Below are 72,089 nucleotides of genomic sequence, written 5' to 3' on the forward strand. Positions count from 1 at the left end.
ACTAGGACCACCACACCTGTGACAGGTAAATGGAAATAGCTGTATGCGAGAGAGATTCAAATTTTGAAATTGACCACTGTACATTTATGAACAAAGTTTGACTTTGTTAACTTGACTGTATGAATGCATTTTGCAATGTAGATGGTTTTGTGAAACAAGAGCTTGGCCCATTTGCCATGTGTTGAATTTGTTGAAAATCACAATTTCAGCAGGAGAGGGTATCTTTCAGTAGCGCATTAACCTCCTGCTATACACCTTAGCCATTTTCCTTTGGGCAGGTTTACCTTGGGTCACTTTACCAGATTATCCCAATGGGAGATGTAACTGGACATCTATCACACCCAACCTCACCCACTTGTCATCTTTTTGTTGAAAATTCCTTTTCAAAAATGGCCACCTCATCCATGACAGGTAACTGTTATTAGGTAATTGAGAGAGTGAAATTTACAGTAGTCCTTTTGGCAAACCAGGCCATAACAACTTACTGAGTAAAACTAATTTATCCTCATCTTCTCTCTCGTACTTTTCGATAGTTCAATAACGATCAGTGGAATCCTTGTAAAAGGCATATCTTGCCACCAGAGGGGGAAATGGCAGATCATTCTGATTTTGTGGTTTGTAGGTGTATGGAATAATTTCAATATAGACGGATGTTCCTCTGTACATTTTCGATGGCACAATTTTGTGGGGATATCATTGGCATAGAATCAAAATTAACATTTCTGAAATTAGTGCTGCTCAGGCTGACTTAAATTCACGAGTGGCAGTGAAGGAATAGTCTGGACCTATTAAACTCATGAAAACTCAACTGCACAAAACAGGTACGGAAAATGTGCTCTTCAAAAATATGAAGGATTTAAGAATTCTGATCATGTAACCGGGTAGTTAAACTGCAGGGAGTTGTTGAATTCATTTAATTAGAATCGTACAGGCTATTTGCTTCATGGTGTCTATGGCGGATCTTTGTAAGAGATATCCAATTAGCCACCCTGCTCTGCTTCTTCACCTTTGCCCCTTTTCGAGAATTGCACCAATTCTCTTTTGAAAGTTACTACAGAATCTGCATTTAGAATGGATTCAAACCCATATTGACTCGTTGCATCAAATTAATTTCTCTTCCTCTACTTTGTAATTCTTTGAGTAATAATTTTCAATCCCTGTTCTTTCATTGTAGACTTACCTGGCAACGGTTACAATTCTCTATAGTGATCACTCCTTTTAATAGGTATAATCTCTTGCAATGTGCAAACTCTGACAATCAAACTTAGTGACACCTCATGACAACATTTCACAAAATTGAAGGCATCATTAATAATGGGCCCCGGTTCCAAGTAAAGTAATGTTCTTGAGGGGGCTATCTAGAATACCAGCAGAAGTGGAGGAGAGCTTGTAGTGTCAGACTGGAACCTAGGGGGTGATTCTCTCAAAAAAATTCAAAGTGCCGAATTTGCGTAAAAGCTGGGGTAATTCACATTGGGTTTTTTTCAGCATGAGTTTCGAAATGAATCTCACACACTCTGCACAAGGCAGAGTGCACTAGTGTGAATCACTCCCAAATTCAGTGAGCGGGACCTATTCCTGCTGGGGAGGCCAGCAGTATAGCGCTGAGTGGGTCATTGCACGTGCCAATCTGTCATACCGGAAATCGGTGCATGTGCGCTGGTCCTGCACTGCCAGCCTCCCCATCGGTGGCCACCTCAATTGTTGGCCAGCTGCTGACCCCATCTCACTGTTGGTGCGACTCCCCGCCCCCACGGCTCGATCGCTGGCCTCCCTCCCTCTGTCATTCACCCCAAATGCAGAGTAGTAATAGCATCGCCCACCCCCACTGATCATTGCCTCTAGAGACCTCCCCCCATCAAGCCCCACCCACACAAGACACAACTCCTTGGCATTGCCCGATGCCCAGCGGGCAGTGCCAAGGTGCCTCTTAGGCACTAGCACTTTGTCCCTTGAGTAGCGCCACAAGGCCCAGGCTGGCACTGTCAATGCGAAGAGGAAACATCCCTGACTCTCTGGGAGGGGCCTCAATGGCCCCCCCCACCGCACCCCCACCTTCACTCCAGCAGGGTTGGTCTGCCAGCCCCCTACAAGTGGTGAGCTATAGTGAACCCCACTGGAGTGAACTACTCCTGGCGGCAGAGGAAGAAGCTAGCGAGTCCAGAGCTTCAGTTCCGGGCCTGCTAATGCTATTTAAATTAGATTTTAAATCAATTATGCAGCTCCATGCCAATTTGCGACGCAGAGCTGATGGTGCCAAAAATCGGCTGCGGAGATGTGCAGATGCTGTAATCCATTTGTTCCATCACTGTGTGTTCATTTTACAAAGTAATGTTACGGATAGGGTGTCAGGACTGAAAGTCTGATCTGAAAATGTATCCTTTTCTTACAGCAAGCAGCACTATTATTCACAAGTCATCACCTGCACAAACCACAACAGGTACCAAAAATCTGAATATAAGAATCCTGATCTTGAATATGAGTAGTTAAACTGCAGGAAACTGTTGAATTGATTTAATTAGAGCCATATTTCTCATTAAAAATAATTCCTCCTCATCTTCTATCTCTGGCCATTCACACACCACTCCTGCTGCCTGCGAGGACGGAGAATTTGGGACTCTGCCATATATCCGTTCACTGCAGTGGGACGGGACATTCCCAGCTGCGGGTAAGGTGGGAGAATCCATCCCTTAGTACCTTTGCTAATTACCTTTAATCCAATCACTCTGAATGCCTACCATGGTGCCAGTGGATCCAGTCTCCTGTCATCGTGTGTCGCAAATATCTATAATTTCTGACAATATTCAAGCTCTTAGAATCAAGCTATGCCTCAATTAAGGATCACAGTCGATCATTTTGTAATATAGATGGTGTGGTGAAACAAAGGCCTGACCCGTTAGCCACATGTTGCACATGTCGATATTCACAATGTCAGCAGGAGAAGGGACCTTGCAGTAGCACATTAGTCACCTAATATATACTTCAGCCATTTTCCTATTGATTGACCTTGGACAGGTTTACAAAAGAGCCAGTCTGCCAGATTTACTCAATGGGAAATGTAGCTGAAAATCTACCACTTCTGACCTAACTGCTTGAAATCATTTACAGGAAATTCTTCTACAAAAGTGACCTCGCCACTGGTGACAGGGAACTGTAAGTTTGTGATTGAGAGTTAAAAGTTGAAAATGGCGGCTTTACGTTAAAACTAATATCTGAAATTAGTTCTCTTTACAACTCGGGCCATAACAATTTGATGAATTGGGCTAAATTTCCAGCCCTTTCTGGTGGTGGGATCTTCCAGTCCCTTTGATGGCGACTTCTCCGTGGCAATGTTCCTGACAGTGTGCCCGGCGAGAGGTGCAAAATCCCGTTGTCGTCGGCGGTACTGGAAAATGTTCCCATCCGCCAACTTTGAGCCACCTCTGCTGCTGAAAAACACACACTGTGGGAGTGGATAATATCACCCAATTTTTCTTCATCTACTCTCCAGTACATTTGCTAGTTATCTTCAATCCATGTAGTATGGTTCTCAATCTTTCCTCCAAGGGCTATAGTGAATAGTACTGTTGTTAGCGCATCATCTTCTTCAGAGATGATAACTGCTGCAGACCATGTGCTCTTTGAGGACATGCAGAATATAAGAAATTTGACTTCTCACACTGAAACTGAGTGTTTAAGCACCCCTTGAATCTGTTGATTATCTGTGAATCAAAATGGAAAGAATTGACTCATTGTACAGGTGTTGGGTCTTTGAAAGAGCTATCCACTTAGTTCCGCTCCCCTGCTCTTTTTCTCCGGAAAGTTCGCTTTTCAAATAGACTGTTACAATAGAATCAGCTTCTGGGCAAAGTTTCCTCTTAAAAACAAAGTTTCCTCATCCTCCTTGCTAATTTCCTGAATCAATTCACTCTGGATAACTACCATACTGCCAGTGGACCCAGTCTTGTACAGGCCTGTGCCTCTAATGCCTATAATTTCCTACCACGTTGAAGCTCATGGAATCAAACGATGCATAAATCAAGAGGTGCAATTTATATTGCAGATCATGTTGTAAAACAAGGGCCTGAGCCATTAGCCATATGTTGCACTTGTCAAAATTAATGATTTCAGCAGACGAGGGAACCTTGCAGTACTGCTTTGACTTCCTGGTATGCATCTCAGCCAATTTCCTGTTGAGTGATTTTGAGCAGGTTTATAAAAGGACCACTCTGCCAAATTAATCCAATGGGAGATATAGCTGGAAATCTATCACACCTGACTTAACAGCTTGTAATCTTTTTATAGGAAAATCCAGTTCCAATATGACCACCTCATCCCTCATAGGTAACTGCAAATAAGCGATTTAGAGAGTGAAATTTACATTAGTCCTTTTGGCAAACTAGGCCATAACAACTTGCTGAGTTAAAACAATTTATCCTCATCTTCTCTCTTGCACTTTTCAATAGTCCAAAAACAATCAATCAATTGCTTGTAAAAGGCCTGTCTTGTCAACAGAGGGGGAAATGGCAAATTGATATGAGTGTGTGATTGATAGGTGCGTGGAAGGATACACAGACATTCCTCTGAACATTATTGTTGGCACAACTTTATGCGGAGATCAATGACTTAGAATCAATATTAACATTTCTGAAATTAATGCTGCTGAGGCTGACTTAACTTGACAAGTGGCAGTGAAGGAATTGTCTGATCTATTAAACTCGTGAAAAATCTCTCACCATGCTATAGAATCTTTAAATAATTCAGTTGTTTCATCACCATGTGGACATTTTACAAAGTAATGTTATTGACAGGGCGTGAGGGTTGGTTGATCTGAAATTGTGATCTTTTCTTACAGCAAACAGCACTATTAGTAACAATGCATCAACTCCACAGCCCACAACAGGTATGAAAATGCACTGCTATTTCACACTTATTCCTTTTCAAGAATTTCTCCAGTTCTCTTTTGAAAGTTATACAGAATCTGCATTTACACTGTGAATTCTAACCCATATTGACTCATTGCCTTAAATGAATTTCTCTTCAGCTGTCCTGTAATTCTTTCAATTCATGCCCTCTTATGGACCTACACACCAATGGCTACAGTTTTCTATAGTGATCACCCCATTTAATATGGATAATCTCCTGCAATGAGCAAACTCTGACAGTCAAACTCAGTGTCACCTAATGACAACATTTTACAAAATTGAAGCCATCATTAATCATGGGCCCTGGCTCAGAGTAAAATAATGCTCTTGGGATATACACAATACCCGCAGAAGTGGAGGGGAGCTTGTAGTGTCAGACTGGAACAGTTATTATTTGGTATAGTTGATTTTCTTATCCACTGACATTCTCTTAAAGGCACTCTGCCATGTTAGTTCCTGAGGGCAGTGTCAATGGAAATCTACTACATCCAACCAAATTGTTTGTTATCTTTTTACAGAGGTCTCCTTTACTACTAGGACCACCACACCTGTGACAGGTAATTGTGAATAGTTATATGAGATGTTTCAAATTTTGAAAATGACCATTGTACATTTGTGAACACAGTTTGACTTTGTTAACTTGACTGCATGAATGTGCCTGAGCTGCTGCTTCCAATGCAGATTGACAAATTCAGCCCCTCTCTTCATTTGGAGGCAGCACCTCCACTAAAATGCACAATAATACATAAGGAAGATCTGGACAAACACTATTTTCCAAATCTAGTGTCTTTGTCACATACCCAGTGTCATTGGTAACAGACATGACAAAAAAACTCCGATATGGCTTTTGCAAACAAAACGATCAATCACTTAGTTTTATATTAAATGTATTGACACCAAAGAGAGAAGAAGTACATCAAGGTGTGTGTGTAGGTTGTGGATGTATAGGGTATGTGTAGTCAATAGTATGGAAATTGTCAGGGCCAGAATTTTAATTGGGAGATCATTGACTCTTAGAATATTACAATTTTTAAAATGTTTTCTCTTTATGTATATTTCAGTTCCAATATTGGTTTTAAAAGAATTGTTTGTTATCTTTTTACAGAGGTCTCCTTTACTACTAGGACCACCACACCTGTGACAGGTAATTGTGAATAGTTATATGAGATGTTTCAAATTTTGAAAATGACCATTGTACATTTGTGAACACAGTTTGACTTTGTTAACTTGACTGCATGAATGTGCCCGAGCTGCTTCTTCCAATGCAGATTGACAAATTCAACCCCTCTCTTCATTTGGAGGCAGCACCTCCACTAAAATGCACAATAATACATAAGGAAGATCTGGACAAACACTATTTTCCAAATCTAGTGTCTTTGTCACATACCCAGTGTCATTGGTAACAGACATGACAAAAAAACTCCGATATGGCTTTTGCAAACAAAACAATCAATCACTTAGTTTTATATTAAATGTATTAACACCTAAGAGAGAAGAAGTACATCAAGGTGTGTGTGTAGGTTGTGGATGTATAGGGTATGTGTAGTCAATAGTATGGAAATTGTCAGGGCCAGAATTTTAATTGGGAGATCATTGACTCTTAGAATATTACAATTTTTAAAATGTTTTCTCTTTATGTTTATTTCAGTTCCAATATTGGTTCTAAAAGAATTGTTTGTTATCTTTTTACAGAGGTCTCCTTTACTACTAGGACCACCACACCTGTGACAGGTAATTGTGAATAGTTATATGAGATGTTTCAAATTTTGAAAATGACCATTGTACATTTGTGAACACAGTTTGACTTTGTTAACTTGACTGCATGAATGTGCCTGAGCTGCTTCTTCCAATGCAGATTGACAAATTCAACCCCTCTCTTCATTTGGAGGCAGCACCTCCACTAAAATGCACAATAATACATAAGGAAGATCTGGACAAACACTATTTTCCAAATCTAGTGTCTTTGTCACATACCCAGTGTCATTGGTAACAGACATGACAAAAAAACTCCGATATGGCTTTTGCAAACAAAACAATCAATCACTTAGTTTTATGTTAAATGTATTAACACCAAAGAGAGAAGAAGTACATCAAGGTGTGTGTGTAGGTTGTGGATGTATAGGGTAGGTCTAGTCAATAGTATGGAAATTGTCAGTGGCAGAATTTTAATTGGGAGATCATTGACTCTTAGAATATTACAATTTTTAAAATGTTTTCTCTTTATGTTTATTTCAGTTCCAATATTGGTTCTAAAAGAATTGTTTGTTATCTTTTTACAGAGGTCTCCTTTACTACTAGGACCACCACACCTGTGACAGGTAATTGTGAATAGTTATATGAGATGTTTCAAATTTTGAAAATGACCATTGTACATTTGTGAACACAGTTTGACTTTGTTAACTTGACTGCATGAATGTGCCTGAGCTGCTTCTTCCAATGCAGATTGACAAATTCAACCCCTCTCTTCATTTGGAGGCAGCACCTCCACTAAAATGCACAATAATACATAAGGAAGATCTGGACAAACACTATTTTCCAAATCTAGTGTCTTTGTCACATGCCCAGTGTCATTGGTAACAGACATGACAAAAAAACTCTAGTGTCTTTGTCACATGCCCAGTGTTATTGGTAACAGACATGACAAAAAATGGCTTTTGCAAACAAAACGATCAATCACTTAGTTTTATATTAAATGTATTACCACCAAAGAGAGAAGAAGTACATCAAGGTGTGCGTGTAGGTTGTGGATGTATAGGGTATGTCTAGTCAATAGTATGGAAATTGTCAGTGGCAGAATTTTAATTGGGAGATCATTGACTCTTAGAATATTACAATTTTTAAAATGTTTTCTCTTTATGTTTATTTCAGTTCCAATATTGGTTTTAAAATAACACTCTAGATTTATTCAACTCTCGAAAATGTAACACCTTGTCATCAATTCCTTAATTAGTCCCTGTGTGATATTCTGTATACAATTTACAAAATGATGTTGTGGACAGGGGGTTGATTGTCCGATCTGAAATCCTATAGTGAACAGCACTGTTGTTAACGTGACACCTTCTGCATAGAGACTAAAAATGTGCTCATGGACCATATTAACAATGTCAGAAATCTGATGTGGCAATTGAGTAGCGAAGCGCCCCATAAAACTGTTGGCGTGATTATCATTGAATCAAAGGGGATGGAAGTAGACTATTTGGCTCATTGCATTTGTCTAACTTCAGAATTCACCAATTTCTCAGGCACTTAAATGTAAACCATAAGACCACTCGTTAAAAATAATTCCTCTTCATCTTACATCTCACGCATTCGCACTCCACCCCCATTGCCTGCAAGATGGAGAATTTGGGACTCCACCAAATATTCATTCACTGCAACAGGACAGGATATTCCCAGCTGTTAATGAGCTTGGAGAATCCAGCCCCGAGTACCTTTTCTGATTACCTGAAATCCAATCATGCTGGATACCTACCAGGATAAGAAGTCTCACAACACCAGGTTAAAGTCCAACAGGTTTATTTGGTAGCAAAAGCCACTAGCTTTCAGAGCGCCTCTCCTTCATCAGGTAAGTGGGAATTCTGTCCACAAACAGGACATTTAAAGACACAAACTCAATTTACAAAATAATGGTTGGAATGCAAGTCTTTACAGGTAATCAAGTCTTAAAGGTACAGACAATGTGAGTGGAGAGAGGGTTCCTACCAGGGTGCCAGTGGATCCAGTCTCCTGTTGTCCTTGTGTCGTAAATATCTATAATTTCCGACAATATTCAAACTCTTAGAATCAAGCTAAGCCTCAGTTAAGAGCTTCATTTCGTAATGTAGATGGTGTTGTGAAACAAGGGCCTGACCCATTAGCCATGTGTTGCACTTGTCAAAATTCACAATGTCAGCAGAAGAGGTGACCTTGCACTCGCGCTTTGGACACTTGATATACCTTAGACCTATATCCTATTGACTGATTTTGGACAGCTTTATAAACTCTGCTGGATTAACCCAATGGGAAATGTAGCTGAAAATCTACCACATCCGACCTAACTGCTTGAAATCTTTTACAGGAAGTTCTTATACAGAAGTGACCACCTCATCGGTGACAGTAACTGCGAATTAGTGATTGAGAGATTAAATGTTGAAAATGGCGGCTGTACATTAATACAAATGTCTGAAATTAGTTCTCTTTACGACTCAGGCCGTAACAACTTGATGAATTGGGCTAACTTTCCAGTCCTTTCTAGTGGCAAGGGGTCTTTCAGTCCCTCTGATGGCGACTCGCCCTGTGGCAGGGTTCTTGGCAGTGTGCTCGGCGAGAAGTGCAAAACATCATTGACATCGGTGGGACTGGATAATCATCTCACCAGTCAATGGCGAGCCAGCTCTGCTGCTGGAAAAAACACTCTGGGCGGGAGGGGATAATCTCTTCAATTTCTCTTCATCTACTCGCTAGTACATTTGCTAATTACCTTCAATCCATGTCCCATGGTTACCAAACTTTCCTCCAAGGGCTATAGTGAATAGTGACACCTTTTCCAGAGATGATAACTGCTGCAGACCATTTGCTCTTTGAGGATATGTAAAATTTAAGATACAGGACTTCTAATGCTGAAACTGAGTGCTAAAGTACACCTTGAATTTATTGATGTGATTACCATTAAATCAAAGTAGATAGAATGAGGCTTTTTGATTCATTGTCCCTGTACTGGGTCTTTGAAAGAACTATCCACCTACCGCCACTTCCCTGCTCTTTTCCTCTGTAAAGTTTGCTTTTCGAGTAGTCTATAGAATCAGTTTCTGGGGAAAATCTCGTATTAAAAATGATTTTTCCTCATCCCACAGTACACTTGCTAACTACCTTAAATCCATATTTTCTGGATACCTACCATATTGCCAGTGGATCCAGTCTCCTGTAAGCCTGTGCCCCTAATGTCCATAATTTCCTACAATGCTGAAGCTCTTGGAGTCAAACTATGCAGGAATTAAGAGCTGCATTTTGCAATATAGATGACGTTGTGAAACAAGGGCCTGAGCCCTTAGCCACGTGTTGCAGCTGTCAAAATAAACAATGTCAGCAGAAGAGGGGACCTTGCAGTAGTGGATTACACCCTCAGCTAATTTCCCGTTGACTGACTTTGGTTTATAAACAGGTCACCCTGCCAGTTTAACCCAGCTGGAAATCTTTGGGTGGCACAGTCGCACAGTGGTTGGCAGTGCTGCCTCAAACCAGTTTGATTCCCGGGTTGGGTCACTGTCTATGTGGAATTTGCACATTCTCCCCATGTCTGCGTGGGCTCCCTCTGGATGCTGTGATTTCCTCCCATAGTCCAAAGACGTGTAGTTTAGGTGAATTGGTCATGCTTAAGTTGTTCCTTAGTGTCAGGGGGACTAGCTAGGGTGCATGCATGTGGTTATGGGGATAGGGCCTGGGTGAGATTGTGGCCGGTGTGGACTCGATGGACCAAATGGCCTCCTTCTGCACTATAGGATTCTATGATCGACCACATCTGACGTAACAGCTTGTAATCGTTTTATAGGAAAATACAGTTCCAATATGACCACCTTATCTATGACAGGTAATTGCAAATTAGGTGTTTGAGAGAGTGAAATTTACAGTAATCCTTTTGGCAAACTAGGCCATAGTGACATGCTGAATAAAAATAATTTATCCTTATCGTCTCTCTCCTACTTTCAATAGTTCAAAACCATCAGTCAATTGTTTGTAAAAAGCCTGCTTTGCCACCAGAGGGAGAAATGGCAAATTGATATGAGTGTGTGATTGATGGATGTGTGGGAGGAAACACAGCCATTCCTCTGAACATTATTGTTGGCACAATTTTATGGGGAGATCAATGACTTAGAATCAATATTAACATTTCTGAAATTATTGCTGCTCAGGTAAGTTCACAAGTGGTAGTGAAGGAAAAGTCTGGATCTATTAAACTCATGAAAAATCTTGCATTTTCTTGTACAACCCTCAAGTAGTTCTGCTGTTCCATCACTGTGTGGACATTTTACAAAATAATGTTACGGACAGGGTGTGAGAGTTGATTGTCTGATCTGAAATTGTGACCTTTCCTGACAGCAAACAGCACTATTAGTGACGCTGCATCAATTGCACCGCCCACAACAGGTACGAAAAATGTGCTGTTCAAAAATATGAAGAATATAAGAATCCTGATGCTGGAACTAGGGAGTCAAACTGATGGAAGCTGTGAAATTGATTTAAGATAGAATCATGCAGGCTATTTGCTTCATGGTGTCTACAATGGGTCTTTGTAAGAGATATCCAATTAGCGGCACTGTTCTGCTTTTTCATGCTTGCCCCTTTTCAAGAGTTTCTCCAATTTTCTTTTGAAAGTTACAATAGAATCTGCATTTAGACTGTGGATTCTAACCCATATTGACTCGGTGTGTTAAATTAATTTCTCTTCAGCTCTTCTGAAATTGTTTTGATAATTTTCAATTCATGTCCATGGACCTACCCAGTAATGGCTACAGTTTTCTGTAGCGATCACTCCTTTTAATATGGATAATCCCCTGCAACGTGCAAACTCTGACAGTCAAACTCAGTGTCACCGAATGACAACATTTTACAGAATTGAAGCCATCATTAATCATGGGCCCTGGCTCAGAGTAAAGTAATGCTCTTGGGGGGATACACACAATACCAGCAGAAGTGGAGGGGAGCTTGTAGTGTCAGACTGGAACAATTATTATTTGGTTCAGTTGATTTTCTTATCCACTGACATTCTTTTAAAGGGCACTCTGTCATGTTAGTTCCAGAAAGCAGCATCAATGAAAATCTACGACATACAATCAAAATTTTTGTTCTCTTTTTACAGGGACCTCCTCTTCCACTAGGACCACCACACCTCTGGCAGGTAATTGTAAATAGCTATGAGATGATTCAAATTTTGAAAATGACCATTGTACATTTGTGCATGAGTGGCATGGTGGCACAGTAGTTAGCACTGCTGCCTCGCAGCGCCACAGTGCCAGGTTCAAATCTGATCTCTGGATCACTGTCTGTGTGGAGTGTGGAGTTTGCACTTTGCAGTATCTGTGTGGGTTTCCTCCAGGTGCTCCTGTTTCCTCCAACAGTCCAAACATGTGCGGGTTAAGTTGATTGGCCATGATAAATTGACCCTAGTGTCAGCAGGATTAGCAGAGTAAATGTGTGGGATTACAGGAATATGGCCTGGGTGGGATTGTAGTCAGTACAGACTTAATGGGCTGAATGGCCTCCTTCTGTACTGTAGGGATTCTACGATTTGTGAACAAAGTTTGACTTTGTCAACTTGACTTTATAAATGTACCTGAGCTGCTTCTCCCTAATGTAGATTGACAAATTCAGCCCCTCTGTTCTGCACCTCCTATAATATGCACAATAATACACAAGGGAGGTCTGGACAAACAGTATTTTCCAAATCTAGTGCCTTGTTACAAGTCCAATGTCACTGGTACTAGAAACTGCATAAAAAGTCAACATAGTTTTTAAGCACAAAGTTTTAAATGAAATGTATTACCACCAAAGGGAGAAAAAGTGCATCAAAATGTGTGTGTAGGTTTTAGATGTTTTGGGGACACTCAGAGTAAATTCCTCTGGAAATTGTTAGTGGCAGAATTTTAATGGGGAGATCTTTTTTTGATTTGATTTGATTTATTGTTGTCACATGTATTAACATACAGTGAAAAATATTGTTTTTTGTGCGCTATACAGACAAAGTTCATAGAGAAGGAAATGAGAGAGTGCAGAATGTAGTGTTGCAGTCATAGCTAGGGTGTAGACAAAGATCAACTTAATGCAAGGTAAGTTCATTCAAAAGTCTGACAGCAGCAGGGAAGAAGCTGTTCTGGAACCAGTTGGTATGTGACCTCAGACTTTTGTATCCTTTTCCCAAAGGAAGAAGATGGAAGAGAGAATGTCCAGGGTGCTTGGGGTCATTAATAACGCTGGCTGCATTGCCGAGGCAGCAGGAAGTGTAGACAGAGGCAACGGATGGGAAGTTGGTTTGGATGATGGATTGGGCTGCATTCACGACCTTTGTAGGTTCTTGCAGTCTTGGGCAGAGCAGGAGCCATACCAAGCTATGATATCTATAGCGCATCTGTAAGAGTTAGTGAGAGTCATAGCTGACATGCCAAATTTCCTCACTCTTCTGAGAAAGTAGAGGCCTTGGTGGGCTTTCTTAAATATAGTGTCGGTATGGGGGGACCAGGACAGGTTGTTGATGATCTGGATACCTAAAAACCTGAAGCTCTCGACCCTTTCTACATTGTCCCCATTGATGTAGACACTTCCTGAAGTCGATGACAATCTCTTTCATTTTGTTGACACTGGGGGAGAGTTGTTGTAGCCACATCAGTTCACCAGATTCTCTATCTCATTCCTGTACTCTGTCTCGTCATTGTTTGAGATCCAACCCACTATGGTGGTGTCGTCAGCAAACTTGAAAATCAAATTGGAGGGGAACCTGGTTGCACAGTCATAGGTGTACAAGGAATGGAGAATTTGGTACTCAGTGAAATCTCTGTTCACTACAGTGGGACAGGAGATTCTCAGCTTTGAGCAAAGTCAGAGAAACCTGTTGCTAAATACATTAAATCCTTTCACTCTGGATACTGTAAGAAGTCTCACAGGTTAAAGTCCAACAGGTTTATTTGGTAGCAAAAGCCGTGTCCCATGTAGCCATAGGCGTTCGATTCATCGATCGACAGTTCCAAGGTGCCACAGCAAAAAACTGTACCGACTTCCTCAGAAGACAAACACAGGACGTGGTGGACAGAGTACCCTTTGTCGTCCAGTACTTCCCTGGAGCGGAGAAGCTACGACATCTTCTCCGGAGCCTTCAACATGTCATTGACAAAGACAAACATCTCACCAGGCCATCCCCACGCTCCCACTTCTTGCCTTCAAACAACTGCACAACCTCAAACAGACCATTGTCCACAGCAAACTACCCAGCCTTCAGGAAAACAGTGACCACGACACCACACAATCCTACCTCTGCAAGATGTGCCATTTTATCAATCCAGATACCACCATTTCACTTGAGAACACCATCCCACCAGGTACACAGAACATATTCTTGCAACTCTGCCAACGTTGTCTACCTGATACGCTGCAGGAAAGGGTGTCCTGAGGCATGGTACACTGGGGAGACAATGCAGACGCTACGACAACGGATGAATTAACACTGCTCGATAATCAGCAGGCAAGACTGTTCTCTTCCTGTTGGGGACTTCAGCGGTCATAGGCATTCGGCCTCTGATCTTCAGGTAAGCGTTCTCCAAGGCAGCCCTCACAACACACGACAGCGCAGAGTCGCTGAGCAGAGACTGATAGCCAAGTTCCGCACACGAGGACGGTCTCAACAGGGATCTTGGGTTCATGTCGCACTATCTGTAACCCCCACGACTTGCCTGGACTTACAAAATCTCACTAACTGTTCTGTCTGGAGACAGTACACATCTCTTTCACCTGTGATTAACCCTCTCTCCACTCACATTGTCTGTAAACTTTAAGACTTGATTAGCTGTAAAGACTCACATTCCAACCATTATCTTGTAAATTGAGTTTGTGTCTTTATATGTCCTGTTTGTGAACAGAACTTCCACTTAGCTGGATACAGCGAAGATACAGCGCTCCAAAAGCTAGTGGCTTTTGCTACCAAGTGTACTTATTGGACTTTAACCTGATGTTGTGAGACTTCTTACTGTGCTAACTCCAGTCCAACACCGGCATCTCCACCCAGGGGCCCAGTCTCCTATCATCCTGTGACACACATGTCTATAATTTCATACAATATTCAATCTCTCAAAGTCAATCTATGCATCAATTAAGAGCTGCATTTTGCAACATAGATGGTGTTATTAAATAAGGTCCCGACCCATGAGCTATGTATTGCACTAGTCAAAATTCACAATGTCAGCTGGAGAGGGGACCTTGCAGTAATGCACTGACCTCCTGGTATATACCACATCCATTTTCCTATTGACCTACTTTGGGCGGCTTTATAAAAACGGCCACTCTACTAGATTACCCAATGGGAGACAAAGCTGGAAATCCATCACATTCAACCTAACCACTTGTAATCTTTTTATGGGAAATTCCTTCACCAGTGTGACCATCTCTTCCATGACAGGTAACTGTAAATAGCTGATTGAGAGGTTAAAATGCTGAAAATGGCAGCAGTATATTAATTCAAATTCTGAACATATCTCTCTTTGCAACCCAAGCAATAACAACTTGCTGTGTTGGGCTAAAATTGCCAGCTCTGCCTGGCGGTGCCACCTTACAGTCCAAATAATGGTGACCCCCATCCTCACATCTGTGGCAGGGTTCCTGGCAGCATGGCCAGCAAACAATGCAAAATGCCACTAACGTCGGCAGGAATGGAAAATCCTGCCACCAGCCTATTGTGAGACATTTCTTCTGCTGGAAATCACACTGCAGAGGGGACTAGATATTCTCACCCAATTCCTTGTCATCTACTCTCTAGTACATTTGCAAATTACCTTCAATCCATGTCCCATGGTTACCAATCTTTCCTCCAAGTGGCATAGTGAATAGTACTGTTGTTAGTGTGACATCTTCCCCAGAGATGATAACAGGTGCTCTTTGAGAATAAATGAAATATAAGAAATAGGACTTCTAATGCTGAAACTGAGTGCTTAAACATCCCTAGGAAGCTGGTAATGTGATTATCATTGAATCAAAGTGGATTTAATGAGGCTTTTTTGACTCATTGTACCTGCGCTGAGTCTTTGAAAGAGTGATCCACTTAATCCCACTCCCCTGCTCTTTTTCTCTGTAAAGTTCGCTTTTCAAGTAGACTGTTACAATAGAATTAGCTTCCGCCAATTTATCACACGCTGCAGTCGAAAGCATGAGACTCTCCAGTCTCCTCATCTTATCTCAAGTGTGCTTAGTAATTACACTAAATCCATTGACTCTGAGTGCCCATCATCACACCAGTGGGTTCTGCTTTATGTAGGCCTGTGCCCCTGATGTCTATAATTTCCGACAATATTGATGCTCCAAGAAGCAATTAAAAGCTGTATTTTGCAACACAGATGGTGTTCTGAAATACTGGCCTGACTCATTATGTGGAGATGGGGTTATGTTAGACTGCGGCAGGCACAGTAAGAAGTCTCACAACACCAGGTTAAAGTTCAATAGGTTTATTTGGCACTAGCTTTTGGAGTCACAGGGTCCTTCATCAGGTGAGTGAGGACTTGTGTTCACAAACAGGTCATATACAGACACAAACTCAATTTACAAGATAATGGTTGGAATGCGAGTCTTTACAGGTAACCAAGTCTTAAAGGTACAGACAATGTGAGTAGGGAGAGGGTTAAGCACAGGGTAAAGAGATGTGAATTGTCTCCAGCCAGGACAGTTAGTGAGATTTTGCAAGCCCAGGCAAGTTGTGGGGGTTACGGTTAGCGTGACATGAACCCAAGATCCTGGTTGAGACTGTCCTCATGAGTGCAGAACTTGGCTATCAGTTTCTGTGCAGCGACTCTGCACTGCTGTGCGTCGTGAAGGACACCTTGGCGGACACTTACCTGAAGATCTTCCCAACAGAAAGAGAACACTCCGGGCTGGTGTTTATTGGGCGGTGTTCATTCATCCATTGTCATAGCATCTGCATTGCCTCCTTAATGTACCATGCCTCAGGACATCCTTTCCTGCAGCATATCAGATAGACAACATTGGTCGAGTACAAGCATATGTACCGTGTACCTGGTGGATGGAGATCTGACGTGAGATGATGGCATCCAGGTCGATGATCCGGCATGTCTTGCAGAGGTTGATGTGGCAGGGTTGTGTGGTGTTGTGGTCACTGTTCTCCTGAAGGCTGAGTTTGCTGCGAACAATGGTCTGTTTGAGCTTGTGCAATTGTTTGAAGGCAAGAAGTGGAGGTGTGGGAATGGCCTTGGCGAGATGTTCATCTTCATCGATGACATGTTGAAGGCTCTGGAAAAGATGTCATAGCTTTTCCACTCCAGGGAAGTACTGGACGACAAAGGGTACTCTGTCCGCCATGTCCCGTGTTCGTCTCCTGAGGAGGTCGGTGTGATTTTTCACTGTGGCATGTCAGAACTGTCGATTGACGAGTCGAGCACCATACCCTGTTCTTATGAGGGCGTCTTTCAGCGTCTGTAGGTGTCTGTTGCGAACCTCCTCATCTGAGCAGATCCTCTATATATGGAGAGCTTGTCCATAGGGGATGGCTTCTTTAACCTGTTTCGGGTGGAAGCTGGAGAAGTGGAGCATTGTGACGTTATCTGTGGGCTTGCAGTACAGTGAGATGCTGAGCTGGCCATCTTTGATGGAGGTGCATGTGTCCAAGAATGCAACCGATTCTGGAGAGTAGTCCATGGTGAGTCTGATGGTGGGATGGAACTTGTTGATGTCATCATATAGTTGTTTCAAAAGATTGTTCACCATGAGTCCAAAAGAAGAAAATGTCATTGATGTAGCTAGTGTTTAGCATTGGTGAAGAAGTCTTGTTTGAACCTATGCATAAAGATGTTGGCTTTTTGAGATGTGAATTTCGTCCCCATGGCTGTTCTGTGTGTCTGGATGAAGAACTGGTTGTTGTCAGTGGTCCAGGATGAAACAGATGAGTTGTAGAATTGTATCTGGAGACTGGCAGTTGTCGGCATTGAGTACTGAGGCAGTTGCAGCAATGCCATCGTTGTGGGGAATGTTGGTGTAGAGCACCGAGACATCCATTGTGATGAGGAGTGTCCCTGGTTCAACTGCTCCATGTGTGTTGAGTTTCTGTAGGAAGTCCGTCGTATCATGACAGACACTGAGGGTTCTTTGTACAATAGGTTTCAGGATGACCGTGACATAGCTGGAGAGGTTCTCACACAGGGTCCCATTGCCTGATACGATGGGACAGCTGGGTGTGTATCTTTGGGAGGCAGTAGAGATCTCTAACGCCAGGAGTATGTGGGATGAGAGCACGGAGGGTGCTCTGAAGGTCTGGATCAAAGGTCTTGATCAGTGTAATGAGTTGACGGGTGTGTTCTTTGGTTGGGTCTGTGGGTGTAGTGCTCCTCGTTGTTCAGTTGTCAGTACACTTCTTTGCAGTAAACCGTTCTGTTCAGTATGACAGTGGCCCCTCCTTTGTCTGCTGGTTTGATGACAATGTTGTGGTTGCTCTTGAGAGTGTGGATGGAGTTGCATTGTGCTTGGGTGACATCCGGGGCTGTCTTGTGAGCGCGGCTAATGAATCTGGCATTGATGCACCTCCGATGGCTTGGGCATACATGTCGAGTTGAGGGCAGCGGCCTTCCAGAGGAGTCCAATTCGACTTTTTCCTCTTCGGTTGCTGTACTCCAGATCCCTCTTTAATCTGTTGAACTTTAACCTGGTGTTGTGAGACTTCTTGCTGACTCATTAGCCATGTGTTGCACTCGCCATATTCAAAATGTCAGCAGAAGAATTGACCTTGCAGTAATGCGTTGGCCACCTGGTATACACCTCAGCCAATTTCCTATTGACTGACTTTGGGTAGGTTTATAAAAGGGTCATGTTGCCGGATTAACCCAATGGGCAATGTAACTGGAAATCTACCACTCCGACCTAACCACATGTAATTTTTTTTTTACAGGGAATTACTTTACCAATGTGACCACCTCACCGATGACAGGTAACTGCAAATAGGTGTTTGTGGGAGTAGATTTACTTTAGTTCTCTTTGTAATTCAATTTGCTGAGTGAAAACATTTTCTTCTCATCTCCCCTCTAGCAGTTTTGCTAATTATCTTCAATCCATATCGCAAGATTAGCAACTTTCTGTCCAGTGGCTACATTTTGCTTCAGACCAATGGTCACCACAATGCTTATAATGTGTGAAAATACTTCCATCCTTATAATCAAGCTTGATGTCAAGTAAAATTGCATTTGGTGTTGTTGATGATGTTAGGAAACTACTGATCTGGGCCATTAGCTACATGTATTAGACTTGAGGATAATTGCAATTTCAGCCAAGCTGACCAGATTGCCGTGTCAGATTAGTACCTCGGACAACTCTTTTTTAATCAACTATCAGTGAGCTTGTTCTTCTAAAAGGCCACTCCACCAGCTTGTTTCAAAAGAGGTGAAAGTGAAATTCTAGCACAGGAACCTTTCTGCTTGTCATCATTTTACAGGAACTTTTTTTTGCCCACGCTACCACCTGACCAATTCAATGGCACTTAATTTCAGATCTGAAATGGAGAGCCATAGATTAATCATTTTTATTTGCATGGCTCTATGAATGCCTTTGCACTTTTCACTTTTTCACTTGTGCAGGCAGCATAGTGGCATAATGGTTAGCACTGCTGCCTCACAGTGCCAGGGACCTGGGTTCAGTTTCTGGCATGACTCACTGTCTGTGTGGAGTTCTCCTCATGTCTGTGTGAGTTTCCTCCCACAGACATGCTGGTTAGGTGCATCGATGATGCTAAATTCTCCCTCAGTTTACCAGAACAGGTGCCGGAGTGCGGCGACTAGGGAATTTTCACAGTAACTTCACTTCAGCGTTAATGTAAGTCTATTTGTGACACTAATAAATAAACTTTAAAACTTAAACTTTTGGGATGGCAGTGGACACATTCCTGCCATCTCCCACAGCCCTGATGCCAGATTACACTCAAATGAGCATTGATTGGCATAACGCGGGATCTCTGCCTCTCATAAGAACATAAGAAATAGGAGCAGGAGTAGGCCATCTGGCCCTTCGAGCCTGCCCCGCCATTCAATAAGATCATGGCTGATCTGTCATGGCTCAGTTCCACATTCCCGCCCTCTCCCCATAACCCTTAATCCCCTCGCTTATCAAAAACCCATCAACCTGCGTCTTAAAAATATTTAGCGAGGTAGCCTCCACCACTTCAACGGGCAGAGAATTCCAGAGATTCACCACCCTTTGAGTGAAGAAGTTCTTCCTCAACTCCGTTCTAAACCGCCCCCCCTTTATCTTGAGGCTGTGCCCCCTAGTCCTACTGTCCTTTCTGAGCGGGAAGAGTCTCTCCACCTCTATCCTATCCATCCCATTCATCATCTTATACGTCTCAATGAGATCTCCCCTCATTCTTCTAAACTCTAACGAGTACAAGCCTAGTTTATTCAGCCTCTCCTCATAGCTCAACCCCCTCAACTCCGGCATCAGCCTAGTAAACCTCCTCTGCACTCCCTCCAAGGCCAAAATATCCTTGCGTAAGTACGGCGCCCAAAACTGCACACAATACTCCAGCTGCGGCCTCACCAATGCCCTATACAGCTGCAGCAAGACCTCCCTACTTTTATATTCAATCTCCCACATTGGAGAGTTGCCGGCCAATCTGATTGGTGGGCAGATCTCCAGTCATTCCTGACACAGCGCTTCAATGGCCGGAAGAAGAACTGCAAGTAGCTGCCTGTCAATAACTCCTGGGAACTGGAGGGCAGGCAAGTGACAGTGGTCCCAGAGCAGAAAAGGTAGTGAATGCCTGAAGGAACGCCAGTGATGTGATAGGATTCTCAGGGAATAGAACCAGTGGGGTGAGATAGCTGGAGATAACCATGCCTGAAGAGCCTGAAAACCTGTCTGAGACCCAGAAGTGTTTATTTATGCATTACGCACCTAGACCATCCCCACCGAGTTGTCATCTAATAATTCAGGTTGGATTGGACATTGTTACTTGGACAATTTTAATGGATGAGATTAATGCTACAATCCCTGTTGATGTTATACCTGAACAAGAAGGTTCCAGAATGAACCTCTGGTCCAAAGACTGTAACTTGTATTCTTTTCCATAAAACATTGAGGAAGGGTGTCACAGGACCACTAATTAGTTTTAACAACAGGATAAAGGTTTATTATACATGGAAAAATTGAATTATATTATAATAATCCTTTACTCCCCCTTAGCTTAACAAATATACATTGATTTTAAGATTAATATGGATTAAAAAGTACATCTTAAGCTACAATGGTCTCGTTAACACAAAGTCCCTTTTAAGATGATTGTGGTCAAATACACTCTTCATTCTGAACCCCAAGTGACTGTCTGTGGATGCCTCCTCAGAATCCCCAGATGATTGTCACATGAAGGTTTCCAAACTCTGCTCCCCAAAAACACACTTAACAATCTCCTTTCACAATAATACTTTCCATCAGTGGTTTGTATTCTGAAATCCAGATCAGGTTTTCCAAATGACTCTTTTCAACAAACCTTCCACTCCACTTTTAGCAGTGAATCTTGTCCAGGTTTTACATCGAAACCTTTAGGATTTCTTTGTCTTGACTGTTGTACAAACTATTCACAACTGCTTTAAATCTCGATTCCCAGACTCTATTAAAATGGCATTAAATGTTTGATTTATCTCTGAAGTGTGCAATCTCGCACTTCATCTGGTTACTGCACTTTTCTCTTTACTGCAGAAACCTTAGTTTACTGTCCCTTGAGTTCTTCCAAAAATACCTTGGTGTCTGTTCTCTTAACTTCAGTCAACTTACAAAATTAGTTCTGTCCCAATTCACAAGTTATCTGAACTGTAACTCGTTCCTTAGGCAACCTGCTTCTTTACAGCTCCCTTGTCCCGTCCAGCTTCTCCTGGCAGTGTTGAAGATGTTCATTCCCCAACTACAAACAAATTCAGCTCAAGAAAGAACAGAAAACATTCCTGTTTTGTATTAATATTTATACTTGGTAGTTGCTCCAAACACTATATTAATAGATTCAGGTATTCACCAGATGTGATGTTACATATTGCTGCAGAGTGAAGAAGCAGCTGTGTAGTGAACCCCACCATGTAAATAAAGCTCTATTATTTTAACCAACCATGCTTCCTAGAATCAATCCTCCAATATACAATACTTTGTACCTTAAAAGGGTCTCCAGTTGCGAAACAACAGCCATATGCATTTGGCTTTTATTTATTTGTCATGCTGTAGCCCTCTCTAAGCAGAGTAGAATCGGAGCTTATAAGATTCATAAGAAATAGGAGCAGGAGTAGGCCATCTAGCCCTTCGAGCCTGCCCCGCCATTCAATAAGATCATGGCTGATCTGTCGTGGCTCAGTTCCACTTTCCCGCCCTCTCCCCATAACCCTTAATCCCCTCTCTTATCAAGAACCCATCAACCCGCTTCTTAAAAATATTTAGCGAGGCAGCCTCCACCACTTCAACGGGCAGAGAATTCCAGAGATTCACCACCCTTTGAGTGAAGAAGTTCCTCCTCAACTCCGTTCTAAACCGCCTCCCCTTTATCTTGAGGCTTTATCTTGAGCTTGAATTGGAACAAATCCTCGCACGTACAAACATCTTTATCCAGCACGAATTTAACTACAAGTTTTACCCTTCCAGGCACAGAAACACAAAATTAAAACTATACATTATTTCTAATTTTTACACGTACAAATGTAAATCCTTTAAAACGACACTTATTTCTCTAACATTAATGACTGAGAACAATTATTAATAGTACAAAATATTTTTCTGTTTGGACTGAATTAAAATAAAATATGGATTTCATACAACAAAAGGTCTAAGTTTTAATGCGAATAAGTGTTGCTTCCAATCAGCACTGACAAACTTAGTTGCAGAGACTGTTACAGAGAATCGTTTGTATCTACAAAATTCTTGAAACATTAAACATTATACAATATAACCCTCAAGTACCTCTTTTTGTGAAAATAATTGACATATGCCATGGTCTGTGGACAATTTTCTTGCTTGTCTAATTTGAAATCACATACTTGCCTTTCAGCAAATACTACTGCTCATGGGACATCCACTCCGCAGAACACGACAGGTATTGAAAATGTGCTCCTTGGAAATCTTAAGAATGTAAAGAGCCTGTTGTTGAGCTTGTGCCATTCACTTCTACAGGGACTCCTGATATGTTTTATCAGTGAACTATATAGAAATGGAGTCTGTTGATTGTGTTGTGCAGCTTCTTTGAAAAAGCTATTCAGTCATTCCCACTTTTCTGCTCTTTCTACATAGAAAAATCACTCCTTTTCAAGTACATTTCCTTTTGACGACCGGTGTTGGAACTGCTTGCACCAACTCAACGTGTTGTGCATTTCAGACCACATCACATTTTCCAAATAGAACATGTCATTTCTGAGATTCTGCTCGTTCACTTCAGTTGTTGAAAGCCAGGGTGGAATGATGGATGCATTAAGAAAGTGCCATGTTGACTTTGGATGGCCCTAAATGAAGTAGATGGCGGTCACAGCTTTGATTGTCTCTAATTCCCTACAATAATCGAGCTCTTACAGTCAAGCCTGGTGTCAGTTAGTAACTACGTTTTGCAACATTGACAGGATCATGGCCGAGTCCCTCAATTACATCAGTCAGTACCCGGAGTTAATTTAGCACTTCAGTGGAGGGAAGGAGTTTGTGGCTTGGAGGCATAGTGGTTAGCACTGCTGCCTCATAGCACCAGGGACCCGGATTCAATTCCCAGCTTGGGTCACTGTCTGTGTGGAGTTTGCAAGTTCTCCCTGTTTCTGCATGGATTTCCTCCAGGTGTTCTGGTTTTCTCGCACAGCCCAAAAGACGTGCTGGTTAGGTGAATTGGCCATGCTAAATTCCTCTTCAATGTATCCAAACAGATGCCGGAGTATGGTGACTAGAGAATTTTCACAGTAACTTCATTTCAGTAAGCCTATTCGTGACACTAATAAATAAACTTTAAACTAGACTGGCTCCTTTAAGCACCTCAGTTGGTTTTCTTATCCATTGACTTATAAAAGGCTATCCTGCCAGATTAGTCCGGTTGGTTGCCAAGGTGGAAACCTACCACATCCAAGCTAACCTTTCTCCACACTTGTCAGGCATTAACAAATATGTATTTGAGAGATTAAAAATTTCAAAGTGATAGCTGTACATGAATGAACAAATTTGATTTTTGTTTACATGACTGAACAAATGGTGCTCCATCTCACATCAACAAATTCTGCTCCTCTGTCCTCTTGCCTTTAAGGTGCAAAATGATGCAGAGAAGGGGGTGGGGAGGGGACTGATAATAGACAGATCCAATTATCTGGTTACATGATTTTTCCACTCTGCAATCTCGGAAAAAACCTCTTTCGAACACAAAACAAGTCAGTCAACTTCTTGTAAATGGTATGCACTGGTATCAGGGAGAGAAGTAGTGCATCAAAGTGAGTGCATTCTGTGTCGATGTGTGGAAGGGATAAACAACTATTCCTCTGAACATTATCAATGGCACATTATTAATGGACAGATCAACAACTTAGAATTAATAGAAAAATCCCTGAGGTTTGTTCTGTTTGGGATGAATTCAATACCAAAGTGGACAATAAAATGTTTGGTTTGACTGGGAATAGTTGTTGCTTCCATTCACTACAGACAAGGCTGTAAACTTATTGCAGAAACCGTTGGAGGGAGTAGTCTGGATCAATAAATTCATGAAAAGTTGAAGATTTTCCAATATATTCCTTAAGTCGTGCCTTTTCTGAACACATTTCACCAATGCCAGAATATTTGGACATTTTACAAAGATGTGTCACAGACAGGGTGTGAAGTTGTTAGTTTAATCTGTCATTTTGTACTTTCCTTACAGCGAATGTGACAATTATTCCTGCAACATCCACTCCACAGATCACAACAGGTAATAAAAATATGCATTTTGAATACATTAAGACTGCAAGAAGCCAGATGAAAATATTGTGTTAACAAACATCAGACACAGCTGGCGTGATTTAGCAAGTGTAATATGTCTGTGGAGACAGAGTCCCTTCACCAAGATCCTTTCATTTACAATTCGAACAGCAGTACATGGAGTGCTATCTGTTAGCTGTCTATCTCCGGGGGTGTCAGAGGAACTGACACTCCCGGCTAGGTACAAGCAAATACTCTCTGATGAGCCCATCAATTGGATTTTTAATCAGGGAGATCTTTTTGTGAGATCCTTAATCAGAGAATTCTGTGCCCGTTGGGCACCACTGGGACTGGGGTGCATTACTGACCCCTTTAATCACATTTTGATTTGATGGTTTAAGTTTCCTTTCCATTTTGTTTTTTGTTTTCAGGCAGCTCCCCTTTTAGGGAGCTGCCCTTGTTGAATTGTCCCGAAGTTAACTTGATTTTGTTTATTTGGTTGGACACAAAGAGATGTCCTTAATCGGGGAGTCCATAGTCCAATAGGCCAACGTCAATGGCCTGATTGAAGTCATTGTAGCAAAAGTCATTCGGGACAGAATGAAGCTTGTCAGCTCATCATGCCTGTGCGAGCTTTTTAAAAGCTTTTTTGGAAGAAGGAAGAACTTAATGTTTTATTCATTATTTCTTGTCAAATGATGATAGTTCTGTTCAACATGTACTGCTGTTAAGGAAAATCAATTCACTTTTACATGGGCAAGATTCTGGCGGTATTGTCTATATTCGGGGTATATGTTTTTAGTTGTGAACAAATATGCACCCCAACTTGTTAAATTTCAGATATTGTGGGTGCTGTTGTAGTTGTTTTGTTGGGAAGTTATGTACATGCACTATTTTGCACTTTAATGTATATGTTGTTCTTTTAAGTGGGGAGGAAGTGTAGTGGGTCCACTGTTTTTTGTCATTTATACTAATGATTTGGATGAGAATATAGGAGGCAGGGTTAGTAAGTTTGCACATGACACCAAGATTGGTGGCGTAGTGGACAGTGAAGAAAGTTATCTCCGATTGCAAACAGGATCTTGATCAATTGGGCCAGTGGGCTGACGAATGGCAGATGAAGTTTCAAAGCTAAACATTGTGTTATAATGGCCCTTCTGCTGCCCTCTCTGTGAGGTATAAATAAATTATGTTCAATAATAGCTGCTTACAGTGAATGCATATAGTCATATGGTGAGTTTCTCACAGTATAATACATAAACACAACTGTCAAACTTTGGCTAATAAGTGCCAAGTAGTATTTGTGCCACACAATAACCATCTCCAGCAAAAGAGCATCTAACCATAGTCACGGGTGACGTGCCTGAAGATTGAAGGGTGGAAAATGTTGTGCCTTTGTTTAAAAAGAGCTGCAGGGAAAAGCCTGGGAACTACAAGCCAGAAAGCCTCACATCTGTGGTGGGTAGGTTGTTGGAAGGTATTTTGAGAGACAGGGTCTACAGGTATTTAGAGATGCAAAGGACTGATTAGGGACAGTGAGCATGGCTTTGTGAGTGGAAAATCATGTCTCACAAATTTGGTTGAGTTTTTTGAAGAAGTAACCAAGAAGGTAGATGAGATGTTGTCTACATAGACTTTAGCAAGGCCTTTGACAAGCTACCACATGGTAGGTTTTTGCATAAGGTTAAATCTCACGGGATCCAGAGTGAGGTATCTAAATGGATACAAAATTGGCTTCTTGACTGAAGCCGGAGGATGGTTGTAGACAGTTGTTTTTCAAACTGGAGGCCTGTGACCAGCAATGTGCCTCAGGGAGCAGTGCTGGGTCCATTTTTTTTGTCATTTATACTAATGATTTTGATGGGAATATAGGAGGCATGGTTAGAAAGTTTGCTGACGACGCCAAGGTTGGTGGCATAGTGGACAGTGAAGAAAGTTAACTCCGATTACAACTGGATCTTGATCAATTGGGCCAGTGGGCTGACAAATGGCAGATGGAGTTTAATTTAGATAAATGCGAGGTGATGCATTTTGGTAGATTGAAGCAGGGCAGGACTTACTCAGTTAATGGTAGGGCACTGGGGGGAGTTACAGAACAAAGAGATCTAGGGTTACGTGTTCATAGCTCCTAGAAAGTGGAGTCACAGGTGGACAGAGTGGTGAAGAAGGCGTTCAGCATGCTTGGTTTCATTGGTCAGAACACTGAATACAGGAGTTGGGACATCCTGTTGCAGCTGTACAAGACATTGGTAAGGCCACACTTAGAAAGGATATTATTAAACTAGAAAGAATGCAGAAAAGATTTACTAGGATGTTACCGGGACTGGATGGTTTGAACTATGTGGAGAATCTGGATAGACTGGGACGTTTTTCCTCTGGAGCGTAGAAGGTTGAGGGTGATCCTATCGAGGTCTATAAAATAATGAGGGGCATAGACAAGGTAGATGGTCAATATCTTTTCCCAAAGGTAGGGGAGTCTAAAACTAGAGGGCATAGGTTTAACATGAGAGGGGAGAGATGCAAAAGTATCCAGACCGGCAATTTTTTCACACAGAGGGTGGTGTGTCTGGAACAAGCTGCCAGAGATAATAGTAGACAATTTTCTCCTTTAAAATTGTCTCCTTTAAAAAGCATTTAGACAGTTACATGGGTAAGATAGACATAGCGGAATATGGGCCAAATGCAGACAATTGGGATTAGCACGGACAAGTTGGGTTGAGGGGCCTGTTTCCATGCTATAAATCTCTATGACTCTGACTCCTTGCCATTCCACGGCATTGCCATCACTGAATCCCTCAACATTAATATCTTGGAAGTTATTGGTGACTAAAAACTCAGCTGGACAAGTCATATGAATACTGAGGCTACAAGAGAAGGTTAGAGGTTGGGAATCCTGCCGAGATGACTCACCTCCTGTCTCCCCAGAGCCTGGCCACCATCCACAAGACACAGGTCAGGAGTATAAACCCTCCACTTGCCTGAATGACTGCATTTCCAACAATTAGGAACCTTGACACCATCCAGTCCAATCATCACGTTCAACCTCTTGCCCGTTCCACCCACATACCATGACTGAATCAATTAAAAAAAGAATGCAAGTCTTACAGCTGTTGAGAATCCTGTGGAGTTTCACATTTTCAAATTCATTAAGCTTCATTTATGTCATATTTTTGAAGTGATAATGCTTATTTATGACAGAATTAGATTGTGAGGAGGGCTTTCTGTTATTCTTCCTTCTGTCAAAAAGTGTTGCCTAGGGAAGTATTTTATGATGAGCTAATGCAAATGCTATGGGTATATTGTAATCCTCCATCATCACTCTCTTCTCTTTGTAACCTCAGAATATCCAATACAGGTCAATTCTACAGAGTTGAATGAAACGGAAGTTCTTTCAATTGTGAGCCAACTGGAGGATATCTTGCAATCGGAGAGTATAAATGAGGGGCTTGCAAAATCACTCCTTGATACAGTAAACGCCCTTATCAATGTCTCCCCTACTGCTGTTGCTTCATCTTCCAGAAGGTAAGTCGCATCAACACCAATAAATTTCAATAATGCAGCTCCTTTCACATCAAGAAATATGCCAAGACACTTTCCAGGACAATGATCAAAGAACATTTTTCACCAAGCCAACTGAGGGGCTATTAGGAAGGGCAAGCAAAAGCTTGGCCATGGGCTCAGTTTTGAAGTGTATCTCAAAGGAGTTGGGGAGGTTTATAGAACGAACTACAGACTTCAGGCAGCCAAAAACATGGTTGGAATAAAGGTAATTTAATTGCACAGGAAACCAGGAATGCAGGCCTTTTAGAAGGTTGTAGGAATAGAGATATCTGTTGAACTCTGTGTGAAATAATGTATTTAATTCAGAGTGTAAGCCCCCAATACCTGTGGGGAGGGAGAGGTGGGATGGGGCTGGCAGCATATCTGTGGCCTGGAATTCTGGCAAATTTAGGGAGGAGAGATCCTGCTGAATTTAATCGCAGGACCTAATCAGAATTGAGTAACTCCATTTCCTATCCGGCAGCCAGGCAATTAAAAGTTTGGCTGGTTACCAGACGAGAAAACCTGCAGGACAATTTCAGCATTTGAGAAGGTCAAGGCTCAACGGGGTTAAGGGGTGGAAGTACGGGAACAAGGACTGAGAGAGGATGAAATGGCAGAAGACGGAGCGATCACAGCAGGTTTGTTTGAGGGGCTGGGGGAAGCAATTCAGTTTCCTGTAGCCCACAAACTGTGCTGGAAAAGCTCTTGCCTGTAGGATCTGGCAGCTCCATTCAGCTCTGGGGAAACAGAACCTGAAGCTGTTAAAGACTATCAAAATCTGAAAAATTGAAACTTCATTAACATATTTAAATTAGTGATCTGGGAGGTTGCTCAGCTGCTCCCAAAGTAGACATCGAGATGTTCACAGCAACTTGGGTTTAGATTTCATGTTTTATATCCATTGAAAACCATACCAACTCTTTTCTGCTCATCGCAGGTGTTACCCTTCATTCTTGGTATCACTTGAACTCTTAGATTTAATGTTAAATAAATGAGTTCCTATCCATGATGATACCTAACAACATAAGTGCCTTGTGTAGAAACTTTGAAAATAGAAGCAGGAATAGATCATTTGTCCCTTCGAGCCTGCTGTACTATTCATTTTGATCATGGCTCATCAAATTCAATATCCTGATCTCCTCTTCCTGCTATATTTAATTTCTTCTTGAAATCAGACAACATTTTGGCCTCAACTGCTTTCTGTGATAGTGAATTCCACACATTCTTCTGAGCGAAGAAATTTCTCCTCACCTCAGTCTTAAAAAGTTTACTCCTTAACTTCAAACTATGACACCTAGTGCTGGACTCCTCCACCATCGGGAACTATCCCATCCAATCCTGTTAGAATTTTGTAAGTTTTATAAGTTCCCAGTGACATGTTTGATTCCCTAATAAATAAGGTGTTCTGTCATCCTGTGGATAAATATTGGAATATTACATTTAAAGTACAAAGTTTACAGAATTAAAAATGTTTAGCAATCGATAATAAAGAACAACTTAATTCAATCAAAAAGGGACAGGGCAGCTGCGATTAGTGGTCTCTTCCTTTTCCTAAAATGGTTCTTCGCTTGATTTAAAGAGACATGAAATACATCACTGTTGTCCTGTCAGCAAAAACAGGAGTTGCCAACTGAGATGAGGAGCTCATGATGGTCAAGGACACACTGCCATGCTTAGTGACTCCATGGCTGTGTGTGTTTGTGCCATTGCTCGCTGTGTAACCAGGCCAATGTGGCTCAGTGAGCTTTCGTCTTTTTTTTAATGATTCTTGTTAAAGATTATTTAAGATGCATAGCATTCTTCAGTGATCATCAAGTCTCGTGTTTGGCTGACTGCAGCTTTATTTGTTATTCATGTCAGGCAATGCAGGGTGATGGGCTGACTTTTGAGATTATTAAAAACATGATATGAGCACATGGAAAATCAGCACTGATTAGGCAGAGTCAACACAGTTTTATGAAGGGGAAACCACATTTGACAACCATGTTAGAGCTTGCTGTGGATGTAATTTATAAAGGTGGATAATGGAGTACTACATTTGGATTTTCAGAAGGCATTTGGTAAGGTACCACGTAAGAGGTTCTATGTACGATCAGGGCTGATGGGTTTGGGATAGTATGTCAACAAGGATTCAGAATTATTTAACTGAGAGAAAAGAAGTAGGGATAAATGGGTCAGTTTTGGGATGGGGGTGTGTAACAGCTGGAGTGGTTACATAGATGATTTGGAGTTGGGGACCAAGTGTAGTGTGTCAAAATTTGCAGATGACACTAAGATGAGCAAAGTGTGCAGAGGATGCTGAAAGACTGCAAAGGGATAATCGAAGTGAATGGGTGAGGGTCTGGCAGACGGAGTACAATCTTGGTAAATGTGAGATCATCCATTTTGATAGGAATGACAGCAAAATGGACTATTCTTTAAATGGTGAAAAATTGCAGCATGCTGCTGTGCAAAGGGTGTCCGTGTGCAAGAATCACAAGGAGTTGGTTTGCAGGTACAGCAGGTAATTAAGAAGGCAAATGGAATTTTGTCCTTCATTGCTAGAGGGATAGAGTTCAAAAACAGTGAGGTTATGCTGCAGCTGCATAAAGTGCTGGTGAGGCCACGTCTGGAGTACTGTGTACAGTTTTAGTCTCCTTACTTGAGAAAGGATATACTGGCACTGGAGGGGATACAGAGGGGATTCAGTAGGTTGATTACGGAGTTGAGAGGGTTGACTTATGAGGAGAGACTGAGTAGACTGGGGCTATACTTATTGGAATTCAGAAGAATGAGGGGAGACCTTATAGAAACATGCAAGATTATGAAGGGAGTAGATAAAAAAGAAGCAGGGAAGTTGTTTCCACTGGTGGGTTAAACTAGAATAGGGGGGATGGCCTCAAAATAAGGGGGAGCAGATTTAGGACTGAGTTAAGGAGGAACTTCTTCACATAAAGGATTGTGAATTTGTATAATTCCCTGCCCAGTGAAGCAGTTGAGACTACCTCATTGAACGTTTTCAAGGCAAGGATAGATAAATTTTTGAACAGTAAAGGAATTAAGGGTTATAGTGAGCGAGTGGATAAGTGGAGCTGAGTCCATGAAAAGATCAGCCATGATCTTATTGCGTGGCAGAGCAGGCTTGAGGGGCCAAGTGGCCTACCTCTGCTCCCAGTTCTTATGTTCTTATAAGTGCAGCAAGAATCAGTGTTTGGGCCTTGGCTATTTACAATCTGTATCAAAAACTTTGCCAAGGGACAGTTGGCAGATGATACAAATCTGGATGGGGAAAGGAAGGCTGTAAGAAGGAAAAATAAGAACACAAGTGGGAGGTATACTTGATTAAATCAGTTGCAAGGATGTGACAGATGGAATATAATTATAGAAGGTGTGAAATATTCCACTTTAATTGGAAGAAAGGTATGAAATTAGTAAATGTTTGAATTCAGTGAGACTTGGGCATCCTTGGACATGAATCACAGGAAGTTAAAATGTGGTTGATCAAATAATTAGGAAAGCAAATTGTATTTTAATCTTTATTGCCAGGAAATTGGAGTACAATAATAAGGAAATCTTGTTGAAATTATGTTAGCCTTGGATGAGACCACAGTGGAATTCTGTTTTGGTGTCCTTACCTAAGGAAGGATATAGAGGGGTTATGGGGCTGGACAGTTAGTCCATGACATAGAGCAATGGCAACAGTGTGAATTCAAGTCTCATACCAGCTGAAGTTGTTCATGAAATCCTTGCCTTCTCAACCTCACCCAAGGTGTGACAACCTTCAGGTTAAATCACCACCAATCAGCTCACAAAGGCAAGAGCAGCCTATGGTGCTCTGGGACAATGGCAACATTTACATTTCTATATCAGAGAAAGTTCATTAGATTGATTCCAAAAAGAGAGTTATCCTCAGGAGAGTTTGAGTAGACAAGGCATCTGGAGTTGAGAAGAGTGACAGTCATCCAACTACAAAAGCTACAAAATTCTAAAGGAACTTGACTGCGTAAATGTTGAAAAAACGTTTCCCCTGGTCAGAAACATCTAGGGCTCTAGGGGTCATAGTGTCAGAATAAGGGAGCAATCATTTAGGATAGAAATGAGGAGAAATTTCTTCACTCAGGGGTTGTAAATCTTTGATATTCTCTGACCCAGAGGGGAGATCTTAAAGAAACATGAACGCTTAGACAATAAATTGATTCAAGAGTGAGGTTGATAGAGTTTCGGGTTGAAGGGAGTCGAGGGATATTTGATTGGAGTGGGAAGTGTCGAAGTTTAACCTTGATCTTACTGAATGGTGAAGCAAGCTTGAAGGGCTGTACGGTGTACATTTGCTCCTCATTTTGATGTTATTCTCAAGACCATTGAGAGACAGGATACATGGTAGTGAGACTTCTTGGATGAGTATTCAGTTCTCTTTTTTCAATATGGTCAAAAATGTACAATGAATTTTAGTAATATCCTTAGGTGGAGTAAAGCCGCATCAATTTAAGAACAAACTGACATTTTTTTGTTTCGACTTTCCTCCAGGTAGCATGATGCCAATAAGATATCCTTCAACTTTTTCTCGGTTCTGTTGTCCCACAAGCCATTCTTCCAGTTGCTGATTGAGTCTGTTTTTTTTATTAGGATAATACAAATTGTGGACCAAATTGGCGAGAAGTTGAATTTCACAACTCCTTCAATAAACATCACCACTGCTTCTTTGGCTCTGGCTGTCACAAAGCTCAATGCTACCGACTTCAGTGGGGCATATTTCAGCATCAGCAACATTATAAATTTGCAGGTAGTATGGATCCAAACTTTCCGCCTAGTTGATCAGTGTGGTTATTTGGGACTTCGTAGGCTGGATTTTGTAGGAGCAATAACTGTGCTTACTGTGTTATTTATGTGGATATTGATAGCAACTTTTGGAAATGACATGACCAATTGCATATAGAAATCTGAGATTGCTGCCCATGATATTCCACTCTTCTGTCAGCTTTCAAAAATTGACATCTCACCATCTGAACAAATTTGGCAGCTGGGAGAATTTAGATTCAATTAATAAATCTGGAAGATTGTCATATAAATCCATCAGCTTCACAAATGCCTTTCGGAAGAGGAAGTTTGCTTGCACTTGATTCCAGACTCACAGTAATATGATTGACTATTAAGGGCTACACAGTGGTTAGCACTGCTGTTTCACAGTGCCAGGGATCCAGGTTTGATTCTGACACTCTGTGTGGAATTTACACATTCTCCCGTGAATTTTAGTAATATCCTTAAGTGGGGTAAAGCTGCATCAATTTAAGAACAAACTGACATTTCTTTGTGTAGACTTTCCTCCAGGCAGCATGATGCCAATAAGATATACTTCAACTTTCTCTCGGTTCTGTTCTCCCACAACAAGCCATTCTTCCAGTTGCTGATTGAGTCTGTTTTTTTATTAGGATAATATTGTGGGTGTCCTCCGGGTGCCCTGGTTTCCTCCCACAGTCCAAAAATGTGCAGGTTAGTTGGATTGGTCAAGCTAAATTGCCCCTTCATGTTCAAAGATGTTCAGATCAGCTAGATTAACAATGGTAAATACACAGAGTTACAGGGATAACGTGGGGGAGTAGGCAAGGGTGGGATGCTCTTTCAAAGAGTCAGTGCAGGCTCTGCGGACTGAATGGCCTCATTCTGCACTGTAGGGATTCTATGAATTCTTCTATGGATTTTAATTGTTATCAGAGATTTTTTTTTAAGTGTTCTTTTACTTTTGCTTTCTATTCCTTTTAATCCTGTTAATCCAATCTTTCTCTCCCTTTATACTGATATTTAACTTCACGTTGTATTAAATATCCTAATTTCCAGGTTTAGACTCCACTCTGTTCATGAGCAATATAATTGGTTAAGGAGGTAAATGGGGGTGGGGGTAAAAGTGAGAATTCAGTCTGCCATTGGCAAAATACCAGCAGATTGTGAAATGGCCTTGAATGGGGAAGGGGGATTCTCTGGCCTCCCCAGAGTGTGTTTCTTGCAGCAGAACATGGCACGCCATTAGCTAGTGCCAAGGTCTTCTGGTCCTACCATCATCACTGGGACTTTCCACTGACTCTGCCCCACACCACTGGGAAACACACAGTGTTTCTTCACTTAAATGAGGATAAAGTCCGGTGCAATCTACCAGGTTACAAAGTGGTGAAAACAATTTGAGGAGAATTCAGATGCATTTGCAGTTAGAACAGGATGAGTTAGATTGAATATTGTACACGTTCCTCTGGGTTCACACGCGGTCCTGCCTTCCTGACCTTTTGTACTCATTGCGCCAAGACAATCCAACAGCCTGAAGTGAAATGGAAGAAGCTATCTTCTTTCCTTTTTTCACCATTCATTTAAAAAAGAAACCTCTTTAAAAATTAAAAGGGAAAAAGCATTCCGTGTAACAGTTCTCTCTTATCCTTCAGGTCACTCTGGATGAAGAATCTTCTCAGGAGAATTTTGCAGCTATTGAACTTCCACCTTCCCTCTTGAAAGATCTCCCACCAGAAGAGAGGAATAATGCTTCAAGAATTCAGTTCACTTTCTATGAAAAACTGACACTGTTCCAGGTAGAATTTCAACTGTTGGTCTCGTTTGTCTTGTTTTTAAATATAGTGGGTTACACTGCACCCTGAAGAAGTTTAAACATTAATATACATATTGAGGGTAGAGGTGAGAAAGGGATTGGTCTCAGACATTTTTAAGTACCAGAATTTTTTTTGAGACTTTCACCATTGGAATGGTATTTCTGTAGTAGTGTGTTTCTCCTACATTATAGAAGTCTCCTGGTATCAATTATCTATTACTTCTGCCAGGCTATAATTTCTTGGCACATTTTCACCACTGAACCAAACCCCTTCTGAAACTGTACAAAATTGATTATAAAACCATAAGATATAGGAGCAAAATTAGGCCATTTGGTCCATTGAGTCTGCTCCACCATTTAGCAGTTGATAAGATTTTCAACCCCATTCTTCTGCCTTTTCCCTGTAACATTTGATGCCCTTACCCATCAAGAATCTATCTATCTCTGCCTTAAATGCACACAATGACCTGGCCTCCACAATCTCCTGTAGCAATGAATTCCACAAATCTATCACCCTCGACTGAAGAAATTCTTCCTCATCTCGGTTCTAAAGGGTCACCCCTTTACCCTGAGGCTGTGCCCCCAGCAATGCAATCGTGTCAATGTCGATTGCCAATTTACTGGGCTATTTCTTGTCACTTATCAAGGAACAACGTCCTTCCTTTCTGTCTAGATTTACAATCCTGTTTTTAACTAATATGTGTCCTTTGTTATCAGGACCCCAGCCTGGGGAATACTTCTTTCCTGAACAGTTACATTATCGCATCGAGTGTTGCAAGCCTCAACATCAGTGACTTGGAGGATCCAGTTCAAATCACATTCAGAAACCTTCAGAACAGTCAGGTATTTCTGAAATCTGTAGCTACTATTCAACGCACACAGACATAAGACAGTATGTCGCCAGCCGGTGAGATGTGACAATTTATTGCATTCAGTACTGAAGAACATGATGCAAGTACTATGCTAATAAAGCCGATTTACTGCTAGCAGTGCACTGCTAAAAAATCGTAGAGCAAGGTCCTATGTCCTGGGTTGATCAGTACCAAAGGAAGTTCTTTATGGATACGTAAGACGTGCTGTGGGAGGTTAACTAGTAGGAATGTGTACCCTAAGATTTTCATGGAGTATATTGAAAGAAGCCTAAGGGAATTATCATTTCCATTGTTCACAGCCTGAACAATGGCAAAAAAGCATATTAAATGTGATTCAGGGGGATAAAATCAAACCAATTCGTCTGAATGTCTAGATATCACACTGCACCCCATAGTATTTTTGTCTGTTCCAATTATTGTGACACCAGGGAGCCATGCAATCCTTCAAGAAAGGCATTAAAGAATGATTAGGATGATTCCTGGCATCATCTATGAAGGTATAACTTGTTAAATAAGAATTCTTCAGCTTCAGAAGGAGGACTGCAAAGGGGACCTTATAGAGATAAATGACATACCTTAACAGGATAACATAGACTCAAGCAAGATCTTTGAATGAGAAAGACAATTTGGACACAAGAAAACAGTTTTAACAGAACATTTAGGACAGAGCTCAGGAAATACGCCTTTTCAAGGGGGAGCTAACTCAACTATAAAAGCTTAATCTTTTTAATTAGAAGATGCTCGATTTGACATGTAGAAGTTTGAGGTTAAACGGGTTTCTAAACCAAATTTATTTTGTGAGAGTTACTAGGTGAACATTTTCAATGAGAGGATTCAATAAATTGCCACTGAGATAAATGCAAAATACTGCGGATGCTGAACTCTGAAACAAAAACAAAAAACGCTGGAAAATCTCAGCAGGTCTGACAGCAACTGTGGAGAGAGAATAGAGCTGAAAAAGGGTCATCCTGACTCAAAATGTTCGCTCTATTCTCTCTTCACAGATGTTGTCTGACCTGCTGAGACTTTCGAGCATTTTCTCTTTTCGTTTCAATAAATTGCCATTATTTTTTCCAATATTGGGAAATACTGTTATGTCGTACATTGTTAACTGTGCGTAAATCACGTAATTTTATGTTTTGTCTCAGTACTAAAGAGATTAGTAACAATGTGTTTTGTAATTACAGAATAACTCTTATTTGGAATGTGTATTCTGGGATTTCAAGGAAAACAGTAAGTACTTCAGGCAATATTTAAAGATACAACAAGACATTTATATTGACCACCATCCTATATTATTGGCTGAAGTCTTGCTGCCATTTATGCTGGCGGGATTTATGATCCCACCGACAATGCACCAATACTGCAGGTTTCCTAGTGGCGATGGGAGCATTCAACAGGAAATCCTGTTGACAACAGCAGGACCATAAGATCCCACTGCCAGCAAGTGGCTCGCTGCCTCCCACCACTGCAAAACAAACTGCGGAAGGGGAGGAAAATCCCACTCATTCTTTCTCCTCCCCGCTCCCCACCCCCCGGCTTCAAGTATTTCCACAATATCGAAGTTGCTTTTTGACCATCTTCCCTAAACGTTCTACTACCACTGGTCGCTTTTCCATTGCTGTGCAGTATTTTGAATACTTGCTGCGTTAGAGGTGCTATATTTATCCAAGTTGTTGTAGTAGTGTGGCAGCTGACACTGCCAAGCAGTTCTCTCCAAAAAGGCTAATCTAATCAATGCTAGATAGGTAGCTCTGGCTTAACATTATTAGTGTCACGGGTAGGCTTATATTAACGCTGCAATGAAGTTACTGTGAAAATCCCTGAGTTGCCACACTCAGTCACCTGTTCGGGTATACTGAGGGAGAACTTAGCATGCACCCAACCAGCGCGTTTTTCAGACTGTGGAGGAAACTGGAGCACTCAGGGAAACCCATGCAGACACAGGGAGAATGTGTAGATTCCATGCAGACAGTGACCCAAGCAGAGAATCGAACCCAGATCCCCAGAGCTGTGTGGCAGCAGTGATAACCACTATGCCACCATGCCGCTCTATAAGGTGGTCTTACTGATGCCCGTTCTCATGGAGCAGCTGTTGGCTGACTGACCCCGTGCTAACTGAATACATTCTCAGATTGCCTCTGCTACACTTGACGTATCGACTTAGATCTCTTGCTGCTGCGGCACTGGGACAACACCATGAAAGTGTCCACTGACCCGTGTCCATTTTAAAGTCTTGGGGTTGTTTTCCTGAGGGGTTTCTTGATCGCCACTGGAAAGTAGCTTCCAAGAAGGGAGGCAGAGAATGGCTGTGGTAACAGTCTCTACGTGCACCAGAACTAATTTCTTTCACACGAAACACAGTAGTAATTGTATATGCTCTTGGGTTGGCTCATTTTTAAATGACCCCTGCATTACCTATAGCAACATTTATCACACATCTGGAGAGCAATGCTAGGAGTCAAATGATGTAAAATATTTCAGATGTTTACAATTTGATCAGAACAATTATATCAGGGATGCATTTATGATAATGCTGTTCAGAATGACTGGAGGAATTCTTATTCTGGACTCTACAAGCTTTAACTTAATGAAGCAAAAACTGATCCCTGTTGAGTCCTTTTTGAAGATGTTACTTGGCATTCTGCATATCAATTGAGGAAAGCCCATCCAGCCTGTATTGTTTTATTCAGCCAGAAAGAAACTAAAATGTCCTCTTTGTAGCATTCATTTCTGAAAGAGTTAGAGGGCACTGTTTCCTCCACATTAACTGAGATTCTGTGAGATGTGAGTCACCTTTACTATGATGGAGAACTTTCTGATATCAATCTTATATCTGCTTGCTCTTAACTGGTGCCCCCCTGTCTTCCACTTCCAATTTAAAATAATTTTATCCTTAAACTCTATAACTCATCAAGACCACCTCTCAGGTGCCTCTTTTCAAAGATAGAAAATTCCAAGGAGCTCCAATTTTTCCTCATGGTTCAAGCCTTTAATATTCGATAACAGGCTTGAAACTTATCTTTGTAACATACCCAATGCGCTGAATGTCTTCTTTGTCTTTCAATGAGCAAATCTCGGCACAGAATAAAAGCTGTAATTTGTCCCAATCTCTGCAAGTTCAATTATGACATTCTCTGACTTGCATTGTGCTGTTTCAGTCATACAGTCCACAAATATATTGGCTTTGTTCATTGTTGTTCTGCACAGATTTAACTTGCTGAACATCAAATCTACTAAAACAACTGGTACCTTTTAACTTTAGCTATTTCAGTGCCATTCAACGAGGGTAATGGTAATGTGTATTTTTACTTTCATCTTTTTGAAAGTCATAATCATCTGCATTAAATTTAATCGTTCTGCCCAGAACCATTATTTGGATGTCACACTAAACACAGCATTGGGAAGCAGTGGCACAGAGATATTGTCACTGGACTAATAATCCAGAGACCCAGGGTAATGCCCTGGGAAACCAGGTTCGAATCCTGCCATAGCAGATGTTGAAATTTGAATGAACATCCGGAATTAAAAATGTATTGATAACCATTAAATTGTTGCTGATTATCATTCAAGACTCACCTGATTTAATAATGTCCTTTAGAGAAGTAAATCTGCCATCCTTATCTTGTCTGGCTGACAGTAACTCCAGATCCACAGCAATGTGGTTGACTTTTAAAAAATGCCCCCTCAAGGACAATTAGGGGTGGGCAATAAATGCTGGTCCAGTCAGCAATGTCTACATCTCTTGAAAGATGAAAAGAATTGCATATGCTCTTGGATCACCTCATTTTTAAACCACCCTTACATTACTTATGTCACCATTGCCGCACTTACGGAGAGCAGTGTAAAATATGTAATTTTATCACCTATTGCTTCTAATACTTCTAATCTAACCCTTTCTAGTTTGATGTCTGTAGAGAGCAGGCAACAACTTAATCTCTGATGGTTTAATTCATAGTACATTTTGTCTGTTTGCAGATGGAAACGGTGGCTGGAATTCAAATGGTTGTAATACAATCCTCAACAAATCCAATGAAACAATATGTGAATGTAACCATCTGACACATTTTGGCGTCTTATTGGTATGTAAATAACATGAAAGATCCCATAATTATGTAACAAGAGTCAGCCCTCATCAGAACTGAATTGTGGTTAGATATGAGATCGGTGCCTGCAGGGTTCAAAGTGCAATAATTCCATCAAAATCAGTAAAAATCCAAATTAGTTTGGTGCATAAAGTGCTGATGCCCCTTAAGGACATCGAGGGGTGGGTGGGAGCTTGCTGTCAGATCAGCCATGATCTAATTAAAAGGTTTGAATGACTGAATGGCCTGTTCCTGATCAATTCGTTGGACATCTTTTTATTCTTCCTGTTTCCAGATAGGAGAAATGTGTTTTCAGGACCTCAGATCTTCCTAAATGACTTGCAGCCAAAGAAGGACTTTGGAAGTGTGTCTCGTTGTAGTACGTCAGGAGGCAGCCAATTTTTACAAAGCAGGAATCTGCTAAAGACCACACTATCTAGTTTTACTGATATTTGGTTACACAATGAATATTTCTAGCAATTGAGGAAAAAAAAATAGATGCAAGGATATCACACTGTTTCTCTCAGCCTGGCTAAGTCTCCTCCATATCTGATCGTATCTTGCAGCTGCAGGGATATACTATGCTTCAATTCAGAGATAAGTTATTCTGCAAAAAAAAATTGTTCATAAAGTATATAACTTTCTTCAAGTTGTTCAGTGTAAACCCTTAGCCTTGCCTTAGGCTTGATAAAACTTATCCATTAGCAATTTGATCAGACTTTTTGATAAGACTACAGATTATCTGTTGAATATACTAAAAGGCCCACTGGGATAGGATCAGAAACAAGGAGCAGAATTGAAGAAATAAAGCATCCTGACCCATCGCGCTCATGTCATAACATGCATAAAGTGTGCTCGCCAATTTATTTGGCTCCCAGACAAAAAAATCCGTTGATATCTCTGCTTCTATATTTCTGGCCTCCTGTGCATTTCCAGCTATGATTGGTCCACCATTGGTGGCTGAGCCTTCAGTTGCCTTGGTCCCAAGTGCTGGAACACCCTCCCTATCCCTCACATTCTCCTTTAAGACATTGTAAACCTCTCTCTTTGGTCATTTAACCTAATATCTTATTCAATGGCTCGCTGTTGTGCGTTGTTTTAAAATGCTCCTGTGAAGCACTTTGGGATGTTTCTTAAGCTAAAGGCACAATATAAATGTGAGGTATTTCTTTGTTATGAAACAAGTTGGACTAGCAGCAAATTTTCAACTTCAAAAAGGTGTCCAAAAGAAAATCTGATCAGATCAGAAAGAGGGCAATGGAGGAAAAGTTTGGGAGAGGAAAACCAATTGCAGGGTTCTGATAGAAGAATTATTAGAAAGGCTTTTGCAGAGCTCATTACAGTAAAGGTGTATCAAAGAGCAGAAGTGTTCCCAGATAGACTGAAGAGAGCATGTGAAATCTTCCGGTTCTAAACAGTAGATTAAAGGTTGAGGTTTAGAAGACTGAGAATCAATGTTGGAGGTGTCAGCAGAGGAATAGCTTGCAGGCTGATTTTCTGTTCCTCTCTTGAATGTTTGGTGGAGCTGTTAACTCTTTTAAAAAGGTGGGTTGACATCTGTATTAAAACATGGAGGAATGTTAGATGAACAAGCGAAGTGTTTAGCTACGAATATCACCATTCCTTCACTGTCGCTGGGTCAAAATTCTCGAACTCGCCTCCTAATAGTTTTGTGTACCCACATCACATGGACTGCAGCAGCTCAAGAAGGCAGTTCAAGAGCAATGAAAGATGGGTAATAAATGCTGACGTAACCAGCAAAGCCCACATTTCTTTAATTAAATTTTCAGAATCTATGGAATGTTCATGAGTGGCATGGAGTTTTGTTGTTGCTATATTTGATTAGCTGAAGCAAGAATTCCCTTCAGCAAAGCTTAGTAATAACTTTGATGAAACCTCACATTGAACCATTAACCTTTCTCTCCATCTTTCGGGTGCTAGTTGGGACGTTTGGAACATTGTGCTTACCGTTTCAGATTTCAAGTATTTGTATCACTGTTAACCACCAATTTTGTTGTTTTTGAAGATTATTTTCAGAGATAAGATTGATCCAATCCAGAACCGAATCCTCACTTTTATTACATACATAGGCTGTGGCATTTCATCAATTTGCTTGGCGATCACCCTGCTGACATACCTGCTTTTTGAGTAAGTGTTTTTTGTTTTGCTACAAACCTTCAGAAACTCAGCAGCTGAGAAACTTCCTCCCCGAAACGTTATGGATGGGATTTTACAGCCTCGCTCGTCCCCAAACCGTAAGATCCCACCCAAGGTCAATGGACCTTTCCGTTGTCTGCCCCTCGCCTTCTCTGATTCCCGTGGTGGGCAGGGTGGTAAAGTTCCTGCCTATATTACAGTGCATAACATACTTTTAAAAAACTCACAATTTCAGAGCTGTTTCATCTCCGTAACATGACATGTGTTTATTTGTTTTTAACCATAAGGATTGGTTTGGCCCCTATAGTTATTCCATGAAGTTAGATGCTTTATATTGGAGATTGCTCAGCTTCTTGTGCCTTGTTGCCCCTGCATCCACCCAACCATGTAGATGTGTTTTATCATTATTCATATTTTGATCCATGTCAATGATCAATAGTTTTTGACGATAAAGGTGAACTATTCATCACCAAGTATCTAACTTCTGTTCTGCTCTTATAGCCACAGATTTTATCTGACTGGTCTGGCTAAGCTTCTGGTCCGTGGTGACCAGCAGATATTGATGTGAGAGACTTGGAGACAATAGTGCCATTGAAGGTTGGGAATTTTCATTTTGGAAATGGTCATTGCCTGGCACTTCTGTCGGATGAATGTTACATGCCACTTGTATTGTTGAAGATCTGCTGTTGGCATAGGCTGTTTGATTATGAGAGAAGTTATAGATGGATCAGAAGTTAGAATCATGGGTTAAAATCCTGAATCCTGACCTTATGATGAAGCAACAGAAGATAGTTGGGCTGAAAATGCTTCCATGAGGAAGTTGAGTGTTGATTTTCTGCAACTCTTACTGCTGCAGTGAATTATGACAGTGTGGTGGTCACTTCTACCACTGCTAATGTGGATTGACTTATCTATGATCGGCAATGAGGTCAAGGTATTTGTTTGCTGGTGCTGGTACTGTTGGCATTAGATGAGGGCAAGAATTGGGTTTGACTGAAATGAAATAATTGGATAACACTCACCACTCAATCTCACTCATCTAGAACATTCCTGGCAATTGGTAAAGTGCCACTTAAGAACATAAGTACTTGGAACACCAGTAGGCAATTTAGCCCCTTGAAACTGCTCCACCATTTAAGATCATCCTTGCTCATCTCATCTCGGCCTCAACTCTACTTTGCTGCCCGTTCTCCGTAAAGAGGGCTTAGGAGAAAGAAAGGGTGTTCAGGGCAAGACCACAATAGCAATAATCCACAATCAAACATCTGATGGTACATTCCTTCAGACAGTAATAGCAGGCTTACTATTGCAGAATGATCCATCTTTCTAGAAGTGAGGACTTCCCATGAGAGAAAGCACACAGAGTTGAGTTAGTCTTGAAGTCACAAGTTCCAATGTTACAATAGTTCAGAGTGTAGATGAGGAACTGATTCCTTTCTGCTGCTACCTGCTTGATAGTGAGATGGCTGACATCTACAGACTGCTTTTTTGGAGACCAGTTTCTCTTTGGAGGTCATTATAAATTCACTTCACATAGCCTCTTATTACAAGTGTATGTATTTAGCGCCTTTGTCCCCGTTATCTATTAACTCCGTAAAAAGTCTGACAACACCAGGTTTTAGTCCAACCGATTTATTATCAAATAAATCGGTTGGACTAAAACCTGGTGTTGTCAGACTTTTTACTGTGTTTACGCCAGTCCAACGCCGGCATATCATATCTATTAACTCCCCCAGACAAGTTGTCTCTATTAACCTTCCTCAAACTTAATTAAATCTCTTCCACACACTCACACACTTCTTTCTTTACTAAATGATGCAATATTCCCCCAAAACATTTTATAAATCATTCGTCACGAAACATAACAATTATATAAAACCTCACATTTGCAACAGTAGCATCACATTTAAGGAAATGTTTTTGCAATTGGGAATGGATTGACTCAAATAGCTTGTGACGCAGAACCTCAAATGAATATATGGTTCATAAGAGTTTACTAAAGATACATATGAGAACTGACTTTTCATCAATGCAGAAATATAATTCTATTTGAAGGGCTATTATCTAACTATCTATTCAGTCTACCTTTAAGCTTGATAAGCCCAAGACTCCTCCTCTAACCTCCCTCCTCCTCTAACCAAAAATAAAGGCACTGTGAGGAGGACAAGCAAATTAAAAGTAAGGTAAGATTCTTATTCTTAGATCTTAAGTGCACAAGGGCAGAGATGGCAGTTAGAGCAGTGATGTGCTCCTCCTGCCAGATGTGGGAGAACAGGGAGCTTTCTGGTATCCCAAACAACGATGTCTGTGGGAAGAGTGATCACTGACAACCCCTTAGACTGCATGGTTTGGTTGGAGCAGAGGCTGGACATACTGCAGAGCACACAGGGGGCAGAGAGTATGACAGCCACTAACTTCAGGGAGGTGGTCACGCCACAGGTCCAGACAGGTAGGTGGATGACTGCCAGGAGACAGGCAGATAAGGCAGGAATGTCTTGTGGCTATTTTGCCTCTCAAACAGGTGTACTGTTTTGGATACTGTTCGTGGGGATAGCCTCTCAGAGAAAGATAGCAGCAGCAGCCAAAGCTGTGGCATCACAACTGTTCTGCTATAGAGGAGGTAGGCCTAAGTCAAGGTGAGTAGTAGGGGACTCGATAGTCAGGAGCACAGACAAGTGTTCCTGTGGCCACAAATGAGACTCAGGGTGGTATGTTGCCTCCCTGCTGCCAGGATCCTGGACATCTCTAAGTGGGTACAGGGCATCCTGGAACAGACAGATGTCATTGTCCACATTGGTACTAATGTCATAGTCAGAAAGAGAGAAGAAGTCCTACAAAAACAATTCAGGGAGTTAGGTAGGGAGCTAAAAAGCAGGACCTCTAGGATAATAATCTGTCTTACTTCCCCTGCCACCTGCTAGTGAGGCTTGGAACAGAGAGATAGCACAATTGAACATGTGAGCCGGTGTAGGTGCTTTAGATATGTAAATCACTGGGATGTCTTCTGGGGAAGATGGGACCTGTACAAGAAAGACAGGTTGCATCTGAACTGGAGAAGCACCAATATCCTAGCTAGGAGGTTTGTTAGTGCTGTTTGAGAGGGTTTAAAATAGTGTGTCAGGGGGTTGGGAACCAGAACAGCAGGCCAGTAAATGGGGAAAAAATTGAGACTGAGATAAACATTATGCAGAGTAAGAGCAAGCAGAGGGAAGCCACAGGGCTCAGCAGAACTGTAGGTCTGGGGTGCATTTGCTTCAATGCAAGAAATGTATCAGATAAGACAGAATTACTGCATGGAATTGCGATGTTATTGTAATTATGGAGACATGGTTAAAGGAGGGTCACCGGCATGTTAATATTCCAGGATATTGTTGTTTTACATGACACCGAAGAGGAAACAGAAGGGGTCGGGGAGTGGCATTGCTGATAAGCTGTGTCGAGGGAGGAGATATTGGAGGGATCTTGTAGTGAGGCATAATAGGTGGAGCTCAGGGATAGGAAGGGTAAAAATCACAATGTTGGGAGTGTACTATAGACCTCCCAACAGCTCACAGGAGACAGAGCAGCATTTGTGTAGTCAGATACTGAAAAGGTGTGAAAAAAGCAGGGTAGGTATGAGTGACTTTACCTGCTCCTCATATTGACTGGGAATCGAAGAAGAGCAATTTGTTACATGTGTCCAGAAGGGTTTTTGATGTAGTATGTTGACAATCCAATCAGGAAGGGGGCCATACAAGACTTGGTATTGGGGAATGAGCCAGGTCAGGTGATTGATGTTTCAGTGGCGGAAGTTGCTGATAGTGCCAAGGTTTGCAACAGAATATAGATAGATTGGAGACTTGAGCGCAGAAATGGCAGATAGAGTTTAATCTGGACAAATGCAAGGTGATACATTTTTGAGGATCAAATTTAGGTATGAAGTGTATTGTAAATGGCAGAACCCTTAGGAACATTAACATACACAAGGATCTGCGCTTACAGGACCACAGTTCCTTAAAAGTGGCAACACAGGCGACCAAGTTGATGAAGAAAGCATATGGCATGCTTACCTTCAACAGTCGGGGTGCTGTGTACGGAAGTTGACAAATAATGTTGCAGCTATACAAAACCTTGGTGAGGCCACATTTGGAGTATTGCGTGCAGTTTTGGTCACCACACTATCAGAAGGACATGGAAGCTTTGGAGAGAGTGCAAAGAAAGTTCACCAGGATGTTGTTTGGTCTCAAATGTATTGACTACGAGGAGAAGTTGAATAAACTAGATTGTTTTCATTGGAAAGACTGATGCTAAGGGGAGACCTGATTGAGGACTACAAAATTATGAGAGGCATGGATAGGGTGGATAGTCAGAGGCTTTTTCCAAGTGTGAAAGTGTTAATTACAAGGGGGCACAGGTTCAAAGTGAGAGGGGGAAAGTTTAAGAAAGATATTCATGCAAAGTTTTTCATGCAGAGAGTGGTGGGTGCCTGGAACGTGCTGCCAGAGGACATGGTGACATTAGCAACATTTAATAGGTACCTGGATGGATACGTGAATAGAAAGGAAATAGAGGGATACGGTTGAAGGGCAGAAGGTTTTTTTTTTAGTTAGGGCATCATAATGGGCCAAGGAGCCTGCTCCTGTGCAGTAGTTTTCTTTGTTCTTGTTCTTAAATCCCACACAATATGTAACAATGAGTATGAGATCACAAGTGATTGAATAACTCAATTTCTGTTACTAAATAAATATTGTTTTTCTTTCAGAAAACTCCGCAAAGACTATCCCTCAAAAATTCTAATCAACCTTTGCACAGCTCTGCTGCTCCTCAATATGGTATTCCTCATTGATTCCTGGATTTCTACCTATGGTATTGAGGGTCTCTGTATTGCTGTTGCTGTCTTCCTCCATTACTTCCTGTTGGTTTCTTTCACTTGGATGAGTCTTGAGGCCCTCCACATGTACCTGGCTCTGGTTAAAGTCTTCAACACATATGTGCGCCGATACATATTGAAGTTCTGCATTCTTGGTTGGGGTGAGTGAGCTTCACGTACAAAATCAGCACCGTTACACAGAGGGGAAACACAACCTCAGTGCAACCTCAAAGATGAAGGTGCATACTTTGACTTATTATGCATCATCTCAAGTCAAATAGACTCAGACATCTCGCAAACTGAAGCTAGAAATCAATGTGCCTTAGTGGACACTCTGCAAGTGAGAATTGGTACAAATGCTAATTAGCTATCCTTTGTATTTCCAACTTCATTTTATCGATAAATTAAATAGACAGTTCAAAGTGTAGAACTTTATAAATCCAGCTATTTCTAACACCTCTCTGGGTCATGGAGACTTGTTTATCCACTGTCAACAGAGATTATTTTACAGGTGTGGACACTTTGTACCTTTTCCCCAGCAAAACAACTGGTCCCTCCATTTTAATCCCTAACAACCAAGCTACCTGGGCATACTGTCAGAATTCAGAACAGGGCACATAATCCTCTTCATTTTTCCGTTTTACCCTTAATGAGTCACAAAACAATACAATTGTATAAAACTCTCATGTTTTTAACAATAGCATCACATTTAGAGAAATATTTTTGCAAGTGGGATTGGATTGATCCAAATGATTGCTGTAATGTATGTACATTTTTTATATATACACATACACATTTTATATTATAGTATGTAGAGGTTTGGGGTGCGAGAACAGGACCCCTAGGCCTAGCTCTGCCCAGTGTGGAACGCGGTTGGACAGATGGTGAAAAAGTGCACATCTTCAATAAACAGCTCAAAGTACTGAAGTATTCAAACCTACCTTATAATTCTTTATGCCCCTTAGCCCACAGGGCATACATAATAACTGCTTTGTGGTGCAGGACCTCAAATAGTACTGTGTTCAGTGAATTATTCTTCGTTTATTTCAATCCTTCATTGTTCAATAGTTCACAGTTCAGTAACAGATGTTGAAGTAACTGCCTAAACAACTGCTATACAGGTGGCTGCTGTGAAGACATGGCAAACTAATAGCATTCTTCTTCCTTTCTGAACTAGGCATTCCCGTTGTGGTGGTGGCCATTATAGTCGGCACTAAGCCAGAACATTACGGATTTGGAAAATATGACAAAGGCACCGATAACAGCCTGGATACATTGTAAGTGGGAATGCTGGAAGCAACTTCTACGCTCAACTTCTATGATTCTATAACTCATAATCCATTGAACTACTGTTAATTTGTGTCTTTACACTTCAGATCAAAAGCAAAGCAAATATCATTTATGCCCACTCATTATACTCTCTCCTATGAAAGGATTCCTTGATGCACCAAATACAGTGGAATCATAAATACATTTATAAAAGAGACATGTGCAGTCTTGTAACACATGGTACATAGCAAAAAGTGCCCCTTCTACTTTGCTTTTATTCATTTTATTTGTTAGTAAGGACACAGAAATCTTTCATAACAACTAACCAGTCCAATATAAAATGAGATTCCTTATTGTATACGCTCCATATTATGAAAGATTTGACATTTAATTAGCTAAGAAAAATATAATTCAATCCCCCTTCTCTCCCCAATTTATTTGTGATTTGGTGACAGAATTTGGTGCAGGGAATAGAAATTCTAATAACTTGCGTCCATACTATACTTTGAAGAGTCCTAGCGTAGAGCTTTGAGAAACAGGAACATATATCAGACACTAGGTATCAAATGCTCATCTCAGCCTCAGTTAAAATTAATGGAGGGTAATGTTGAGGTAGAGTTAAAACAGGCTAGCTGTCCCCAATGCTCAAACTCCCGAATACAAGTTGAGGATGGGAGACGCAAATCAGAGGCCTCGATTCTCTGAGCTAATGAGGGGAAATGATTTTCCTAAGGTGGCCCCTTGCTGTCGGTTTTGCTTTGTGGGAAGGAAGGTGTTGTGTGATGAACATTTTTGATACAGCTGTTGCTGCCTTCCCTACCATCACTACTTTGATGGCTGTCACTATCCTTGGTCTGAGTTGCTATGGACACTTGGTCCTTTAGTGCACCTTTGAGTGGGTGAATGATTAGATTCAGTTGTGATGCCTTGAGCTATATGTTGAAGGGAAGTTGTCACAAATCGAGCAAGAATCCAGTAATAATTGACTACATTGATGGACAGCAAAGTGAACCGGGAGAACCAAACGCACTGTTATCGCTTCTTAATTGATTATTCTTATTTCTAGAGCCACCCTTTTGTTGCTGTTCTTTAGGGAAGGAAACCTGACGTCCATACCTAGTCTGCCCTACGTGTGACTGCAAACCCACAACAATGTGGTTGACTCTTAACTGATCTTTGAAATGGACTAGCAAGTCACTCAATTCAAGGGCAACTAGGGATGGGCAATAAATGCTGCCCTTGCCAGCGCACTCACATCCTATGAATTTTTTTAAAGGGCTCTTATTTGTCTTTGAGAAATATGCAGTTGAATGCTGTCATAGCTGCTTATTTAGTTCAGTATTAAGTTCTGTTTGATAACACTCCTGTGAAGTACCTCAGCATGTTTCATTATGTCAAAGATGCTATATAAATACAAGTTGCTGTTGTTTTTTTTTTGGAAATAAAAAATATCTTTAAAAGATTTTAGTATCATTTTTTAATCTCGTTTGTACTTTCCTCTTGCATTTTAGCTGCTGGATCCAGAATGACGTGGTATTTTATATTGCTGCAGTAGGTTATTTCTGTGTAATGTTCCTCATCAACCTTAGCATGTTCATTGTGGTGCTGATTCAACTGTGCCGAATTAAAAACAAGAAGCTACAACAGAATGCACAGAGGAGTGTGTTCCAAGACATAAAAAGTGTGGCCGGCCTCACCTTCTTACTGGGAATCACCTGGGGATTTGGCTTCTTTGCATGGGGCCCAGTTAACCTTCCGTTTATGTACCTCTTTGCCATCTTCAATACTCTGCAAGGTATGCACTTTAATTTTTCGCTGCTTCAGTTGAACAAACACTTGTTAAATTAAAACCACCATAGCTGACAATGTCCTGCCGATCAGGCCCTTCGGCTAGTCTGAGGAAAAGGTTCTGGTGCTTGGCTAATATTGCTGGGTGAGCAGGAAGGTGTCATGTGATGGACATTTTTGGCACAGCACCTTTTGCTGCTTTTTCCCCACTGACATTCAGGCTGTCATTATATGGTGGGCTCGTTTACTCGTGTGGCCAGAGGAACATACTGGCACCCCATTAGTCCATGAAAATAAGATTTCTATGTTGTCAAGAACATCCCAGTGCAATTGTCAGCTGCCAATGGGAATATGAATCACACAGTGCTCTTCCCACTGGGACTGAGCTTTGAGTAGCCTAGCCAAGGCTCTGCAGGAGCTGCTGCAGATCATTCAGAAAAGGGGTCCAAAGCTTTGCAAATGTTTTTTATGAGGTTTGGAGGAACATCTGTGCTATAATTATAGACTATTCAAGTCAACAAGCCCTTCGATGTGGACAAATGGGTCACTAATAAATGTGGTCTGCACGTAAGAATTAATCAGGCCTTTCGCTAGTGACATCAGGCAGTTAGTATGCCTGCTCCACCAATTGCCTGTCGATGTCAGCCAATGTTTTGAGGGAAACTCATAGGCCCAAAAATTGAGGGCTTGGCCATCTTTGGTTCATCAGTTCCTGTGCCTGAATGGTGAAGGCTGCAGCTCCCCAGATGTAGGACCTCAGACCTCATTATAACAGAGCTGGTGTGATATTAGAGCCCACAGGTGAAAGGTCAGCCTTTGCTAGAGTCAAAGTGGCCCTCAGGCATATGGTTCCGTAAGGCAGGCCTAGGATTGTAGCCAGAAATTGCAAGTATAGTGTGTCTTTTTACTTACTTCATCAAAGTTGAACAACTCTACTTAATCTGTCCTGCTGAGTAACTTCCCCTTTAATTGGATCACCCATGAAGAATAGGTTCATCTTTTTTTTCCTGTACCTTGTGATGATATTGTACCTGTCATGTTTCTTGTAAAGGAGAGGCTAAGTTTCAACCTGTTTAAATGGTGCTGCTTTGTTTGCTCCAGGCAGCCCACTTGCTGAGAATGCAGAAGAATAACTGCTCCTAGTTACTGGGGTTTTTATTTTTGTTTGAGTTAATGCAATTTTGTTTATTTTTTGGGCTGTATCCTTAGCTTTCAGATTGGGTTTAATTAGGTTAGTTGACAAGAGTAGTCATGTATTAATGGAAGAAGCTAAACTGACAGAGAAAAAAGCAGGCAGTTTCTGCTTGGATTTGCAAGGAGTGCAGCTCTTTTCTCTCTCTCTGGAGATTGAAGTCTAGGACCTGCTAGAAAATAGGTATCTCTCTCCAGAGGGGTTCTGAAGGTTTGAGGACTAGATGTCCATATACTCGCATGTAATCCTATTGTTTGCTAACTGATTTCGGAGAGAGTTTACAGCTATAAGGAATATTGCTTAAATTGAAACTAATAGAGATAGACTAGCATTTAAAAATTGTATCTTGCCATGTTTAAATATTTCAATTGGGAAAAGTTGTGCTAATTCTTTTTGTTATAGCCAAACTGTATTGCGAAATAAAAGTTTGTTTTAATACAAGCTTCCTAGTGGGTCAATAGAATCACACTTGGAATGAAATAACTTATCCTCACACAAATGCCAATGTAGAAAAAAATACTTGGGGTCTAATCAGGCTTCATAACATACTTTGGGGTTTCTAATAGCTGTGAACATTGTTTATCACCATGCAATCCATATGTTTCTTTCTGGCAAAACAACCCAGGCTTCTCTTTAATATTTGACAACTATGTCACCCAGGCATGGGTTGTTAGACAGACTTCAGAACAGACTCACATGACCGCCTTCATGTTTAACTTTAAGCCATAGTCCCAAAATATAACAATTTTATAGACCTCAAAATTTTAACAATATTTTCAACTTGCCTGCATGACTGCAGCTCAAAAAGATCAACACCATCCAGATAAAGCAGCCCATGTGATTGGCAGTCCATCCACCACCATCAACATTCACTTCCTCCACCACTGATGCACAGTGGTAGCAGTGTGCACATCATCTACTAAATATACTGCAGCAACATGCCAAGATATCCTTGACTGTACCTTCCAAACCCAGAACCTTTACCAGTTAGAATGATAGCATCAAATTAACAAGTTTGCCACCACTCCCAAGCTCCCCTCCAAGTCGCATACTATCTATCATGGAAATATAGATAGCTTGTTCATTAATTATTGTTTTGGTAAAATCATGAAACTCCTTCTCTAACTGTGGGAGGAGCTTTGTTTCATGAACTGCAGTGCTTTAAGAGGTTAGCTCATCAGCACTTTCTCAAGGGCAACTAACAATGAATCCTGGCCTTGCTAGTGACAACCACATTCTGTGAATGAATAAAGAAGGAAAAAAGAAAATTAATCAGACTTTATCTTTGCACAGGAACCTTTATCTTCATTTTTCACTGTGCGACCAAAGAAAATGTTCAGAAACATTGGAGGAGGCATCTGTGCTGTGGCAAGTTTAGGCTGGCTGAGAATTCAGGTGAGACAGTCTTATTCTCAGGTACCCTTACATTGTGCAGTGCTCCTTAACCAATGTTGAACTGGAAGGACCACCCTCTGCAATGATGCTTCATTGATGCAGTGTGATGGACCATGGTCTGTTCTATTAGTTTCCCAAGTATGGGAAGGGAATGTTATTTCATCAATTTTGCAGGTGAAGTCTGACTACCTTACTGAGTATCAAGTTAGGCAATGATTATATAATTCATCAAAGAAGTCAGACTTGGAATTCCTAGATTAATGTACCTGTACCCAAATCCCACATACATTTTTTTTGAAGGACACTTACTTTTGTGGAATTCTTTAGCATTGTGAAAAATTAAAACCATGAGATCATGAGGTGAAATTTGTAGGTACTAGCCATTTCGAAGAAAACAACATGTATGAAAATAAACCGCTGCAATTAACTGCAAGTAAATAGGAGGACCTATTTCAGTATTGCTGAATCAAGAGACATGTCAAAACTTCTCATCTTACACTCATCAGGACATTTCATAAGAAGCCAATATCAGGGAAACAACAATTTATATTAAATAGGAACATGTATAACATAATGTCTTTTTCAGCTAAACAGGCTAAATGACAGCCATGCACTGACTCATTTCTCAGGAAAAAGTCTTTGCCTAATCAGGGTCAGCTGCCTTGTTTAAATTTCAAACAATGCTTGGCAGTTAACTGTTAGTCATCATCAACTGGTGCTTCTCCATATCAATGTCTGTACTTATCAGAGTCCACTTGGCAACCAATCAACATGCTCTTCTCATACAGTATAAATTGTTGTTTCCCCTTACATTGACATTCATATGAAATGTCTTGATTGTAAGGCGAAAAGCTTTGACATGTCTCTTTGTTCAGCAACATTCAATGACTAAATGAATAAAAGACCTATTTCATGATGCCCTCCTCTCACCATGTTGCACACTCACTTAGTTAAGTGATACTCTCTTTAATACACTGCGAAACTAACATACTGGGTGAAATTTTATCATTTTTTCACAGAGTGTGGCAGCAGATAGGAAAAGCGACATTAAGGCTGTTGGCACTAATAGTGGGTTTTGCTGCTTATTGTTAGGAAAATAGTGCAAAAATCTTCACGTGGCGAGTGTCATGATGTTACATTGATGGGGCGAGTTATGACTGATTTAAAGGCCAATCCAGTTCATCAAAGTTAAATTGGAGCTCTTCCCTATCCCCTCCACGAACCTCCTCTGACACTGCCCCTGCACAAGGGACAGTGTGAAGATGCACTGATTGGGTACCACTAGACATGACCATCTCCCTCTGAGTGATACACCCACCTGAGCTCCTCTGGGAGGTTTGTTCACCAAGTACATGCTGTGGGAAAGCAGTTGCAATTCAGGCCAGCTTGCCCTTTTGCTGACGTGAACGGATTATCTAACAGGGGATGATCAGATGTAGACACCTGTCTACATCTGATCAGATTTATTATAATAGCATTCTTGACTTTGAACGTCAGTGTGATGAACCCCAATGCGGTCCATGGCGAATCACTGATTGATCTCCCTGTCGGACTCATTGAGTATGAGTTCCTCTGGTAACAAGCAACGGCCTGCCCAGCTTGAACTCATTACCTGAGTCTTTTATAAGGCAGGCCCAGGACTGGGCCAGCTGAACTGTAGTTCAAGGCAGGGACTAGTGTGTGTATGCCATGGTCGTGGTTTCACTTTGCATTCTCTAATGAACCATGTCCCTTTCCAGATGGGCTTCCTGAGTCACTATGTTTGAGATTCCCGTTACATCACTGATGGGGGTTGGGGACATTCTTACTTTTGCGTACTGGGGCAGCCTATAAAAATGGCATCTTATTCTTTAACAAATAAATTGCTGAGAAGGTGTGCTTAAATTCGACATTGTGGAATGCAACCACTTGGTTTCTTTTTTTGAATCTCCGTAATGATATGGCAGAGAAAGGCACCATTGGGGAGAACAGTTTGAGCACCGCTTTTCCTGTCTGCTGCCAGACTCTACATGAGAAAGGGAAAAATCCACCCAAGGAGTAGGAAACATTCATAAATGATCCTGTGGTAAAACACAGCATGTATTAATAAACTTGTTCAACTCACAGACTGGAGCAGAACAGCAACAAATAACCCAAAGAATCTACAGCCTCTGGTCCAAGCCATGTCTCTATCTTCAAGCTCAAACAACTCCTTGCAGGCCAAGTCCTCGCAGGCCAACTCCTCGCTATATCAAATCCGGAACTATTCCCGCCGCCCAATTGTGAACGGTGAGCATAGCTGACAAGATATGTATCTGCCTAATTTCCGAGTTTAATTAAAATAATGAGCTTCAGCTTGCTTTTGCTGCAATTTGATCTCCATGCTTTGATTCAGAATGTTCATTACACAAAGGGTGTTAGATGTCGATTCAGTCATAATTTTAGAAGGATATTAAGCGCGTACATCAGAAGGAAAAACATGTTGGGCTAAGATGAAAAAGCAGGAGAGCAGGTTGAATTTGATAGCTTCTTCAAGCTGGATTGGGCAAGATAGGCTGAACAGCCTCCTTCAGTGCTGTAATTCTTTGATCAAGGCAATGTTTTCTGCTGCTTAACTCCAATCGTAGCTGGAAGAATGTTAGAAGTCCACAGATCAGCTTAAAAAGGTGTATGTTTCCTTGCCTGCATTACTCCCCCCAAAAAAAAGCAAGAAGAATGGATAATAAGATGTTTCTTTTTTAATTGGCTGTTGCTTACAAGCCTGGTCAATGCAGTTTTGGAGAAAATTATACAGACAAGAGCTTTTTATTGTTTATCAGAGACAGGTTAAAACAACTAAGTGAGAATTAGCCTAACAACTAAGATGGAGTCAGTTTTAGGATGTGGCAGCCTTTGGCAGAGATCTATTTCTTGTGTACGTTGAATATTGATGTTGGTGAGAAAGAGAACGCTTAAGGACTACTCAACTGGAAACAAAAACTCTACTTTTTAAAAAATGTATTCGTGGATGTGGGCATCGTTAGCGTTTGTCAAGTTGAGTGGCATTTGAAGGAATTTCATGATCCAAATGTGATTTTACAGCAATCATTTCATTGCTATCATTAGAATTTTAGTTGAATTCAAATTTTACTATGGTGGGGTTTGAACGTGGGTCCCCCAGAGCATTACCCTGGGTTTCTGGATTACTAGCCCATTGACAATACCACTACGCCGCCATCTCCCCAACAACCTTCAGGTTTTAATAGACCATTAAAGTAATGCTGGTATTTTAAATACAGCTCTGCCCACAGGCATTTCAAGTAAATAGGCAATAAACTGCCTGAAACCTCAATATGCCACAGTTGCACATTTTATTTCCCCTCAAAGGAAATGGAAAATCTTAGGCCTGAAATTTTGCTCCTGGCAGCGATGGGACATTTACCGGCTCCGCAAATTCAACCTGTGGTCAAACCACAGGACCATGCTGACATAAAATAAAAGCAAATTACTGCAGATGCTGGAATCTGAAACTACAAGAGAAAAACGCTGGAAAATCTGAGCAGGTTTGGCAGTACCTACAAGAAAAGAGCTATGTTGTAGGAACACTATTTCATCTTCTGGCTAGGAACTTCACAGCCTTCCAGTTTCAACATTGAATTCAACAACTTCAGATGATTTGCTCTACCTCACCTCGACCCCTTTATTTTCATTCTATTTTATTTAATTTTGTATAATTCTCTATCTTTCGTTTCTTTATTGTCTTTCTTCATTTTTCTTGTTTCCCACTCTTTCCACCGACTTCATCCCCTTCCTTTATCTTTTCTCCCCTTTGCTTCCCCTTTTCTAAATTTTACCTTTGTCCCATCCATTCCCCCCCCAACATCTTCATCTGTCACAGCTTACCCTCTCATTTTAGCTTCTCTGCCATTTGGCCATTCACACTCTTTATTCTCTCTGTGGACAGCCATTTCCCTCCCGCTGGTTTCTATGACTATGACTCACCTTTCATTCCCTCACCATGCAGTATAAATATCTCCTACTTTCTATGCCTTTTAGTTTTGACAAAGAGTCATCTGGACTCGAAATGTCAACTCTTTTCTCTCCTTACAGATACTGCCAGACCTGCTGAGATTTTCCAGCACTTTTCTCTCTTGACATAAAGTTGAGTCTATTGATGGCATCAGTATTTCAAAACAAATTTAATTGATAAAATAGCATTCAATTCATTGAAATCCCTTCAACTAATCTCTTAAGAAAACAAACTTTTGATCTATAACCACTTGGAGCTGTCAATCAAACTGCTCACTGATCAGACATCCCACTGTGAAAATATTAGGTTATAAAATCCATCATGCAGCACAAATTCTGTAATTAAAACCCTCAGGCTTATGTCAACAGAGTGAAATATTAAGCATTGATTTATTTTTAAACCCTACACTCTAAATAGAATGGAGCCCACAGAGTTAAATCTCTTGATAACTTTGACAGTTCCAAAGAGTTTTATAAAGTTCTTTCAAAGCTTTGATAGTTCTTCAAAAGCTTTCACAGTCCTCTGACAATTTGACCATTCTGTGACAACTTGGACACCTTCAATAAGGTTACGCACTTCAAATGCACAATCATGACTAATTCTAATAATCCCAGTGGGCACCAGACCTGTCCCAAAGGTGATTTACGTCTGCAAAATCCTACCCACCATCTTTTGGATGAGATGTTAAAAACCAAAACCCTATTTCCCTGTTTACCTTCTCAGAAGCATAAAAGATTCCATGGCACTATTTGAAGAACAATACTGACATCATAAAACAGATTATCCAGTCTTTATCACTTTGTTGTTTGTGGCATCTTGCTGTGTGCAAATTGACTGCCATGCTTCTTTCGTCATGACAGTAGATTTATTTATAGGGAGACAGCACTTACCACAGTTTGCCTCATCATGAGTAATTTATTTCTGATTCCATTTCCATAGGTGCTAAGCTTTAACATTGTGACCCCGCATCCCAGCAAGTTCATTCTGTTTTGCCTGCAGGGTTTAATGGAAAAAGTTTACTTTAAAAGGTGCCAGTCATCCTCCTGGAATTGCTGGATTTGTACTTTAACTTTGGAATGTAAATAGCACGGTTATGAAGATAACAATTCGGCAATCAGTCACTTGATCAGACTTTGCAAAAGCTGTGAATAAAAATACAGTTTGACAAATCACCAGGCCTGTCTGGCTGCAGAAACAAACAGTAAAACTTGGAAATGACTGGGGCTGGTCCGAACTGGCATTCCATTTTAGGGTATACAAAACCAGTTTAGACAAGTACCCATTTCCAAGTTTTACTGTTTTGTTTCCTTCTGGGGGTATTCTTTAAATTTAGTTTCTATGGAGTAAGAAGCACTGAGATTTTCTCAATACAGAAATTCCAGAAAGCTTGCAGTTTATTTGCCTGAATCGTATTCAGTAAATAAGTGTAATCTGTGTGAATTTCTGCAAACAAGAAAGGATTCAATCCTTTTGTAATGCCAAATCTGCCAGTGTGCTGAGACATATTGCTGGGCATAGCGTTCTTGACCAAGAGGGAGAGAGGATCCCATTCATGGTTACTATCCAGTGACCTCTGACCAATATGTTGTTTAAAAGTTGATTTATTAATTGTCACAAGCAGGCTTACATTAACAATGCAATGAAGTTACTGTGAAAATCCCCGACTCACCACACTCCGGCACCTGTTCGGGTACATTGAGGGAGAATTTAGCAGGGACAATGCACCTAATCAGCACGTCTTTCGGATTGTGGGTGGACCAGAGTACCCAGAGGAAACCCATTCAGATACAGGGAGAACGTACAGACAGTGACCCAAGCCAGGAATCGATCCCAAGTCCCTGGCATTGTGAGTCAGTAGTGCAAAGTAGGTGAAACTGGAGGTGGGTATGGGGAGAGAGTTTTAATCTTCATCATTATCCTCTCCCCACAACAAGCAAGAAAGCGTTGAGGAGGAGGTGGGGGGAGGAAGGGAGGGGGGTTGGTTGTTGGGAAGGGAGGCATTAAATCTACAAAATCTGACTCCATCATACCCATCAATTTTAACTGCGGTGAATTTGGGATGTCCACAAGTAATGTGAGGTAGCTCAGTGATAAAAATATTCTCGCTCAGTTCCATGGATTTTATGAAGTTAACAATGGCTCCTGCTGTGTTTTCCAGAGACCTGGTAGATAAAGTATGTTGGATGTAGAGGAATATAGTAGGATAAAGCTTTTAGGGAAATACCTGGGAAGCAGAATGCTTCTCCCAATGCTTCAAGCAAATATTCTGTCAACTTTGGACAGTCCCTCCATTCCCCAAGAACATAAGAAACAGGAGCAGGAGTAGGCCATCTAGCCCTTTGAGCCTGCCCCGCCATTCAATAAGATCATGGCTGATCTGAAGTGGCTCAGTTCCACTTTCCCACTTTCTCCCCATAACCCTTGCCTACCAAAAACCTATCAACCCGTGTCTTAAATATATTTAGCAAGGTAGCCTCCACCACTTCAACGGGCAGAGAATTCCAGAGATTCACCACCCTTTGAGTGAAGAAGTTCCTCCTCAACTCCATTCTAAACTGCTCCCCCCTTATCTTGAGGCTGTGCCCTCTAGTTCTGCTGTCCTTTCTGAGCGGGAAGAATCTCTCTACCTCTACCCTATCCATCTCCTTCATTATCTTTAAAAAGGGTAGCAGACAAAAGGCAGAGAATTATAGGCCGGTTAGTTTAACATCTGTTGTAGGAAAAATGCTTGAATCCGTAATCAAGGAGAAAATAGCGAGGCATGTCGAGAAGAATTGCTTGATAGAGCAGACGCAGCACGGTTTCGTTAAGGGGAAGTCGTGTCTGACGAATTTATTGGAATTCTATGAGGACGTGTCTAAGGCGGTGGATAGAGGGGAACCGGTGGTTGTGGTGTTTCTCAATTTTAGAAGGCGTTTGATAAGGTGCCGCACAAAAGGTTGTTACAGAAGGTTAGGGGGCATGGAGTTGGGGGTAGGGTGTTAGAGTGGATAGGGGATTGGCTGTCAAATAGGAGGCAAAGAGTGGGTGTCAATGGGTGCTATTCGGATTGGCGGTTGGTGACTAGTGGAGTGCCCCAGGGGTCGGTGCTGGGGCCTCAGCTATTTACCATTTATATAGATGATCTGGAGGAGGGAACCGAGTGTAAGGTGTCGAAATTTGCTGATGACACCAAGATTGGGGGAACGGCAAATTGTGCAGAGGGTGTGGAGAGTCTGCAGAGGGATCTAGATAGGCTGAGCTAGTGGGCGAGGACCTGGCAGATGGAATACAATGTTGGCAAGTGTGAGGTTATCCATTTTGGTAGGAATAATGGTAGGAAGAACTACTATTTACAGGGCGAAAAGCTGCAGCATGCTACGGTGCAGAGGGACCTGGGGGTCCTTGTGCATGAGTCGCAAAAACCCAGCCTACAGGTGCAGCAGGTGGTCAGGAAGGCGAATGGGATGCTGGCCTTCATAGCGAGGGGGATTGAATATAAAAGTAGGGAGGTCTTGCTGCAACTGTACAGGGCACTGGTGAGGCCGCAGCTGGAGTACTGTGTGCAGTTTTGGTCGCCGCACCTGCGCAAGGATATTTTGGCCTTGGAGGGAGTGCAGAGGAGGTTCACTAGGCTGATACCGGAATTGAGGGGGTTGAACTATGAGGAGAGGCTGAATAAACTGGGTCTGTACTCATTGGAGTTTAGAAGGATGAGGGGAGATCTCATTGAGACGTATAAGATGATGAAAGGGATGGATAGGATTGAGGTGGAGAGGCTCTTCCCGCTCAGAAAGGACAGTAGGACTAGGGGGCACAGCCTCAAGATAAAAGGGGAACAGTTTAGAACCGAGTTGAGGAGGAACTTCTTCACTCAAAGAGTGGTGAATCTCTGGAATTCTCTGCCCGTTGAAGAGGTTGAGGCTTCCTCACTAAATATATTTAAGACGCGGGTAGATAGGTTTTTGGTAGGCAGGGGGATTAAGGGTTATGGGGAGAAAGTGGGAAAGTGGAACTGAGCCACTTCAGATCAGCCATGATCTTATTGAATGGAGAGGCAGGCTCGAAGGGCTAGATGGCCTACTCCTGCTCCTATTTCTTATGTTCTTATCTTATACGTCTCTATAAGATCCCCCTTCATCCTTCTAAACTCCAACGAGTACAAACCCAGTCTATTTAGTCTCTCTTCATAGACCAACCCCCTCATCTCTGGTATCAGCCTAGTGAACCTCCTCTGCACTCCCTCCAAGGCTAGTATATCCTTGCGCAAGTGCGGCAACCAAAACGGCACACTGTACTCCAGCTGCGGCCTCACCAGTGCCCTGTACAGTTGCAGCAAGACCTCCCTACTTTTATATTCAATCCCCCTCACGATAAAGGCCAGCATCCCATTCGCCTTCTTGATCACCTGCTGCACCTGCAGACTGGGTTTTTGCAACTCATGCACAAGGACCCCCAGGTCCCTCTGCACCGTAGCATGCTGCAGCTTTTCACCCTTTAAATAGTAATCCCTCCTACTATTATTTCTGCCAAACTGGATAACCTCACACTTGCTAACATTATACTCCGTCTGCCAGGTCCTTGCCCACTCGCTCAGCCTATCGAGTTCCCTCTGCAAACTTTCCACACCCTCCGCACAATTTGCTTTTCCACTTATCTTCGTGTCATCAGCAAACTTCGACACCCGACACTCAGCTCCGTCCTCCAGATCATCTATATAAATGGTAAATAGCTGAGGCCCCAGCACCGATCCCTGCGGCACTCCACTAGTTACCAACCTCCAATCAGAATAGCACCCATTGATATCAACTCTCTGCCTCCTATTAGACAACCAATCCTCTATCCACGCTAACACCTTACCCCCAACTCCATGCCCCCTAACCTTCTGAAGCAACCTTTTGTGCGGCACCTTATCAAACAGCTTTTGAAAATCGAGAAACACCACATCCACCGGTTCTCCTCTGTCTAAAGCAGGCATTAGCTGACCCAACCCCAATTGACCATCCAACACTTCTCCATCCTTCAATCCACATAGTTTCCTGGTTACCAGCTTCTGCAGTCGTCCCCAGCTGTAGCCATCTACTGCTACTTTTTTCCATCCAGCAACCATTAGACTATGGAAAACTGAGCAAAAACAATCATGAGATCTTGATAAATTTGACAGAATATCCCCATGTCAAATATTCCAAGGCTTCCCCTGTCCCCTTCCCTCCCCATCAAATATATCCTTGCTCCCTCCTGCATCCCTGAGAGTATCAGGACCTGTATACTCAATCAAATCCACTGTCTTATTTAATAACTCGCACTCTGTTATAAGCTAGTCCCAAGTCAAGTGTAACAAACTGACACTATCTCAAAAGGTGTTTTCAAACTAATGCAAACACAAGTGGTTAGTAAACCAACAAAACTAACTCGAATGGCGGAATTATCCGGCTCCAAAACTGGAAAATCCCACTAAGGTCAATCAACTCATTCAACCTTTGTATTGTCCACTCCACCACCGCCCCCCCTCTCTGGCCACTATGATTCCTGTGGCAGGCAGGATGGGAAAACTGCCCCCAAACTGGTTTATGAAACCAACAGTAACTTAATCTGGAGCAACATGCTATTCATTAATGTTATTCAGTGATATGGTGCATGAATAATATTGATTAAACAGCCAGTCTGCAAGGTTGCATATCTTTGGATGTAATAATATCAAAGCAAGATCAGGATGCTGTGTACTGTGGAATTATCTATGATGCTTTTCTTCTTTTTAATTCAGGGAGTTTTGATGGTAAGACTGACAATAGAATTCCTGTGGTATTCACCCAGCATCTTCTAAACCAGAAACAGTGGTTGATGAAGTGAGAGCTGGCCTGTATTTTAAGCCCTCCTAGTGGACTGTGTTATAAATCCTTCAATTTTAAAGAATAGCCATTCAGTGAGACAGTGTTCAACCGTCCTGCCTGAATATGGAAACATAATTCACCTTCAGAAGTATTCAAACTTCAGAAGTTTTTTGAACTCTGTAGATAATACAATAATGTCCATTTAATGTAACAGAATTAAGGTTAATAGCATATGTAATCATAAGAATAAGAACATAAGAACATAAGAATTAGGAGCAGGAGTAGGCCATCTAGCCCTTCGAGCCTGCCCCGCCATTCAATAAGATCATGGCTGATCTGTTGCTGCTCAGTTCCACTTTCCCGCCCTCTCCCCATAACTCTTAATCCCCTCTCTTATCAAAAACCCATCAACCCGCGTCTTAAAAATATTTAGCGAGGCAGCCTCCACCACTTCAACAGGCAGAGAATTCCAGAGATTCACCACCCTTTGAGTGAAGAAGTTCCTCCTCAACTCCGTTTTAAACCGCCCCCCTTTTATCTTGAGGCTGTGCCCCTAACAAATATACTTTGGGGTCTTAAGATTTGTCTGCAATTTCCAAAGAAAATTATGAAGGAATGATTTGATTGTGTTGAGCTATGGTTTTAAAGAGTTTCTACATGATGACTCTGTGGGACAGAGCATCAAATTGACGTCAAGGTATTTATTTTTAAAGCACAGTCAACTGCAACTTCTTTCAATTGGAATGAAAATTTTGGCTAAAGAAAGACTAAGCTTTTGCTACCTTTTACCACATAATTTTATTGACGTCTATTTTATCATAATGATTATTTTATTGAAAAATGGCTCTGTATGAAGCCACTGTCTCTCATCTTTGCTGCTGCCAAAGTTTGACACAATTGCAGATGAATTGCAAATGGCTTTGAGTATGTGTGAAGTTACTCACATTATCACGTGACATTAAATTGACAGTATCACCTGATGTTTCCATTTTAGCAATTTGAGTTGAATGTTTGAAGAATTTTGACTGGCACTCATGTTTACTGACAAGACATCAAAGCTTAGCTAATTATATCTAACAGTACTACTCAGGTCCAGTCATCCATAGCAGAGTTGATGTCTCCATTAACTCCACAAACAATCTTGTATATGATAGCAGGTAGCTGGTATTGGGTTCCAACAACTCAACCTTGAGCAAAGTCCACCAATGGAGATAAAACTTGAGAAGCAAATTATGATGTTTGTTAGTGGAAAATTGCCCTTATACATTTCCATGCACTGGATTATTTGAAACGTCCAGGGCTTTATATCTCGACTTCCAAATCTAAAATACTCAAGTGACAGTGTCACTTTGTCCATTCTGAAACCTTTACTTTAGCAGTTACAACTTTTTTCACACAATTAGAGAATCATACAGTAAAAATTAAGGCCATAGTGCATGTACCATGAGGTGTAGTATTTTCAATATCATTCTACTCATTATCTCATAGATATATGGGCACAATGCATAAAATATATTGCTGTATTTTGGGGTTTAGTTTTCTGTGAGCATATAGAGTTTATTACTGCATACATGAAGAAATACATGACATATGTATAAGCTTAGACACCGAACCAAATAAAGCAAGGTTTAATATACCCTGCATGGTAAGGCAGTACTTTAAGAATCTGCTACTTGCTACTTGTAAGAGTTTAAGAACTTAAAACAAGGAAATGGCCTTTAGTCCTTGCAAACTACACATATAAAGTATGCCAAGCTTTAACTAGCAGGAATAGCCAACACTCTGTGTACCATAAATTGATTCATATCCAGCCTCACTCACTGCTTTTAAGAGTCTAACAATCCACATACTCATTTACTAAACTATCAGCAAAAGCTTTCATTTTATACTTTAGTTTTTGACTACATTACAATATCATTCCTGATTCCATTATCAATGAATGAAACAAAATGTCATCCCAGTTGTGAGAACTGCAGACTAAGCTACAAAAATAAAAACCCATGACACTTTTTTCCCTTCTCCTCCAGGTTTCACATTCCTTTCATTCTGATTAGCTAACTGCTGCAGGAACACTGTGTTGCCAGCTCAGCTTAAAGGCTGATACAGCCAAAGAGCCCCTTTTTCTAGTTGTCAGTATTACGCAGTTTGCCACTGTGCTCCTGTCTATTAAAAGAACTTGCATATATATATAGCGCCTTTTATGAGCTCAGTATGTCTCGAATCATTTTACAGCCAATAAAATCCTTCACAAAATGCAGTCACTGCCATAATGTGGGATATAGTGGACAATTTTTTCTCCATAATCAGCAATGAGTTATTGACCTCTGCAATCAATGGCAGATTTATTTGTTTAATTAAGCTGAGGCACATTAAAATACTGCATGTTTGGAAGTACAGAAAGTCTGTTTCACAGTGTCAAGTAAGGGTGGCATGGTGATACAGTGGTTAGCACTGCTGCCTCACAGCACCAGGGGCTTGGGTTCAATTCCAGTCTTGGGTCACTATATGTGTGAAGTTTGCATGTTCTCCCTGTGTCTCTGTGATTTTCCTCCAAGTGTTCCGATTTCCTCCTACACTCCAAAGATGGACGGTTAGGTTAATTTGATCCTTAGTGTCAGGGGGACTTGCAGGGTAAATATGCGGATTGCAGAGATAGGGCCTGGGTGGGATTGTTGTCAGTAAAGGCTCGATGGGCCAAATGGCTTCCTTCTGCATTGGCGGGAATTCTATGTTGCTGTAAAGTTCTCACTTCTCTGAACAAAGAACGTCTGAAGGGACAAAGAAGCCAACGTCAGGATTAATATTATTCTCCTATTGTTTGCCACCATGCTTGTCTATTAAAAGAACGTGCATGTATATAGCGCCTTTCATGAACGCAGTATGTCTCAAATCATTTTACAGCCAATAAAGTACTTCACAAAATGCAGTCACTGCTGTAATGTGGGATATAGTGGACAATTTTTTCCCCCATCATCAGCAATGAGTTATTGACCTCTGCAATCAATGGCGGATGTATTTGTTTAATTGAGCTGAGGCACATTGAAACACTGCATGTTTGGAAGTACAGAAAGTCTGCATTGCATTGATTTTTTTTTAAAGCGAACTAGAACTGATACTTTTTGATTTAGCTCTTCCCATTCTTCAAACGGTCTCTTTAAAATCACAGGTAAAAGTTGATCGAGAAGGATGAAGTAGCATGATGGAGTCTACCTGCCCTCACAAATCCACATAGTGTCACAGTAAATATGCAGAGAAGGATTTACAAATTCCGACAAATACAGCTGTGGATTATTGGTGAAGCTACAGTGCAATTTAAGTCTAAATGCTTCTTTGATTTTGGTATAGTTTTTTTGTATCCATAGTCATATATAAGAATAGTATTTTTCCACTATATTATAAGTTAACTGTCCCTATTGCAGGCAGTAGGTACTTTTTAATATGTTTCTGCCACATTCTTGGACATTTTATGTGTTGCGAATGTTGTATGTACGATGAGAAATAATTAAGAATAAATTCATTAACGAGAAGGATCAAACAGGTTGGAATGCTTTTATGTTGATTCAGCTCAAAGGAAAGATTTTTTTTTCATTTCCTTATCTGTTCGAGTCTGAATGTGGTACTTCTATTGTGTTTTGTATTTTTCACTTGCACCTTCTTGAACATTCAAGAGCACTGAGCAGCTAATTTCAACCGCAATGAGATAAGACATCTTTGTTCTTCCATTTATTAACCTGGCAAGAAGTCCATGCCAAGCAAAATGATGTGACGGCTGCCATGATGGATGAACTCATAGGACGGGATTATCCGGCCTCGCTTGTCTTGAAACCGGAAGATCCCACCCGAGGTCAATGGACCTTTCCATTGTCCGCCCCTTGCCTGCTCCGATTTCTGTGGCGGGCGGGACGGTAAACTTCCGGCCATGGTCTGACATATATCCAGAGACTGATATGAATTTGTAGTCAAATAGAGGAAGTTCACCTTTGTGACTGACCTGGAGTTTACATGACTTGGCAACTGCAGACAGACCAGCTGAATTGACTGATCAGTTCACATCAGGTTTCTACTGCCCCAAAATTATTAACAAGCACAGAAGTTACATGATGAATTGATAATTGCACTGTTAAAATAAATTGACATTATCTGGTACAGAGTGCCCTGTAATGAAGTGAGGAAGTACTAAACATAGGAGATAACAAAGAGCAACTTCAGTGAGGGTATAAAAAAAAAGATATGATTTCATCTTAAAGAGAGTTATTTTACCCTTGGCAAATAACTGTAAAATGGACAATAATGAATCATTCACCTGTTATGCATCTCTCCCGATTTTTATTCCAGTTTAAGTAATTGGGATAAAAATCAGAAGAGGTGCACATCAGGGGAGTCAAGCTGGAGGCTGTCTGATATTTCATCAAAATTACCTCCAAAAGTACACAAAGTAAAACTTTTGTCAAAAATTTGATAATTAGCTGATCATAACCACAATAACAGAAATTATAATGAATATTTTGGTCTTCGATGAAGTGATTTACACACACTTACCTGAACAAGTGGTAACATTGCTTGCGGCTAAGTGTTGTAATTGTAGTTTACGATTATCTTGCATTTTACAACAAATGATGGCAGTGAGTGAGTTCAAGATAGTTAGATTCATCCAGTAATTTAGATGACACTGCAAGATAATGCCAATCAAATGCCTCAGGGTTAGAATTGATTCAAATCTAATCTGAAACCATGATATATTGTATACATTGTATTATTTTTGGTCCATTGCAACTGCAAGGATAAATGAAATGGTAAAATATCAGAAAATTGTACTTAAAAGAAAATAAATTATTAACCTGTTTAAGACACTTGTGGTTCAATGGACAATCTTTGCAAAGGCATCCAGTAAGATATATTGCACTAGCCAAAGTTGTGTGACTTATATTCGACACTGCTTCATTTTGTGTCATTGGTTTAATTAATTGCTACCTCCAGTCTACATGTCACCCCGATTGTCCCATAATTGACACTATCAATCTCACTGGTTGCCACATTGTTCAGCAACAAAGATCTAGTAATTCTGCTGCTCACTTCATAGTCTGTTGTGGAACAACATTTTGTCTCCTAAGATCTCAGTGAATCTATGGCAGTAAATTTCTTGCCCCTTTTTCCTGCCCATCATTGTTACTTCAGTGAACATTCCTTGGCAAGACAGAAATATAGAACATAGAACACTACAGCACAAACAGGCCCTTCGGCCCACGAGTTGCGCCGATCATATCAACACCTACCACTCCATAGACCTATCTATAACCCCCAATCCCATTAAATCCCATATACTCATCCAGAAGTCTTTTAAAAGACCCCAGCGAGTTCGCCTCCACCACCACTGACGGCAGCTGATTCCATTCACTCACCACCCTCTGAGTGAAAAACTTACCCCTAATATCACTTCTGTACTTGCCTCCCTGCACCTTAAATCTGTGTCCTCTCGTAGCGACCATTTCAACCCGGAGAAATAGCCTCTGAGAATCCACCCTATCTATTCCTCTCAACATTTTATAAACTTCTGTCAGGTCGCCTCTCAACCTTCGTCTCTCCAGGGAGAAGAGTCCCAGCTCCCTCAACCTATCTTCATAAGGCATGCCTCCCAATCCAGGCAATATCCTTGTAAATCTCCTCTGTACCCTTTCAATAGCTTCTACGTCCTTCCTATAGTGAGGCGACCAGAACTGCGCACAGTACTCCAAGTGAGGCCTGACAAGGGTCTTATAAAGTTGCAGCATTACCTCCCGATTCCTAAACTCAATCCCTTGATTAATGAAGGCCAGTACACCATACGCCTTCTTGACCACATCCTCCACCTGCGAGGCCGATTTAAGAGTCCTGTGGACCCGGACCCCAAGATCCTTCTGCTCTCCAACACTGCTAAGACTCCTGCCCTTGATAGTGTACTCATTCATCCCATTGGTCCTGCTAAAATGGACGACTACACATTTATCCGCGTTGAAGTCCATCTGCCACTTCTCCGCCCAGTCCTGCATCCTATTTATGTCCTGCTGCAACTTCTGACATCCTTCCAGACCATCCACAACACCACCGACCTTCGTGTGATCAGCGAACTGTGAGGATATGGATGGACCTTCAGAGGGCAGTGACATCTGCTGAACATAATGCACAATGCACATGGGAGATTGCAATTAATTTGAGAACATCCCATGTAAGAAGAAATGAAAATCGTAATAGGCAACTATACAAAAACAGCTAATGAATATAACCTTGCACATTCCAATTATGATGTAGACAACTGGAGAATTATCACAGTCACTTTATAAAGCATAAGAATGTTCCCATATCTAATTCCCCCATTAATTTGTAAAGTGTAAATACTTCTGGTGTATTTTTCATTTCTCCTCCACCCTCCTGCATTTCCTTTTTAACCTGAGGTACATTTGGTTTTATTATCTCCCACAAGATCTCTCTTTTCCCGAGCTCCTATCCCTCACAGGCTGATGTTGGAAACAATCTTTGATTTATGAACTAATTCATAATCATCTACCATTTCTGCTGCTGACCTTGCAGTTTTAACCCTCTTCTCTTCCACATGAGTTCTCACTACAACTGGAAGTGAATTTTTAAACTCCTCCAAAATAATCATTTCTCTAACAGTTTCATATGTCTGGTCTATTTTTGAAGCCCTTATCCACCTATCAAATTAATTCAGTTTGATCCTTTTAAATTCTACGAATGTTTGACCAGGTTCTTTCATTAGATTTCTAAACTGATGTCTGTAGTCTTCTGGTTCAAATGCACCTAAGATGAATTTTTTTCACCTCATCATACTTCCCAGATACCTCCTCTGATAGTGCTGCAAACACATCACTAGCTCTACCTACTAACTTTGTTCAAATCAGTAATACCCACATGGTCTGTGGCCATGTTATTTGTTTCGCCATTTTCTCAAGTGAAATGAAAAAAACATCTACATCCATTTCATCAAACATTGGCAATGCTTGGACATATTTCAGTAGATCCTCACCAGGCATTTGACTATGAAGCTCTTGTTCCTTTTCATCTTCCTCATCACTATATTCAAACTGTCACTTTTCCCTTCACCTCTGCCAATTTAAACTGATGTTCAGAAACTAGCAAGAAAAAGTGAAGTTCAAATTCTTTCCTTTTCTTTTCCTTTTGCTAGTTTCTGAAGTTCAAATTCTCTCCTTTTCTTTTCCTTTTGCTAGTTTCTGAAGTTCAAATTCTCTCCTTTTCTTTTCCTTTTGCTTGAGCTATCCTCTCCCTTTTTCCCTGGTATGTAATTCAAGCAGTCTCATTTTATTTTTCTTGTTGCAATTCAAACTGTTTCAATTCTTTTTCATATTCAAGCTGTTTCATTTGTAATTGAATTCTAGCCATTTCCAATTATTCTGACTGTGTTTCTGGCAATTTTTATTGCTGAGCTACCACCACAATTATCATCCCATCCTGACACTGTCAGGTCATGTCAAATGCAATAATTTTGCCAATTCCAAAATTTTTGTTTTAGTCATCTTTTGTAAACTGCCTTGTATGACTTCTTCTACACCCAAGAATTTCTTAGCTTCTGAAAGAACCATTATTCCACAAGGCACTCTCTATTTAAACCTGAATACAACACCTGAAAAGAGAACACAAATATGATCACCACTCACTGTGTTGGAGTCCAATAACCCCAAATTAATCAAGAAAGATTTTATATCCCACAAAAGATCCCCCAATATAATTCAGGTCAGAAACTCCAAAGCATTCTATGAAGTCCACCTGGATCATAAGTTTTGCACTTTGAATTTGGCTAGGGTGAGCAAGAGATATGTCACTTCAGGTATGATTCAATTGACCCACGAGGGAGCTTTTATCAAACAAAATTTATTTAGATATACAGTTAACATGTAGAGAAAGATACTTAGTAAATTACAAATAAGAAAAAAAATTGTATAAACCTTAATAGCTAAACACTATTCCAGTGAAACAAATTCCATAATTAAAACCCTTGCCACAAGTATAATATATAAAATGTGAACGCTTATGTGATGCTTGAACTTAAACCTTTGGGTGGAGAATTAAAACTCTGACTTCTCAGCCTTGTAACTTCTAGAAGCCTTCTAGATATACACCCGGAACAGCTTGAAGTCAGAACAGCTTCCCAAAGCATCAGGGAGAGACTCTAGGCAAGCCAATCACCAACAGCAGATTTTCTACTCCAGGAAGGCCAGGTACCTTATTTCTGGCTAACAAAAGAATTTCTGAAATGATGGAGATAGATAGAGAAACACTGCTTTCCAGTCTGATGGTCACCCCTTTCCAAACGAAAACTGCTGCCAGCTATCCAATTAAAAGTGAAACCTTGAATTCATTATGAAGAAAAAAACTGCCCAAAACACAAGACCTGCCAACCAGTCTTCTTCCTACCAATGCAGGGTCATAAACCAATCCCAGAAAATACCCCAGGCCCAGAGTAAAAATAGACTAAATCCCCATTTAAGCCATTGAAGTAGAAATAAAAGGACTTCTAGCAATCAGCCCAGCAACAATGAAGAAAGAACTGAAAAGGTCTGCTTACAACTGCAGAGAACTTGATTTTTAAAAACATTCTTAAATTTACACTAATGTCACAGGGTGGTGAAAACTGCAGATTTTGAGACAAATGGAGTTTAGGAAACAGAACTGAGTTTTGTTTAAATGAAACCAGTAGTCTGGTGGAGAAGATCGAGCAAGACCTTTCAAGTTATAAGTCATTAAAGGGAAATTCCACCAAAGCTTATGCTTGGCAAAACAGGGAAAAGTACACCAAACACCATTTTGAAATGTCTCTGGTATAGTGGAAAACAAACCGCACAACTGAAAAGAGTGTCCAGGAGGGGGTTCAGGCTGCCGTATTGAAATGTAGGCTACTTCAAAACTCTGTCACTCACAAATGTTGATAACCTGTAAGAAGAGTGAGGAAATGTTAAACAGACTTCAGCTCTCACCAAGAAAATCACCCTGAAGACTCTACTCATCTCCTCCCCCCAGGGGCACAGTAACAGAGTCTAGCATGGCGATGGTTAATGGTAGAATTGGATTCAAGAAGATGATGAAAGAAAGACATGCAAAGGGACAAACCTTTCTAGAGGAAGTAAAAAGATACGCAAAACAAATAATGAAGTATTAAACTAGAAGTGAATGGACACCCCACAGAGTTTAAAACTAGACACATGAGGAGGAGGTTCTGTTTTATCAGATGAAATCGAGTAGCTCTAATAGATTACACTGTAACCCTCATTTATCAAATTATGAGGTTACAATGAAACAACTTTAAAACTGAAAGGCCGCCTCATGGCAAAGCTGAAACATAAAGACCAAGAACTCCTTGAACCTCTCTACTAAGAAGAAAAGTGTGCCTAAAACTGAAAACAATCTATAAAGTGGATGAAATTGCTGAAAAGAACTACAGCACTGCATTTTTCAATTAATTTCCAAAATGGTTTACAGTCCTCGGGAAATTAAAGACCAAGTTCTACATAACCCTACAAGCTGATGTTAAACCAGCTTTCCCTTTGTTCCACTGTGGAAAGCTCATCAACCACTCTTGGAAAAAGACAAGGGTGAAATTAAAAAGGTGCAGCCAGGTGTTAACTCATCAGGCACCATGTCAACCAAATGGTGTCCAGGAATGGTTATGATTCCAAAGTCAAACAGCTCCATAAGAATATGGATAGGTTTAACTCAACTAAATAAATAAGTGGAGTGCGAGATCCATCCAATAGCCACAGCGGGTGAGAGCCTTGCCAAATTAGCCAAGAGTATTTTATTCCCTAAATTAGATTAGAACAGTGGATTCTGGCAGTTTCCTCTGAATAACGAATCCAGGTTCCTGATCATAGGGTGGCACAGTGGCTAGCACTAGTGCCTCACAGCGCAGGAACCCGGGTTCAATTCCCAGCCTGGATCACTGTCTCTGTGGTGTCTGCACATTCTCCCCATGTCTGCAGGGATTTCCTCTGGGCACACCAGTTTCCTCCTTTGCTGGTTAGGTGCATTGGCCATGCTAAATTTTCCCT

General features: G+C 41.1%; 1 protein-coding gene and 1 long non-coding RNA gene across 2 annotated transcripts; both read left to right on the top strand.

The window, feature by feature from the left end:
- The first annotated feature begins 4,831 nt into the window (after positions 1 to 4,831).
- LOC145353357 (uncharacterized) lies at positions 4,832 to 10,991 on the top strand. Its single transcript, XR_013888688.1, has 3 exons — positions 4,832 to 4,882; positions 6,010 to 6,048; positions 10,980 to 10,991. It is a non-coding gene; the product is annotated as an uncharacterized LOC145353357 (long non-coding RNA).
- Positions 10,992 to 20,461: 9,470 nt separating this feature from the next.
- LOC145352879 (adhesion G-protein coupled receptor G2-like) lies at positions 20,462 to 57,198 on the top strand. The gene is made up of 15 exons (XM_080203183.1): positions 20,462 to 20,675; positions 24,478 to 24,525; positions 27,857 to 28,037; positions 32,664 to 32,820; positions 34,466 to 34,609; positions 35,344 to 35,469; positions 36,686 to 36,731; positions 39,477 to 39,580; positions 41,610 to 41,731; positions 46,482 to 46,750; positions 47,767 to 47,866; positions 49,370 to 49,653; positions 52,132 to 52,233; positions 54,340 to 54,501; positions 57,161 to 57,198. Exons 1-15 carry the CDS (start codon positions 20,462 to 20,464, stop codon positions 57,172 to 57,174), a joined length of 2,073 nt encoding a protein of 690 aa, XP_080059309.1. The 3' UTR covers positions 57,175 to 57,198.
- Positions 57,199 to 72,089: the final 14,891 nt, after the last annotated feature.

The sequence above is a fragment of the Carcharhinus amblyrhynchos genome, chromosome 15 (assembly GCF_965287045.1).
Source record: "Carcharhinus amblyrhynchos chromosome 15, sCarAmb.v2.hapA, whole genome shotgun sequence".
Lineage (NCBI taxonomy): Eukaryota > Metazoa > Chordata > Chondrichthyes > Carcharhiniformes > Carcharhinidae > Carcharhinus > Carcharhinus amblyrhynchos.

Coding starts and splice junctions, on each gene's coding strand:
- LOC145352879 (XM_080203183.1), top strand. CDS start 20,462: ATGCCTGAAGAGCCTGAAAACCTGTCTGAGACCCAGAAGTGTTTATTT. Junction 32,821..34,465: donor GCAACATTATAAATTTGCAG/GTAGTATGGATC, acceptor CTTATCCTTCAG/GTCACTCTGGATGAAGAATC. Junction 36,732..39,476: donor CTGGGATTTCAAGGAAAACA/GTAAGTACTTCA, acceptor GTCTGTTTGCAG/ATGGAAACGGTGGCTGGAAT.